We start from the raw sequence: 60,948 nt of genomic DNA, 5'->3' as shown, positions 1-60,948 counted from the left end.
TACTTTTATGGAGGCATCCAATTGGTCAGTTTATAACTTGAATAACTTGCGCTATAGCAAAAAATATCATGAAAAAAAGAAAACGGTATCAGAGCACGAATTGTTATTCTGACCAATAGATGTTTATTTGTCAGTAGAAGTCTATGGGATTTTGGCTTCTTGGAGCCAGCAGGTACTTTCTGTTTGGAATGGCAGGGGGAGGGGTCACTAAGGCCAGTTCTAATAGACAATGGTAAAACATGAATTAAAAAAAAACTTAAATTGTTTTTCAGGGTTTACAGTTTAACGTTTGGATTTTCCAAATCTAAACATGAACTGATGTTTGTCACTTGTTCATGAAGAAGCTGTTTCGTCTCCTGTGATGGCCTCCTCTCCACGCCGCTTCCTGGAGATGGGCGGCGCCGGGGGGGAGCGGGGGGGAGGGGTGGGGAGGAGGGGGGGTTACATCTTAAATCGTGAAGCCTTTAAATGGACCGGGCTCATTTGGACTGTTTGCTTGTGGACTATCCTCTTTAAAGCCACCTCCAAGCTCCAGCTCTCCTCCTCCGAACTGCTCCGAATTCCTGCAGGTTCTGTGTGAGTAGCCTTAGTTTGAAACGAGGAACACCTGTCAGTCAGCTGCGCCTGTCCGGTTACCTGTGCAGGCCTAGAGAAGACCGAGCAAGTACAAAAAAAAAAAAATTGGGTTATATTTTAGAAAATACAACCACCGCGATCGAAAGAAAACTTTCTGTTTTCGCTTATATTTTGCTTCTGAAATTTTCAGTGAAAATAATGTATTTGTGTCTCTGCAAAGCATTGTGTGACTGTGTCATTTAAAAAAATGCTCTGCTGAAGACAGTTGTGTTCACGTCAGGGTAAAATGTAAACTTTGTGTCAGATTCATCGGTCTAAATCTGCTGTAAGTGTACAGAATAATATCAGAGATGAGTGCAATCCAATGTAAAGTGAACCTCTGACTGTGGCGTTTCCTGTTTTCCAAATATGGTGACATAAGGCTCCATGTCTGTGATGCATGTTTGAAAAAAACAAAAAACAAAAAAATCAGGAAACTGCAGGACCCAAAAAAATATCTCTATGTCAAGCTGGTTTCTTAGCATGAATCTTTCTCTCCCGTGTTTCTCTGAACTTTTTTTGTGGCTGTTTTTATTCTTATTTTTTTATTATTAATATATTGAGGCATGTAAATTATAAAAGTAAAGTGAAATAATTTCAGAGAGGAAATGAGTTTCAATAGGCCATTGGGTCAAACTCACTCAACTAAAAATAGCAAAGTCAAAAATCCACCACTTTATTGTTTCTGACACTGGAACAGTGATTGTTTATAATGAAAGTTAATGAGCATTTTTGTTTTCTTTCAAACAGTGCAATAATGAACCAAACCAAGATGCATCATTGACTTTGTTCCGGGTCAAGCACAAGTTGACGTTCCAGTGTTTTTCTTTTCTCCTGTCTGCTAAGCTTCGTGAGGTGATGATGGGAACGTTTTCATGAGTGAGCTGCTCTGCCTCATGTTTCATTCGCTCTGCGTGGGTTTGCAGTGATAGAGCAGAAACCCGTTGTCACGGCAGACAGTGTGGCAGCCAGATTTAGGTTCATCACTCCAAAGGGTAATGATGATGAGGAGGAGGAAGAAGAAGAGGACCGATGTAATTATAGCTGAATAGAGAGGGAGATACAGGAAAAATCCACTTTGATTTGCATATGTGGCTTTGACAAAAGCTCTGACTTCTCTGTGAAGGTCTTGACTTTTTTGTTTCTTTTTTGGTTTATTTATTAGTTTATTTTGTAAACTTGGAAAAAATATGAGGTTATTCTTTGTTTGAATATTTAAAAAAAGTGGGGAGGTTTTATATTTCACTATATCCACCGGAACACATAATAATGGAATACATGTAGAAGATATTTAACTAACTTGATAAATTAACTATCTAGAAAACAAAGGATAATTGTGTAGTTTCCTTAAATTTGAAGAAAAAATATGTGTTTCTTTAGTTGAGAGAAGGTTGTGGATATAAGAGGAGTGAAAAAGGCTAGGGAGCTTTTTTAGTTTTTTAAATTTTATTTATTTATTTATTTTTAACTTGGTTTCGTTTTTGGTTTTTAGAAACGTTTGCCTGCAGGTTCCTGAAGAGTCAAGTGCATGTGAAGATTTTACACTTATTTACGTTACTTCTGACCCAGACATGGATTGGATCCAGTGCCCTGTTGCATTTTTAAAATGAACACAGCCAGGGGCCGCTTAAAACCCTATCCCCCTCATGGTTTCTGCTTTGCTGTTATCATTTTGCAGTAAACGACGGAGCAGGCAGGAGACATACTATTCCCTATATGGGCTTTGTTTGGGACTGCTCTTGCCTTGCTGTTTAGGTCTGCAGAAAAGAGTTGTGCTCCAGAGAAGGAGCCCATATATGGTCATCGTAGCACGAGACCGAAGCCTCCAGCAGGAGACACGGAGAGGGGGCAGATGGAGGCTGGGAGATGTGAAAAAATTAAGCCGAGAATCAGTAATTAAGTATGAGTGCACAGAGAATGAATGGTTTGAGCTTATTTCAGGAAAAAAAAAACTGCTGACAGAATAGCTCAGAGCTCATTGGAATCCATTTCCCATCAGCAGTCTTCATCGGGGGGGGGCTTGAACACTTCCCTTGTGGTTTGTGTGAAAGTGTAAGGTCGAGAGGGGGTGAAGGTCTGTGAGAATGGCTGCCCCTCTGGAACTTCTTGATGGAAGAAACTTTTTAACTCTTTAAGCTGAAACGCCACACAGATAACTTCTCCGGATAGTCGCAAGCGTTCTCCTCTAACCCAAAGACTAATGCTCTCCACAATGGGAGCAGGACAACTGTGGGACCCATTGGCTTGTTCTCCGTCACCACGTTCTAAATATATTCAATGTTTCCTAAAGCTTTTTGGTTTCTGCCACTTGGGTTCTCTGACATTATTTTGTTCTCGTCAACAGCTGGCTTTCTCCCTTAAGCCAAGATGTCTAAGAAGGCCCCGAGTGAGGACGAGAAGTTCCTCTTTGTTGACAAGGACTTCCTGAACAGCCCCATGGCCCAGGCCGACTGGGCGGCTAAAAAGCTGGTGTGGATCCCATCGGAGAAGCATGGCTTTGAAGCGGCCAGCATCAAAGAGGAGCACGGTGAGGAAGTGCTGGTGGAGCTGGCCGACAACGGCAAGAAAGTCACGGTCAACAAGGATGACATCCAGAAGATGAACCCGCCCAAGTTTAGCAAAGTGGAGGATATGGCGGAGCTCACCTGCCTGAACGAGGCCTCCGTGTTGCACAACATCAGGGAGAGATACTTCTCTGGCCTTATTTACGTGAGTGAGCAACAAAAGCACATTCTGTGTCTTTGCTGAATGATCCCGTTGATGTTTGAATTCTCTTTTTAAAGACGTACTCTGGCCTCTTCTGCGTGGTGGTGAATCCTTACAAAATGCTGCCCATCTACTCGGATAAGATCATTGAAATGTACAAAGGGAAGAAACGGCATGAAGTTCCTCCTCACATCTACTCCATCACTGACAATGCCTACAGAAACATGATGCAAGGTAGAGCCTTCTCTCCCAAGAGAAACTTTGTCATTTTTGATATGCGAGCCAACACAGCAAACGCTGTTTTCCTGGTTGAGCAGTAGTCCCTCGTTCATGGTGGAAGTTCCATCCATCCATGTTCTAAACCCGCCAAATCCCTTTCAGGGTCAAAGGGTTGCTGGAGCCTGACCCAGCTAGGCCACACAATTATGGCGGGAGTCACCATTATGTATTTTTTTAAAGAAAATTGAGTTCATACATGAACAAAGATCTGCTCGCAGTCAAAGATTTATGAAAGTCTAGCATGATGAACACTTTCTGTACTGCAGACATGGCATGGAGGTGATTGATTGACAACAGTCTACAGCTAATCAGGATGCAGAACACAGTGCACTGTAAAAAAAATAGACAAAAAAATGCAAAACAAATTGCATTAAATAACTGCGCAGGTTGAAGCGCCATATTACGGGGGACCATTGTATGTCATGGGCAGAGAGTCTGCGTGACACGCGGGTGACTGCAAGAGCCTTTCCTCACACGGAAACACTGTAATCTCCCCGCAGCTCATTTCCCATAGAATTTGAGTTTTCAGGGAGTCTTGCTCACTGGATTTGGTGTTGACATGAGGATGTTCTCTCTGTGGAGTTGACATCTGGACTCAAAGATGATTGAGAGATGGGCGGAGGGCAATAAAGCATTTCCTGTTTCAGAAAACTCTCCTTTCATTCGAATGACTCTTTTTGTTGCCCGTTTTTGGTCTGTGTGAGTTTAAAATACTTGGCTTGTTGTGTCGTTCAGATGTGAATGTGTTCAAGCCCGACTTTTCTTTTGAGTTGGGATGTTCTGAGAGGATTTACGGTGAGCCGCAAAGAGACCACGTTTTAGCAACCAAACCTGTCAAAGACTCCTATATCAAGTCAGAGACAGAGTACACATCTGAATACAAATAATCTATAAAAAGGCTACAAAAAGTGCAAGAGATTATCACATTATTTCTGATCATCTGTGTTTTCATTCTGCTGTAAGGATTTTTGTTAGTGAACATGAGCTAAATATGCGACTTATGTCATAGATCAGGGGTCGGGAACCTTTTTGGCCAAGAGAGCCATAAACGCCACATATTTTGAAATGTAATTTTGAAAGAGCCATACAATAATGTAGTGTCCCTTCCCCACACTGAGGCACGGAGACTTAACCTCTTTTAAAGTTCTTTATTCCGATTACTGCAGACCGCAACAAACGCCGTTCAATTCATTCAGCAACTCCTGAATCTCTCCCGCCGACACGAGAGCGCTTCTCCCAACTTTATATTCCCCTGCTCCCGCTCCAGCCCTCCCATTTCCCTTATTCGGCCCATAGCTGAACCCCATTGGTCCAAACTACCTAACAACAGGCTGAGCGACAGAACTGAGAGCCAATCAGATCTCTGCTTGACGCGTTCAATGAACTCCAGAACTTTTAACGCGGCCCAACAGCCATCCAACTCAGTCCGCGACAATTTGTTTAAAACTAAATATACAAATGAATGTGTGCATTTGATTTAATTTCAACATTTTTAAAGTACAATAAGTCTGTGGATTCTTTTTTAATAACATTGTTATTCTGTTGCTAATAAATGATGAGTATTTCTCGTGGTAGTTTTGCTGATGGTCTAGTCTGGTTGATACGTGGTGAGTTTCTGCTTCGTTCAGGCGTTGAGACTTTAAACGTGATCGTAGGTCTGAATGTTCTGTAGATGTGAGACAGACTGATCACATGCAGACGGGGAGCCAAACACACACTCACACGCCACAGTGAGTGACAGGCAGCGGGTTTTACGTTTTTACAATCCCTGCGCGATTCACCTGCTGCCTGTCCCCACAACCCCTCACCCCCACCCTCTGCTTTCTCCCTCACACATCCCGTCTCCGCATCTGCGCGCTCTTTCTCAGAGACGGGAGTGTGCAGTTTTAGGTACGTCAATTCACAGGTTTCCAGCTGGTACAAACTCTGTGAAATAATAGATAATAGTAACTGATAGCGCTGGCGCAGATTTCTCTCTCTAAGCACCGCTACTACTGCGCGCCTCTGGCATCGCATCGCGCCCGAGAAGGACTGGTCTAATGAAAAAAAAAACTATAATTAAAGATTTGTCTGCGAGCCACATGTGACCATCAAAAGAGCCATATATGGCTCGCGAGCCATAGGTTCCCGACCCCTGTCATAGATCCACCAAAGAACTTGTTCCAAGAGTTAAAACTCAGGGATTAGTTTTTTTAACTTGTCCTGTCCAACAGCTGAGCAAACAGATGAGAGCTGAAAGCCTCTTGTGTTAGATATATTTTACTGTTAAAACAGGGGTTATAAATCTTTTGACACAGTAGTAGGTGTATATTTAAATTAACCCCTTTTGTAATTCAGCCTAAACTTTATTCATCTTTCCTATATTTGTAACAGCTTTTGTTGGACCAGATGGAAAAGAAAAGAAGGGAAGAAGAGAGAGGAATGGGGGGGGGGGGGGGGGGGTAGAAGCAGCATAAAGCAACAAGTTGCTGGATGTTCATAATCATTTCGGTTAGGTTTATATGTGAAACAATTCTAAAAGGGGCGGGGCCTGTCCACACACACGCTCAAATGTTATAAACATACCTGTTAGCTCCAACAATGCTCACATACAAACATGTCAACATGTACACAATACCACGAATGTCCACACACGCATACTTATGGCTTTTGAGTCTCTTAACCCTTGTGCTATCTTAGATGACCCCACCCTTACATTGACGTGTTCTCCCTACCATGACAAAGGTGGATAAAAGTGGAAAGATTTCATTTAATCCATGGACACCAGTGAGGTTCACAAATCATTGAAGAAAAAAGGTTCAGCGCACTGTCTAGTGGGTCTAGATGACCCAACTCCCAATGTTAATGTGCCTAGGATAGCACAAGGGTTAAATATCCTTGGATCACACTCTCTCTGAGCCTTTAGACGGCTAAAAAAACCCAGGAAATTAGCTCTGTCACTCTAGTCTCACATTTAAAAAATATGTTTGAATCTGAAATGCCTTTTGTGGTTTTTCTATGATCGTTTTTGTAAATAAATTAGGGATTTGTGGCTGCAGGTCAGGATATTTTCTCTCTGCTTGACATCCATTTCACACATCTGTAAAAGAGGCCACATTTAAATCTAAAATGTTTACCTTTAACAGTGTTGAACCCTTTCTCATGAAGTTGGTTTGTTCATCTATGGACAGATACAAGCGTTGATGAATACTAATGCTTTCTCTCTTTTAGAATGGTCTCAGTGGTACGGCATTCTAACGTCAGACTGTACACAGGAAATAGGTGTTTACCATCGCTGCTCCATTGTGTAAATATTGTGTAGCACATCAGAAAGCGGAAAGATTCGTGTGTGTTTGTGTCTTGCTGACGAATTACTCCTCTCTGCAGTTTGCAGAGGAATTTGATGTCGTTCTCTGCATTTATAAGAAGTGGATGACCAAATTCTATATTATAAATGTAAACTTTGCTTCAAGCTGCTTCTGTAAAAACCCTGAAGCTGTGGGATGAACTTACTGTCCTGCCTGTGAAGCATCTTTACATGAAGGATCATCTTCTGGTCCTCAGTTCAAACCACATGGATGTTTCCTGTTGCTTTCAGAATGTACAAATGTGCATCCAGTCTTTTTATGTTTTCATTACAACTCCAGTTAACCACATTCAACGACTCCTGATGTAAGCAGGGAGTTGTATCAGCTTGTGGATTACCCAAGAAGTTGTAGCTAGTGATGCAGGACGTTCCACACATTGTTGGAACAAGTGTTTTGGAGGCTGTGGTGCATATTTTCATCAAATCCAGATAATGCTCTGTTACCTTTGAGGCATTCTGCTTTCCGCTTGGCCAGAAGCCGAGCCCAGTCTTTGATGTCCAGCTGATAAATGCTTGAATCCCCCCCACCCCGACCACCACCTTTCCCCCCTGCAGTTCAGGGCTTCTGCTCCTCTGCACTGGTTCAGGAACTTTGCTGCTATTATGCCCTCAGCTATATCTGACAGGAATGGCTTTGCTTCAGGTGTAGTTTGGTTTATTTCCCCCTCAGCTGTGCAGCACTGGTCCCTCCAGAGAAGTGTGTTATAGAAATTGATCTAATTTTGCAGCAAAATTAAATATTCTAATGAATAATAAAACATTTAACTAGTTTGATGCGTTTGTGATGTATAAAATGTGTTCTTTGCATATTCCTTTGGTTTCACACTAGAACCCCTGAACCTGCGGAAATTTGAGTTCCCCCCCCCCATCCCCCCCTGTAGTCCATGAGCCCATCATTGTGGTACAGAGGCTCAATAATGAGGCATTCACTTGCCCATATATGTTATTGCAGCATGCAGGACCTAATCTGCATTTGAACTGACAGCCCCCCAGAACAAACAGGCTCTGGTTTTGTTATTGTTATCTGATGTGGACATACACAAGTAGACGCACCTTCAAGTCAAGAAGACAAACATCCCAATGGCAGCAAGAAACTCACTTAATAAGCCTTGGCTTATTTTCAAGCACTCCCAGATGTGGACTCGGGGGAGTAGTGAAGAAGATTATTTTTGTTGAGGAATCAAAATACTCTCCGATTCCTCCTTTGATGAGGATATGCCAGTACCAATGGATTCGAGACTAATAACTGTTGGAGAGGAAGATGAGGACAAGCCTTCATCTGTAAAAGGAAAGTCTTCCCAATCCCAAAGGCAGTCAGCATGTTGAAGACAAACGATGCTGCTAAAAACACAGGCAGACGTGAGAAAAGTCTTCCTTGTTGACTTGGCCTCGCAGGCCTGGGCTGCCTGGTCTTCAAAACTTGTTTTTCTTAGATGTGCAGTACATCGGAGAGGGGGAATGGAGCAGAAATGTGCGCTGTCCTATGACCCAGATCTACTTGAAGGTCCAGTCATTAGGGTGATCACCACAACACTACCTTGAGAAGGGGAAGGGGGAAATTGCAGCAAAAAAATATTGTACTGTAGTGCTAACAGCTTTTCTATGGCCTCTGTCTGTGAATTAAGTTGAATTTAATGTTTTGTAGTTTTTTTTAATCAACGAATCCTCTGAAACTGAAAAATTTCTTCTTCCTGCAGATCGTGAGGACCAGTCCATCCTTTGCACGTAAGTAACATTTTCTTTTCTCACATGCATTTAAAAAAGAGGACGATAGCCTGAGCAGCAGAGAAACGGGTCCAACATGCCCTCAAGTCCACCATGATGATGATCATTTGAGTTCAAAAGCCTCCTTTAAAATATGCCACTTAAAAAGAAAAACTAACAGAAAAGGGCTGTAATGTGTGGGATTGCTTTGCTGTGTCTCATCTAAAAGTGGTGAGTGTTGGTGTTTCTGCAGCCCTCAGAGGGCTGTGGCCTCAGACTCTGGCTCAGGAAGTAAGTTCCTGATTGAAGAACCAGATTAGTCCTTCAAATGTTTGGGCTGTGCCGTGTTTGTTTGATCTGGACCAATTGTTAAGGACGTTGAGCTGGTGTCGGGGTGTCCAAGGACACGCCCATTCTGTGTGTTTGACAGTCACAGCTCTGATGTCTGGATTGGTTTTCATTGTGCTTTAGGAACTGCTGGGATTTAATATCTGCTCATGTTTTTTGGAAAAAAATTGTCAGCTGCCTGACCGGAAAAAAGTCACTTTAGAAACCAAAACAAAACTTCACAATAAGATAGCAAAGCTAGACTTTTCCATCGAAAAATAATAATTACAAGCAAGCAGTTTGTGCAAAGATTTTGTTTTTTCATAGTTCTAGTATTTAATATTATTAGGAGAGGCTGTGATTGTACTGTATCCAGGAGCAGCAAATTCTGTCACATCAAACCATTTCCTTGACGTTTAAGCTTCTTACTTGTTTGGAAGCTGATAGGAAAGTTGTTTCTCTCAGCAGTAGAGTTTTTTGTCTCAGTGAGTTTAATGAATGGTTATGGTATTTTAGAAATTTGACTCAAGCATCATAACGCCTCTTGAATTTCACGTTCTTGCAGGTGTAGGGGTGTACAACTCTCAATTTAAAATACAGGAAATCTTCTCTAATGTTTTTGTTTTTTTGATAGACTTTCTTGAATCTTGTAGTACTCATCTGTAGAACAGTCTTTGCCTGTATGAGAAGAAAACCAAGTGAGTCTGATGTCACCCATAGAAAATGAATTGCTTCCGGTTTCAACCAAATGAAGTCAATCCTGTCACCATTTTTTTTTTTCACCATATGGACCCCGCCATGTTGGAACCATGTTGTCAATAGGCAGTTGGTCCGAGTCCATGTTTCTATGGCAGCCACCTTCTCCAATCAGGAGTGAGCATGTTAGAGGACCACAACCCTTCTACTGAAAGCAGGCCCTTGAGAACGCCTTGTACATTTGACGCAAGACCACATGCTTTTATTTAGTGCATCTGATTGGTCAGTTTATAACTTGAATACAGCAAAAAGTTTTAAAGGAAAAAACATTGGAGTTAACAAGAAAACATTTTTAAAAAACAAAAGGTAGAGCAATAATGGTTTGGTTAAAGTTTTTTGGTTGAAATGTTTGGAATTAAAAAGCTTTGATCAAATTATTTTTTTCTTCTTGATAAGTGAATTTGTCCTGGTAGCCACAAGTACTTATACCTGACTTTTTCATCACAGTAGTCGGTGTATTTGTTGAGAAATGTGGTGAATTCCCTTTTAAAATGTTGTCATTTTGTCTTCAGTTCAGCAGTTTCTTCAGCTCTGGTATTGAAACTGTGACCTGATGGGGATAGAGAGGCTGTTTTTTTTTTGCTGAAGCTTGTGGGACATTTTATTGAGGAGGCTGAACGTGGGTCTGTGTCGGACCCCCTCCCGCTCAGGGTGTGCTGATTTCAAATGTTTCCCTAAACTTGGATGAAGACCAGCAAAAAAGCAGGGAAAATGCTCAAAACCCAAAAACATCCTTTACCTTTTCTCTAAAATTATGTTTTACTAAACCTACACTCTTTAGAAAACACTCTTTATTTTAAATGAGCATCTGAACAATGAGGAGTCAGTCAGGAATCCTGCAGCGCTCCCCCCAGCCTTTTCAGAAAGAATGTGTGAAGAAATCAGACAACCACTGGAAGGCATGGAGAAGAAAGCATGATGATGTGGGCTGCTTTTCTGCTGAGAGAAACTGAAGAAGGGTTGGAGTGTGTTTCAGAAAGACAGCAACTCAAAGCACTCAGTAAAAGAATTAAGAGCTGAGTCACGCCTCATTAGTTCATTCCCTAACATGTGAATGACTTTATACTATTGAAGGACTTTTTTTCTGACTTCTATTTTTCTTCAGTCTCCCTCCTCCAGTGTTTTTCTGTCAGTGGGAAATGTTCAAATCATTGGGGGATTTTTTTTCCCCGTCTGAGCATGAATGTTTTAAATCTTCACCAGGCTGGAACATGAAAGAGTGATTGGATTCCTGATGCTGGCCTTCCAGCTCTGAGCATTGAGCATCTCGTGCCTTTTATGGAGCCGCGGCTGAGCGTGTTTGCGCTCTGGTATTTGTCTGTTTCATCCCATGTGTCCAAGATTGCATTCTTGGAGGAAGGAATGTGTCCTTGCTTCTGGATGAGTTGTGCTTTTAGATTTGAATGGTATGCCGGCCTCTGTCACTAGCGCTCTGAGTGTCCACCGCGCTTCTGTGCAAACTGACCGTCTTGATGTTCCTCCTGTGTTCCCTCCTTGGACGTCATCGTGAAACGTCAGTGGATGCAGAGGAGGACAGCGGAGGAATGTATCTGCAGTCAGAGCAGGGGTGCCCGGTGTCCTACATTACATGTTTTCCTGCCATCAAAGCTCCTCATTGGGTAAACGCACCTGATGCAGGTAATGAACCGCAGATAAGGCAGGGTTTCTGGAAAACTAGCAGGAGGCCGGACCCTCGAGGCCGGTTTTTGGCACCCCTGAGTTATAGGAGCTGATAGCACCTCAGCTAAAGGAACTGTTTTAATATTAATAACGATAACAACAACATAGTTTTGATCCTTCCCTTTGTAATGGCCTCCCACTCTGCTGTTCTCATTTGCCACCCTCCTGCCTCCCCATGTAAATTACCCTAACTATGTTTCTGCACCACTGGCAGATCTTCGTTGAATAAGCAAAAGAAAATCTGCCAATTGGGAAAGAAAAACGGTCATATCAAGAACTCTTTGTTTAAAAAATGAATTGTAGTCACTAAGACATGTTTCTCAAACTAGGATTATTTTGCTATTGGAAATACTTTCTTTATAAAAAAATTATTCCTGAAACAAGGGTCTACTTTTAGTTCTTGCAGCGTTACTCTGGTCTTTTTAGGGATCAAGTGTTGTTCTTCAGAGCCAGAATGTCAAATGAAATTAAATAGCCTCTGCTTATGAACTTTAACTCTTATCAGCTAAGATCAGGTTTTCAGAGGGACATGCCTGCATTTCTCTGCATTATCCCTTAAGTTATTACCGTTTTGTTTTTTTTGTTTTATTTCTGATCGTGTGTTCCTTATCTAGCAACAAATCAACTCTAGATCATCATACTTCCACCTCTGTGTTTCAAACTGTATATTTTTTCTGTGGAAAGCGTAGAAGCTCCACTCAGTGAGTCAGTGTCTGATACGTTTAATATATTTTTCATTTGAAACAAAAAATAAATAATCGGAAAGGAAAACGAGGCATTTGTTATTGCAAAATGTGACTTTTATGGTGCTTCTATAAACAAAAAAAAGCTAATGTTTGACAATCTGCTTATTTAACATCCAACTCCAGCATTTTTTTAACACTTGATCATTTTTTAAGTTGGGAAAAACTTTGTTTTACGGTTTGAGTTATATTTGTGTTTTTGTGAGGTCAGGAAACCTGAATCCAACTGTTTTCTGGCTTTTGTGCTTCCACTCTTCTGTTAACTGAGATTCTTTATTCTTCTGTTTATGGAAACTTTTGCTGTGGACTAAACTTTTATGAAACAGTTAAAGTGAGTTTCTTTCTTATTTAAGTAATGACAAAATAAAAGATCTAGTAACATGGTTGGACATCATCAGCTTCTTTAGAATTCAGGGAGGTTACTGGATAAACCACAAGTAGCACAACACAAAATGAAATGATTTCAAAAGCCTGTATTTTAATTTTTACATGGGAAATGTTTTTCCCTGATCCCATTGGCAAAGTAAAATCATGGCACTTTAAAATCTTTTCTTTTCCCAAATGAAACGCTTCCGTCTTCGGCTGTCTGTCCCGTTCACTTTACAAACCCCCGAACCCGCAGGAAAAATTCTTATCACTAAGACATGTTTTGTCAAACTAAGAATATTTTACAATTGAAAAATTGTATCGATACTTTTTTTTCTTGCAAGATGATTTTTCTTAAACAAGTCTTTTTTTTTTTTACTTTCTTGAGATGCCCTTTTTTTTGTGGTCTCATCCCTCCTGTGACAAATTTACACACTCTTGTTTAGTTCCAAAGGTCTTAAATATAGAGAACTACTGGCATCTTTACAAAATATTAAAGACGGGGATTTATGCATTTTAGGGGGTTTTCTTAAAACCTTTTAAAAAAAATTTTTGGTCCCAAAGTTCAAAGCTGTTCTTAAGAAACTGAATGTGGGCCCAGCTTTTGGTGGTTCATATTGAATTTGAAGGAACTTGACAGCAATTTGAATTGAAAATGTGAGAGTTTAATGAAGAGTTGTGGTTAGTGAGCTTTGGATAAAATTAGAGCTAGTTTGGTGATTTGGAAGAAACTGTTGTTTTAATTAAAAACCAATCGAATTAAATAGATTGATTATATTATTTGGGCTGCACGGTGGCGCAGTGGTTGGCCCGCTTGCCTCACAGTAAGAAGGTTCAAGTCCCGGCTGGGGGACCTGAAACAGAACATCCCTGGGGGACCTTTCTGTTTGCATGTTCTCCCCGTGTATTCGTGGGTTTTCTCTGGGGACTCCGGCTTCCTCCCACTGTCTAAAAACATGCTTCATATTTGGTCATGCTAAATTGTCCCTAGGTGTGAATGTGTGTGTGATATGTCCCCTGCCTTCACCCTTCACTGAAAAAGCTGCAAAACGGAAGAAAATGAATGCATGATTAAATTGATCTCGGAAAATACCAGTCGTGTGATAGAATGTTCTAATGTTGTTTTGAAGTGGGCTGAACTTTATCAAATGAAAATGTGAACGGATATGGATGTGAGTGGATTTGACATTAATCTTGTTTACTTGTTTCTTTGTACACATTTTTAATTTACACTTGATTCATTTGCAAGAAATGCAAAGGAATCTGGAAAACTTCCCCTGCACTGTTCAGGTATTCATCTCTGGGTCATACTGGTTGACATTTTGGCTAAAGATGTCCTGGATCGACAACCACAAATTATGATATGGATCAAATCGTTACACCCCTACCAACCTCCCACACTTAAGGATGGGAACCAAGACTCAGTGCCAAGTCGGTACTGCATAAAAATTTGGATTTAGTTGCTTCATTCTGATGCTTTGTTTTGGCCATGTTAATCACTTATCTTCTCAGTTTTACTGAACAATCCTAGCCAATCATTTTAGATTTCTAGCGATTGTGGGCGGGCTCATATTAGATCGAATTAAGCCATGAGGGCAAATGGCGCTTCAGTCAAAATGCAGAGGGAGAAGCGAGCCATAAAATTATCAGATGTTGGTAAGTCGGTGAATATCTAAAATACAACAATTCAATTTGTTTGGTACAGAAACTTAAATTGTTGAAGCTTTTTACCAGACGTATTGATTTAGAAAGTAGATTACTGTTGTGTGTGTGTTTTTTTTGCATTAACCTTATAAGACGTAGCCTGTGACTACATTAGCTTGGGTCTAAGGAGGTTAAGTTTCTTTGGGAACTTCATGAAATAAATATACCATTGAAGCAGCGCCTCACTTTCAGCTTGAAAAGATATGTGTTCATCTATGGTAAGAAGCTACCCACTCCTTGGTGACAGAAAAAGAAACCTGCCAGTTCTGCTAATCCTCGTGTTTTCTCTCCTGTCCTCTCATTTTTTCACGTCCTGTAACTCGCTCCCTTATAGCGGAGAGTCCGGTGCTGGAAAAACAGAGAACACCAAGAAGGTCATCCAGTATCTGGCGGTCGTGGCGTCCTCCCACAAAGGCAAGAAAGACAGCAGCGCTGTAGGTATCCATGTGGAGAGATGGTTTTTAATCAGCCACTTCCTTTGCTCCTCACTGCAAAAACAGGCCCCTTGGAAATAAGTGAAAATTCATACCCCAGTTGCAGATTTTCTTTAAATAAGCATAAAGAATCTGCCATCGGGGTAAGAAAAACTGTCTTACCAAGAATTCTCATTTTAAGAAAAGAAACTAAGATTATTTTTGCTACTGAAAAACTTTCTTGTTAAAATAGTTTTCCTCGCAAGACAGACAGATCTTTTTACCTTCTTAAGATTCAGCTGTTCAGCATGTGCAGGAAACTGTCCCAATTAATGTCATATATTGCCGTTTCCTCCAAATAGCAACAATCAGGATCACAGTTGGCATACGTGAGTACGGGGAAATGCTTGGAGTGTGTTTGTGTTGGTGTGTTTCTCCTCAAAGTAGAAAAGTGCATGAAGAAGGCATCACTGATTTACCTCAACATCTCAAGTAGGCGGCAAGCTGTAGTGTTTTTCAGTCGGGTGGTGTTAGCCTGCATTTGTCATGGACCCGAGTCGACCCCCTCACCAGAATAAACCAACCACAGATGATGCCAGGAACCTTCAGTGGCTCCTCTTTACTCTGGAGACTGGGTTGTTCAACATGCATGATGACGAAAAACATTTTTCTCACCGTCACTTGAATAAGTCGTTGGTGTCAGTTTTACCTCCTGAAGTGGCTCGTTGTTGTTGTTTTTTTTCCCGGACACCCTTTCACTGCTTTTGAGAGGAGAGCCTCCTGACGGTGAAAGGGTCTCTCACAGACCAACAAGCACAGTGTGAGCATGCTCTTTTCCTCTTTCTGCTCGGCGCCAACCTCCTTCCTTTCCTCATCTTCCTGTCTGATGCATCGGCCGTCCTGTCATGAAGTTTTTACTGAACCGTAAATTTATATTTCTCAGAAAACGCCTTTGACTGTCAGACTTTCTGGCCGGTCTGAGTACGCCATGTGAAATTAAATATTTCTTTGATAATGTTTCAGGTCAACTAAAGTTATAGATTAGTTTGTCAAATTGAGGAAGTCTTTTGCAATCTCCATCCAGGCTGTATTCTCCAGAGAAAGTGTGTCCTCCTTTTCCCTTCAAAGAAAAATATCAGTAACTAAAAAAGCTTTGGCTAAACGTTTTTCCTCAAAACCATTCTCGACAAGCGCTTTCTTTAAATCCCGCAGCTCATCTGTCATCTTCAGTTTCTGTGTGCAGGCAATGTCTTGAGGAGCAAAACTTCAACTGCTTCTTTCTCTTTTTTTATTTCCATCTTGCTGTACACTTCGTCTCCTTTTCTCGTTTCTCCTTTTCCTCCAGCAAATGTGCTAAGCAGGATGCTCCTCTCTGCTTTGCTACCGCTGAACTGCACCTCATCAGTGGGTCTGTATCCTTTCTTTTTTGCCTTAAACCATCCATAAAACCCACACCAGCCAGTATCCTGAAAGCCAAAGTAATACCACAAACAGGAACTTTTTTTGAGGAAAGGTGTTCGCTAATTGAAGTTCAGCTGCTCAGTCATATTTTTATGAAAGACTAGAACATTTTAGCCCATATCCAGCTTCTGCAGCAACGTTTTTAAGAGCCTGAGACTTTGGATTAACTCATTTCATTTGCTGACCCAACTTTTCTCACAGGTCTCCCGGCTGTGCTGTCAGGGTGATTTTAATCACATCTCCTTAAGGTTTTTTTTTAGAAATCTGGCTTAGTTTTTTTTAATGCATTCAAATGTGGAAATATATTCCCTAAAATTGTACTCAAACCTGTTTATCAGTCATCCCAGGAAATGTCATTCTATGGTGTGTTTTTATTAGTTTTGCATGTAGCCAGTTCGTTTCGTCCTTTGCTGAATCGTTCATAGAATTCTAGTAAACAAATGTTCACTCCGCATCCATGCCGTCTCCAGGGGGAGCTGGAGAAGCAGCTGCTGCAAGCCAACCCCATCCTGGAGGCCTTCGGAAATGCAAAGACCATCAAAAATGACAACTCCTCCAGATTTGTGAGTGGAAGAACTTCACATAAAAAAACATGCAAACTGGAAGTTTGTGAAGACCAGTATGAGGCTGCTTCCTGTAACATCTGTTCTCTCCGTGTGCCTGTCAGGGAAAATTCATCCGTATCAACTTTGATGTGACCGGCTACATCGTTGGAGCCAACATTGAGACCTGTATCCTGATCTGAGGACATGGAGTCTTCTTTACTCTTAATCATAAGGAGATGAATCGGTTTTAAGCGCTCAACCGCTTCAGCAATGTTTAAGAGTTCATGAATCATTGCTTCAGGGCAGATGGTTTCAATACAAAATCTTAACAGCAGCTGAAATGCATCACTTGTTTGAGCCAAAAGCACAGTTTGGTTCTTTAACTGAGACTCTTAGACCTGCTGGAGAAGTCTCGCTGCATCAGACAGGCAAAGACGGAACGAGCTTTCCACATCTTCTACTACATGATCGCTGGGGCCAAAGACAAACTGCGAGGTGAGTAGAAGACAAATCTCACCGCTTTGAATTTATGGTTTGTTTGACAGGGACAGATGCAGTTAATGCAGCTGTGGCTGAAAAAATTCATCCATTCCAAAGAAATGCAGACGTTTCAGTCACGTCTGTGAAATTATGCTTCTGTGAGGAAGCTCTCAGGAGTTCAGGTAAACCGAAAGTGCGATATTCAGAAGATGCTGAGGCCCTAGGTGTATAGAGGTCTCCAGCCATAACAGACCTCCAACCTTCATGCTACCTTCAGATTAGCTCAAGAGCATCAAGAGAGAGAGAGAGAAAGAGCTTCATAGAGGGGTTTCTATGGCTGAGCAGCTGCATCCAAGCCAAACATCATCCAGTTTAATACAAAGTGTAGGTAGCAGGGGATCAAAGCACGCCATTCCTGGACTCTAGACGAGAGCTACGTTCTACTAACTTGAATGTTCAGCAAAACAAAAGATATCAGACAATTTTGTGGTCCCAACCTTGTGAGAATAGTTTGGTGTTGGCTCCTTCCATTTCAAACATGGCTGGGCCATGGCATGAGAGCATAAAGAAGGTCCAGGACACATGGACGATACAGTTTAGTTAGGAAGAACATGACTGGTCTGTACTGAGTCCTGAACTCAACCTGATAGAAGATCATTGAGATGAATTAAGCTGAAGACAAAGAGCCAGACCTTAAGTCTGAGCTCACAGATGTGCTCCTGGTAGATGCTCAAACATTTTTCAGGAACACTCCTGGACCTGTGGACACACTTCCCAAGACCTCAGGCTGTTCCAGCTACAAACAGTCACCACTGCTGTGTGGATCATGGCATGTCTCTTCGGTTCATGTGCGTGTCCAGACAGAAAAGCAAATATTTTTTGCTGAATAATGTAGCCATGGTTAGACAAAGGAACTTAAAAAAGTAGTGACTACAAAATATTGTAGAAATCAAATGGTACAAAATGACAGGCAAACACACACAAACACACACACATATTTGCATATGAACATATACATACTGATGCATCCAAAACACACCCATAACACCCATGTTTCTCCTCAGAGGAGCTTCTTCTGGAGCCCTTCAGCAATTACCGTTTCCTGAGCGCAGGCCACGTTCAGATCCCTGGTCAGCAGGATGATGAGATGTTTGAAGAGACCATGGAGGCGATGCAGATCATGGGTCTGACTGACGAGGAGAGAATAGGTATCAGTGTTTAATTCAGCTGTTTTATTTTCTTGCACAGCTTGGGTGAAGGTCATCCGGAGAGAAATGTAACAGTTGCTGAGTATTCCTGCATCTCTGAAGATGTTTCTGTGTCACTCTTAACATTTTTCTGCATGTGCTGTTTCTGTTTTAGACATACTGAAGGTTTGCTCCACAGTCATGCAACTGGGAAACATTGCGTTCAAGAAAGAGAGAAACCAGGAGCAGGCCACCATGCCTGATAACACTGGTCTGACACACGACTTCCCTTCTACAACAAACCCAATAATGGTTTTAGCAGTTTGAGGGTTTTTATATCTTTTGTTTTTTTTCCCCATTGTTCCCAGCGGCCCAAAAGGTGTGTCACCTGCAGGGCATCAATGTGACAGACTTCACTCGAGCCATTCTCACCCCTCGCATAAAAGTGGGCAGGGAGGTGGTGCAGAAGGCTCAAACTAAAGAGCAGGTAATGGAGACACTGGCCTGCCTGTAATGCAACTGATCTTGAATCCTCTCACTCTGTCCCTGTTCTCCTTTCCACCAGGCTGACTTTGCCATTGAAGCTTTGGCTAAGGCTGTCTACGAACGTATGTTCCGCTGGATCCTGGGCAGAGTCAACAAAGCCCTGGACAAGACCAAGCGTCAAGGAGCCTCCTTCCTGGGAATCCTTGATATTGCCGGATTTGAGATATTTGAGGTAAGTGTACTCTCTAAATCAGAGAAGGAGAGCAAAAAGGCAAAATAGTAATGCCTGATGTTTTCTGGTCTTATAGGACAACTCCTTTGAGCAGCTGTGCATTAACTACACCAACGAAAAGCTGCAGCAGCTCTTCAACCACACCATGTTCATCCTGGAGCAGGAGGAGTACCAGAGGGAGGGCATCGAATGGAACTTCATTGACTTTGGCCTGGACCTGCAGCCGTGCATTGAGCTCATTGAGAGACCAGTGAGTGTTCCTGGCACAGTGAAACCTCATGTTACATCCTTTCTTGCAGGTAAACTTTGGTTTACATCACAGGTTGACTGTGATTTTCTTACAGAACAACCCTCCAGGCATACTGGCCCTGCTGGACGAGGAGTGCTGGTTCCCCAAAGCCACAGATGTCTCTTTCGTGGAAAAACTCATGAACACACAAGGGAACCATATGAAATTTGCCAAACCCAAACAGCTGAAGGACAAGACAGAATTCTCTATTCTGCATTATGCTGGAAAGGTAGGAATGTTTTCATTCTTTAGGAAGAGTCCTTGTTAATTAGTGCTGGAATTCTCTCTTCTTGAGCCAAGTTAACATAATGCTCATGGTGTTTAGGTGGACTATAACGCCACAGCGTGGCTCACAAAGAACATGGACCCTCTCAATGACAATGTCACAGCACTTCTCAGCAATTCCTCCAGCCAGTTTGTGCAAGATCTCTGGAAAGATGGTGACACACATCTGTCTACTGCTGAAGCTCTGGAAGATGTGCGCATTTGTCTTAATTCCTTCTTGCTTGTGTGTCACAGCGGACAGAGTTGTCGGTCTGGACACGATAGCCAAAATGACAGACACCTCCATGCCAAGTGCCTCAAAGACCAAGAAGGGGATGTTCCGCACAGTGGGACAGCTTTACAAGGAGTCTCTGGCAAAGCTTATGACCACGCTGCACAACACGCAGCCCAACTTCGTCAGATGCATCATTCCTAACCACGAGAAGAGGGTAAAGATGGTGGCTTTCATTTCAAAATGCTAGTTGGGAATACATTTTCATTGAGAGAAATTTAAGGAACTAATCTCTTTCTGTGATAATTCCGGGGCCAAAGACACAGACGAACAAAACAAAAGTGATTATCTCATGAAATCTGATCTTGTCAGGCAGGGAAACTGGACGCAAACCTGGTCCTGGAGCAGCTCAGGTGTAATGGTGTTCTAGAGGGAATACGAATTTGCAGACAAGGTTTTCCCAACCGAATCGTCTTCCAGGAGTTCCGCCAACGGTAAAAAAGCATTAGGGGCATCACGTTTCAAAAGTATCTCCTCATTATTTTGTGTTAACTTGGAAAAATCTCTGATTACCCTTCCCAGATATGAGATCCTTGCTGCAAGTGCAATTCCCAAAGGCTTCATGGATGGCAAACAGGCCTGCTGTCTCATGGTGAACACCTGTTGTCCTAGTTTCCTCCTCAATCTCCCTGTGCACTTCAGAGATGTGACTTTCACAAACCAAATGAGTCTTATGAGCATCTCTTTTACATGAACAAAAGAGGGGCGTTTGAGGGACGTTTGTTTTTTCAGCACTCTGCCTCATCTGGATTCTGGTTTGGTGTATTTCTAAGCATGAAGCAGGTTATATAGAAGGTTATAGCTTTTCCTGGAATAGCGCTCCTTTAGTGGGACTTTCAGCTTCATATACCGGTAGTCAGGAGGAATTATTAACTTGACCTCAGTTTCTGTTATTTATTTGTGCTCTCATTGATTTTGAATGAGCAGTTGTCAAAAAAGTTATAGAAAAAATACACCACATTGCGTCTATTTGTCTTGTTTGTATTACTTAAAATCTCATCAGTGATACATTAGTTATGCCTGCGATGCAGAAACACACTTGGTTCAAACGATTCAGCACTGTAAATCAAGAGCACGGGTACCTTACTGCGCTCCTGTCTGTGTAGATCAAACATCTGGACCTGGACCCCAACCTGTACCGGATTGGCCAGAGTAAAATCTTCTTCCGCACAGGAGTGCTGGCTCAGCTGGAAGAGGAGAGAGATTTGAAGATCACTGTGATCATCATTGCTTTCCAGGCTCAGGCCAGAGGCTTCCTGGCCAGAAAGTATGAAAACATCCGTCACTTTGGCTGCATTTCTTTAACGTCAGAGGAAAGGTTTCATTGATGTACATTAAATCTTCCTGAATTTATGGTGGTATAACTTGTTTGTGACTTTAAGGGCATTTGCAAAGAGGCAACAGCAGCTGACCGCAATGAAGGTGATCCAGAGGAACTGTGCAGCTTACCTCAAACTCAGGAACTGGCAGTGGTGGAGACTCTTCACCAAGGTTACCTTTCATTTTCAGTCCAGTCCTGCTTTGGTGGCCTAGTTAACATATTTAGTATAAATGCTCCCTTCACCTGCTTTCTCAATGAGACAACGCTTCTGAACAACAGGTCAAGCCTCTGCTGCAAGTGACCCGGCAGGAGGAGGAAATGTCTCTGAAGGAGGAGGAGCTGCAAAAAGCCAAAGACGTGGCCACTAAATTTGAGTCGGAACTAAAAGAAATCACTTTGAAACATACACAGGTAAATGGAAAACCCCATTGCAATCATTTGTAACCAACTCATTTCACATCAGTCAACAAAAAAATATAATCTTTCCATCATTTGCCCAATTCCGACTCAAATTAACTTGATGCTTGACCCTTGATACAATACATGGCTACTTAACATTGAGATAAAGCAACATATGCTTTAAAAACCTTTCCTAATTACAGTAAAAGCTCTTTTTTAATATGAAAAAATTCTGTCAACAGAACAAAAACATATTGGCGCTGCTTATTAGTTTGTATTTCATTTTTTGTGTTCATAATTTGCCTCCTCATAGATCGTGGAGGAGAGGAATGCTCTGCAGGAGCAGCTTCAGGCAGAGACGGAGCTTTATGCCGAGGCTGAGGAGATGAGGGTCCGTCTGGCCGCAAAGAAGCAGGAGCTGGAAGAAATACTCCATGAGATGGAGGCGAGATTGGATGAAGAGGAGGAACGCGCCCAAACACTGCTGCTGGACAAGAAGAAGATGCAACAGCAGATGCAGGTCCATACACCCATGCCTTAACTCCCATTTTCTCTAGTTTGTTTTTGTTCCTATACCAGAAAATTAAGTACAGGTATAAACTCTAGGAACTCGAGGAACATTTGGAAGAGGAGGAGGATGCTCGTCAAAAACTTCAGCTGGAGAAGGTTGCATGTGAAGGAAAAATTAAAAAGCTGGAGGATGATATCCTAGTTATGGAAGACCAAAACAACAAGCTTGTGAAAGTGAGTCCTAAAAATGAGAGTTTTTTTGGCTTTGTGAGCTTTGGTCAGAAGAGTTTACATCCAGATGATCCGTCTGATGTTTTAAGGAACGTAAACTGATGGAGGAAAGAATCGCTGACTTCAGTGCCAGCCTGGCAGAGGAAGAGGAGAAATCAAAAAATCTCACCAAACTGAAAAATAAACATGAGTCCATGATCTCTGAGCTGGAGGGTAGTCTTGTGTTATGTTTTCTGGACATCATCGTTGAGCTCAAATTTGGGAAAACGAGCAAAAATGTTGTGTTCCTCATTTCCTTTTGTAGTTCGTTTGAAAAAGGAAGAAAAGAGTCGTCAGGAGCTTGATAAAGCCAAACGCAAACTGGAGGCAGAGTCCAATGACCTTCAAGAGCAGTTGGCAGACTTGCAGGCTCAGATCGCCGAACTCAAAGCTCAGCTTGCTAAGAAGGAGGAGGAGTTGCAGAACGCCTTGGCCAGGTGGTGGTCAGCCATGAGTCTAGTTTAATTGATCAGAATGAGTCGCATGTTTGCTGCGGAGTAAACTAACCAACACATTTGCCTTTTTAAATTGATAGATTGGAGGATGAGACTGCACAAAAGAACAATGCCCTGAAAAAGATCAGGGAGTTGGAGGGACACATCTCAGACCTACAAGAGGATCTGGACTCTGAGCGGGTGGCCCGGAACAAGGCTGAGAAGATCAAGCGGGATCTTGGAGAGGAGCTGGAGGCCCTCAAGTCTGAGCTGGAGGATACCCTGGACACCACTGCCACACAGCAGGAGCTAAGGTCGGCACCATGAGCTCAAGTTTACAAGTAGAGTCAAGTAGCTGCAAAACTTTGCTCGAATCATCCTGTCATAGTGTGGGTCAACGAAAAGCTCAGATGAAGAGGGAATTACAATGAGGGGCGGGGCAAATCAGGCCAAAAAACAGCCACATAAAATGCCCATTTTACCCTTTAGTCTTTCTGTTGGATCTGAGAGAGTAGGGTGCAAATTCACCAATGCAAGACGAGAACATGCAAACTGCCCACAGAAAGGACCCAGCTGGAATTTCATGTAAATAAGGTATCCTCCAGATAAAATGTAACAAAATTAAAGACCGAAATAAAACTTCATTTATTATTTCTCTTCAAATTGCGCTCGAAAATCCCTGTAAGTTTGTGCTCGGTTCCCCCGGCACGAGACCAGCTCCCCTCTCTCTCTCCTCAAAGTCCAACGTCTGCTCACACCTCTGTGAGTTTGGCTCACTGACCGGACAGCCAAAGTTCCTTTACATGTTTATATATTTAAAAAAGATGGGCTTTTGTGGATGGGGTTTTCAAACTAAAATGACACAAATGCACATTTGAAGAAAGATTGGTCTCTGATCTAGTTAGAAGATTGGGTAAGAGTTTACATCTCAAAAATGTTGTAATCTGAATATTTTCAGTTAGAGTAGATTTGGGTCTTACCAATATTTTATGATTAAACTTGAGCACAGTGTTATAAATCCCCTTGACACCATAAAAAAGATGGGGATGACCTTAACAAAATGAGGTTAGAGTCAGGAAACAGAATTATAAGCTGAAGCACAGCATCATCTAAAAAAAACCTCTAAAAAAATGAAAATATTTTGAGATTTGCCTTTTTTTCAAAATGTTGTTTTATTATTTTAAAAAGAGGAACATCTCTTCTAACAGGATTTTTTGTTGTAATGATACAAATGAAGGGTCGCAGATTTTTAAGAGGTGTGCTGAAGCTACAACCAGGGAACTGACGAGAAAAGTAAAGTTCCAGATGAGCACTCTGTTGTTCTTCAACCTGCACCCAATGAGCTGGACGTCATTTAACCAAGAAGGAAAAATGCCTCACAGTGCTGTAAAGGGACCTTGAAACAGAGATGTGCACAAAAAGGTTCATGTGAGCTGAAGCCACTTTGTAAACAGGAATGGACTGAAATGCCTCCAAAGGATGTCCGATATTACAACCAAAGCTAGAAGCTACTGAGGGAATATAATAAAAATGAATAGAAATAGGTTTTATATATATGGTGCTTGCATTATGCATTATGATGTCTCACTTTTTTTATTCGTGTTATTTGAAAAGTGTCTCTATCGATCTTTAAGAGCCAAGCGTGAGCAGGAGGTGACACTGCTGAAGAGAGCCATTGAGGAGGAGAACCGCACACACGAGGCCCAGATACAGGAGATGAGGCAGAAGCACACTCAGGCTGTGGAAGAACTCACCGAACAGCTGGAGCAGTCCAAACGGGTGGGCCTGGGTCATCGCCAAATGTCATCTTTCCTCATAACCCAAGGAATGTATTGACATCCTCTCTGCTCTCCTTTGCTAAGGTCAAAACAAACCTGGAGAAAGCCAAGCAGGCTCTGGAAAAGGAGACGTCTGAGTTAACGATGGAGGTGCGCTCGCTGGCTCAGGCCAGACAAGAGGGGGAGCACAAGAGGAAGAAGCTGGAGGGTCAAGTGGCAGACCTACAGTCGCGCATCAACGACAGTGAGAAGCAGAAGGCTGAGCTGAACGAGCGCTGCTCCAAAATGACAGTAGGTCTCTTCTAGTTGTTGTGTCAGCCCTGAACATAGAAATGGTTTTTAGACTCCCAAATGTTGACTCTGCTCAGGTTGAGCTGGAGGGCGTGACAAACCTTCTGAACGAGGCTGAAAGCAAGAACATCAAACTAAGCAAAGATGTTTCCAGCCTATCCTCTCAACTCCAGGACTCGCAGGTAAAACTTGGCGATGAAACCTTCAAACCTTTATGGAATACAGGGGTTCCATGACAAAAGTCCGTAACCGTTGGCGCTCACCACAGGAGCTGCTGGCTGAGGAGACTCGACAGAAACTGCAGTTATCTACGAAACTGCGACAAGCAGAAGATGATAGAAACAGCCTGACGGAGCAGCTTGAGGAGGAGATGGAGGCCAAGAGGAACATGGAGAGACATGTGTCCACCCTCAATGTCCAGGTCAGGAAACAAACTCTGAGGTTATAAACAACACCACAGATATCTTGTACTCCAGTATCTGTCTCTGTGTTGGCTGGAGACAGTTCCTGGTTCTGAACAGTTCTGCTTTTTTTTTTCAGCTGTCAGATTCAAAGAAGAAGCTTGAGGAGATGTCTGGAAACATTGAGCTCCTGGAGGAGGGGAAGAAACGCTTGCAGAGAGATTTGGAGGCGGCCAACACTCAGTTTGAAGAAAAGGCTTCAGCCTTCGACAAGCTGGAAAAGACCAAGAACCGCCTGCAGCAGGAGCTGGAGGACACGCTGATGGATTTGGACAACCAGAGACAGATTGTCTCAAACCTGGAGAAGAAACAGAAGAAGTTTGACCAGGTCAGTGCAGAGACAACACTGAGTATAAACACAGTAATAAATGAATGATTCAATCTGTGAGTCTTTTTCCTCTGTTACCCATCAGATGCTGGCTGAAGAGAAGAGCATCTCTAGCAAATATGCAGAAGAGAGAGACAGAGCAGAGGCTGAAGCCAGAGAGAAGGAGACCAAGGCTTTGTCCCTAGCAAGGGCCCTGGAGGAGGCCCAGGATTCCAGGGAGGAGCTGGAGAGAGCCAACAAGGCCCTCAGAATGGAGATGGAGGATCTGATCAGCTCCAAGGACGATGTGGGAAAAAATGTAAGTGTCAAAATGCCAATCAGTCTGAAAGGTTTTAGTTCAAAAGTTTCTGGCTCTCGATACTAATCCATTCTCGGCAGGTTCACGAGCTGGAAAAGTCCAAACGAGGTCTGGAGGCCCAAGTGGAAGAGATGAAGACCCAACTGGAGGAGCTGGAGGATGAGCTGCAGGCAGCAGAGGATGCCAAGCTGCGTCTGGAGGTCAACATGCAGGCCCTGAAAGCCCAGTTTGAAAGAGACCTCCAAGGACGGGATGAGATGGGAGAGGAGAAGAAGAGGCAGCTCATCAAGCAGGTAAAGAGCAGTTTGAACCTTCACCTGCTCATCTCAGATGGAGACCTGAAGCAACTGACTGACTGCAGGTCCGTGAGTTGGAGACGGAGTTGGAAGATGAACGTAAACAGAAGGCTCTGGCAGCAGCAGCCAAGAAGAAGCTGGAGACGGACATGAAAGACCTGGAGGGACAGATCGAGACGGTCAATAAGGGTCGAGATGAAGCCATCAAGCAGCTTCGCAAACTCCAGGTGAGAGTAGGGGGACCCAGTAAAGGGAGGTGATTTAGATACGCAATGGGGAAAGTCTCTGAAGAGAAGGTTCATGGTGAAGGGACGTGGCCATGAGCACTGCAAAAAATGACATCAGTTTTCTTTCATTTTGCTTTATTGCAACACTGCTGTAGAAACAAAAACACTTGTAAAATTAGAAGTCTGTTTTATTTTCAAAATTTGAGCTATTTCTTCTCAGGTTCCAGACCGCTTCATGTTTTTATCATTAAAAGGTCGTCTCTATCAAAGTCTGATCGACTATGGTGAAAGTAATAAATATTTGATCCCCTGCTGATTTTGTAGGGTTGCCCATTTAAAAAGAAACTGACAGTCTGTCATTCTAATGGTAAGTTTGTTTGAACCATGAGAGAAAGAAAATCAATAAATCCACTTTAAAGAATTGATATAAATGTACTTGCACCTATGTAAGGAAATAACTATTTGATCCCCTAGTAATCATTAAGAGTTCTGTTCACACAGATCAGTTAGACTCTCTGAATCTACCTGTCAAATGAATTGAAGACACCTGATTTATCTAATTACCTGTAGAAAAGACACTTTGGAAAGACTAAATAGCTTTCAGTGGATTTAAGGGGGAAGACTGAAGACCTATACAAGACCAGAATGGACTAGAAAACCATCAGCAAGTTGGGTGACAATGGTTAGTGCGATTGCCCCAAAATACAAGAATGACAACATGACCATCAATGTACCTATAGGTCTGGGGCTCCAAACCAGATCTGACCTAACTGGGCAGGAGTTGGTTGATGATCTCAAAACAGATGGGACCACAGTCACCAAGAAAACTGTTAAGACCTAACGCCGCATTGGTTTACCATCTTGCAGAGCTCACAAAGTCCCATTGCTTACAAAGGCACATGTGCAGGCCCGCCTGAGGTTTGCCAATGAACACCTTCATGGTTTAGAGAGAGATTGGGAGAAGGTCAGATGAGATCAAAATTGAGCTCTTGGCATTAACTCAACCAGTCACGTTTGGAGGAAGAGAAACGCTGCCTTTGACCCAAAGATCATCATCCCCACTGACAAGCATGGAGGTGGAAACGTTATGCTTTGGAGGTGTTTTTCTGCACAGTTACCTCACTGTGTCAATGAGAGGATGGATGGAGCCATGTACTGACAAATTCTGAATGAGAACCTCCTTCCATCCCAAGTTTTCCAATAGGATAATGACCCAAAACATACAGCAAGGGCAACCGAGGAATGGCTGAAGAAGAAGCATATCCAGGTTATGGAGCAGCCCAGCCAGTCCAATAGAAAACCTATGGAGAGAGCTGAAGAGTTTCCAAGTGAAAAAAAACAAATCTGAATGATTTCAAAGCCATTTACAACGAATTCCGTGTGATATGTCTTTCTGGGTTTCAAATTTTCAGGATTCAAATACTTATTTTCCTTGGTTAAATGCAAATTAATGTATATAAATTCTTTAAAGTCTTTTGCTGGATTTTCCATATGTATTTTCTATTTCTCACTGTTTAAATAAAAATTACTGGCTGTCAATTTCTTTTTAAGTTCAACAACAAAATCGTCAAGTTTATTTCCTTCACTCTATTTGATTGGAAATTGATTTTTACCTAAAACATATAATTTTAACTAACACATGAATCTGTTTTTCCTTTTAAAGTTTTAATAAACCTTCTATCTTTGATCATTCTATGTCACTGTTATGTAAAACTGTTTTATTCCAACCAAATAAAATGGGTTCAAAATAGAATCTTGAAAGATAAATTCATACTTAACCAAGTTGTGACCTGGCAGATCATATTTTAATTGATTTAATGCTTCGTAAGTGATGCACCACCCTTCTTCTAACTCACAATTTCATAGCTTTCACGGTTGTATTTTTTTATTATTTTTTTAGTGCAGTAGCTTCTGTCCATATATTAGGGATGAATCTTTGGGTCTGACTGCTGTTTCTCTGTGTGTTCCTCCTCCTGTCTTTAGGCCCAGATGAAGGACTACCAGAGGGAGCTTGAGGATGCTCGTGCTGCTCGGGAGGAGGTGCTGGGCACTGCGAAGGAGAGCGAGAAGAAAGCCAAGAGTCTGGAAGCGGAGCTCATCCAGTTACAGGAGGTAACGCTCCAGATCTTTAAAGCTTCTCCATAGACGGAGGCTTCTGATGAGGTGACGATTTAGCATTCTGTTTCTAGGAACTGGCTGCAGCTGAACGGGCCAAGAAGCAGGCAGAAGCTGAGAGAGACGAACTGTCCGATGAGCTGGCAAGCAACGCCTCGGGAAAGTGAGTGGGACATCAATGCTACGGATTTAACTTTGAAATTAACTGGGACAACAAACACATGTCTCCTTGCCATCCTCAGGTCAGCCTTGGCTGATGAGAAGCGGCGTCTTGAGGCAAAGATCGCCCAGCTGGAGGAAGAGCTGGAAGAAGAGCAGAGCAACATGGAGATCCTTAATGACAGGCTGAGGAAGAGCGCACAGCAGGTGACAAAAGTGGAGAAGCGGTCGTGATATAGCAGAGCAACATAAGCTCAACTATTGGAGCGTTTGCATCTCCTCCAGGTGGACCAGCTGAGCAACGAGCTGCAGACGGAGCGCAGCACCGCTCAGAAGAACGAGAGCGCACGGCAGCAGATGGAGAGGCAGAACAAGGAGCTAAAGGCCAAGCTGCTGGAGATGGAGAACCAGGTCAAGTCCAAGTTCAAGTCCTCCATTACTGCCTTGGAAGCCAAAGTGGCACAGCTGGAGGAGCAGCTGGAGCAGGAGAACAGGTGAGGATGTCTGACTGGAAGATCACATGCTTCTGGAAGAGTCCCTGACTTAGTTACCTTAAGCTCTTGTCCACCTCCTCAGGGACAAGCAGGCCACCGGAAAGAGTTTGCGCCAAAAGGACAAGAAACTCAAAGATCTGATGATGCAGGTGGAGGACGAGAGAAAGCAGGCAGAGCAGTACAAGGACCAGGTCCAACCCTCTTCATGCATCTAAGCTGCCATGTTTATGTGAGAATGAGGATCAGGCCAAGTATGGATGTTCCCTCTGTTAAAATGACAGGCGGAGAAGGCTACTTCCCGCATGAAGCAGCTCAAGCGGCAGCTCGAGGAGTCGGAGGAGGAGTCGCAGCGTGCCACCGCTGCTCGCCGGAAGCTGCAGCGGGAGCTGGATGAGGCCACCGAAGCCAATGACGCCATGAGCCGCGAGGTCACCTCACTGAAGAGCAAGCTCAGGTGGGACAAGGGGGGGGGAGTCTTCCGCCACCTACGTTTGTGCTCTATGTGTCACATTTTCAAATGTGTCAACTGTTTCTGCCAAAAGGTAGTGAGGGATCACCTTTATTTCCATCTGTTCTCTGGCAGGTTTAAGCAACTATTCAAGCATAAATCACAAATTAAAAAAAAAAATATCCATAACTGTCTTTTTTAACCTCTGTAATCATTGAGTGAGATCTTAAAACAATTACAAAGAAAACGAGCCACAACATCCTGTCCATCTCTTATTACAGAGGCAACCCTGAGCCTAAGGAGTAACACAGCAGGTACATTTGAGCCTAACCATTCCCACTGCTCATTCGTTTACATTCCCGCACCGGAGTGGCTCATCTGGAACTTGGGAGAATCCCTGGTGGGTCGTCAGCTTTTGGGCTGGTGTACTAAAGCGAAGTCACCAGTGACCGCTCCCAGTGGGCAGGAAGGAGTTCTCTGTCACAGGAACAGGAGCTCAGCTTTCACGTTACCCAGTCATTGTAGCGACGGTAGAGAAGGAATGGAGGAGTGTGAAAGCCACGAATACTACCAAACGTGAAAACTGACAACTTGGTTCATTATTTTTTTAGCAGAAGCGTAAAGGTTGCTTAAGAAAACAGGGAAGAAAAAAGGAAAAGGCGTATTTTTCTCACATAAATATTGTTGTGTTGCTTTCAGTCTTGCTGTGTCAGATGTCCTTCTGTCATTTGCACATGTATTTTGAAGATAAACACCCAAAACTTTTTTCAAAAGAAGGGTTTTTGTCTGCTGGTAGAAATGCAGGTCATGCTTGCAGCAAACAGCTGACTGCTGTCTTGATTCTGTGGCTCTCATTTTTAGCTCACAGAGCTGGTGGTTAAAAGTGGAGTGACCTCATGATGATTCAGCATTAATATGGCCTGCAGCAGTCACTCACTGCAAGGACCAAATTGTTTTTACGACAGAAAAAAATACCGTGTGCAGCACCAAGAAAATGTATATGAATTCATTCATATTACGTTATCTTTATTATTCATTCTTATGCATGTTTGAGCACAAATTTGACCCCCGCCACATCCTCTATTATAAAATAGAACAAGATGACATCACAGCGGGATAAACTGTCAAAAAATCATGGGACCAAAATCTCTCTTTCAGAATCCGCTAACGAAACCAAAACACTTGCGTCTGGGATTTCACACACACATGCTATGAGGTTAAGTCTATAATCGCCATAGAAGTATCATTGACCTTTGACCTCGGGAAGAGGCTGCCATCTTAAAGTTGGGGGGGGGGGGGCCTGTAGTACCAACTACAAGTTTAAACTCCTAGGCTGTGTACGAATTCCCACCCTAACCCCTTACTACTAAAAAACTATATAGTGCGGGACTATCTAGTGCTCTAAATTCTAAAAGCAATCCGGACACCATGGTCACTACTTTTTTGTTTTTTTAAACGGCGAATATGACATCATCGATTTCACAAAATAAAAATCTCATTGATTTGACGTCTTGCCATTTATGAATCCACAGTGTTCTGAAGATGTTTAAATATGTTTACTTTGCAAGAATTGTTCAAACGCAATGCATTGTGGTCTATATTCGCAAATCTAGTGCATCCATGCACACTGGTCTTTTGCAGAGACTTCTGGGAAATTTCTATGGCACTCGATTTTGAAATTGTAGATTCAGACAGCACTACAAAATGGCAAACGCATTATATAGTGAGTAGTGAAGGAATTCGGACACAACCCCAGAGATTTTGATGTATCGACTCCCAACACCCCCAGCATCTGTGGTAAGCTACTTGGAAAAAACATGTTGGTATTAAAAGGCGCAGAGGGCAAGGGCAGGTAGCGCCTGTGGGCAATCGAACGCCGCTTGAAGCTTTAAATTAAACTGATTCTGCTTTTTTGGGATTTCTGTTTTTGACAGCGAAAAGCTAAAGAATCGTGACTTCTGAAGTGTGGCTTTGATTTTCCAAAGAAGTGTTTTGATACTCCCGAGCTGAAAGCTGGTTCCACTCCGGTCCCTGTCTCGTTCTCTGTTCACTCTTCATGCTCTTGTTTCTTTCATTGAGCATAACTAAGAGAAATATGGCTCATCATCCAACCGTGACTCATCGATTCCCTCTCAGAGATGGCCATGTTTCTCTCAGTGCTTGGTTTAAGCAACCATAAACCAAACTCATTTTTCTGCGCAGAGTGAAATGAGTTCCAGAGACACCACCTGCTTGAGCTGTAACCGGCGTGCACCTCTTGACTAGTTTCTAATCACGCCCTCTGGTGTGCCAGGCCTCCCTCTCACCATGACCGTGTTTGCGTCTCTGTGGTGTTGCAGGCGTGGAAACGAGCCTTCCTTCGGTAGCACGCCACGGCGTGTGGGTGGAGGTCGAAGGGTGGTGGAGGATGCCTCTGAGGAGGAAGCAGACTCCCAAAATGACTACAACGGAACAAAGTCCTTGGAATAAGTGCTAAAAACAAGCCAAAGATCCAAATTACTCCCACTTCAAAAAGTAACGTTGACGTCCTGCTTTGCTGTCTTCCAAATCACTTCAAGTTATGCATTTCCTCTGGTTTTCAGTAGTTACTTATGTTGTTCTGGAGCACATGTTCTTGTCACAAAACAATCAGGGCTTCATATCCACTGCAGGAGCCCTTTAGAAAACTCTGATGTGAGATCTTCCTTTGGTTTTTAACCCGCACTGTTTTGTACCTCACCAGCTGACCGATTCTTTCACAAAGTGCTCTCTGAGAACTTCAAGCTTCAACCTCTGAGAGACACAGGTAGACTGCAGATGTTTAACTACTGTCAGCGACTGTCGTCCCGCTGCCTGTTACTGCTGTTGATGTTCCCCAGCAGCACTGAAGTGGCAGCAGATCCGATGTGGGTCACCGCTCCATGTCATCTGCTTCCAGTCACTGCTGACTCTCTATCCCTACTACTTTTCAGCACCTCAAGATCCTTTTATAGTCACCGTTTCACATGATTTGCACCTTTTCTGTGCTTTTTTTTTTAACAACCATGAGATCTGAGATCATGGAAGCTCGATCCAACCATGAAGCCACGAGTCAGACTTTGTTCAGGTGTCCTGTGGCGTCCTAAAAGGTCATCCAGCTCAGTCTTATTTAATGTTGCATTTAACCCATGAATGTTTACATGACACCCTTTCCATCTATTGTTGAACCACATGCACAAGGAATAAAACATTAAAGATTTGTCTCTGTTTAATTATTTTTGTTAACCGTGTCACAACAGTTTAGTTCAGTAACAAAGCTGTGCACCAGCGAGATCATAGACGTAAGTATACAGACATTCACTGACTGGTCCAGTATTTGCGTCCTGTTAGCAGCAGCCGCTCCTCCTTTTTGCTAGTATCCCTTGTGCGACCCGATGGGGTCAAGATGACCATTGATGAGTTCTCCCTACCATGACAAAGGTGGAAAGATTTCATGTAATCCATGGACACCAGTGAAGATCACAAATCACTGAAGAAAAAAGGTTCAGTTCACTGTCTAGTGGGTCTAGATGACCCAACTCCCCAATGTTTAAGTGCCTAGGATAGCACAAGGGATATTGAAAGCATAGTCTGAGATGGCAGAAACGATAAGCGGTCAGCAGGAACCTTTGACCATGATATGCCCGAGCAAGAAAACAGTGTTCTTAATATAGGGACCTATATTAATGAATGCTACGAGTTGTGCTTTAAATTCTATATATTATTGCTCACCATCTCCTCTTCAACATAGGATTTCCTTAGCCTTTTGGAAAATGAATCCTGTACATTGAGAACTGCAAATACCCATCTAAAGTTCTATCTGCTAGAATCTGAACAAGGTTCACATTATTATTCATACAAAAGTCGCATTAATCCGGTCTGTGCAGCAGCAGACGAAAGCTTCACCGCCAAACTGCTTTATCTCTATTCAAGCTTTCGTGCTTTGGTGATTCACCATAGCACATTGAGTATGAATCAGTTGGATTTCCAATCTTAAACCGGTATAGTTTGGTTTTGAAAGTCTGAATGTGCAACTTTAACTTTTAGTCAAATGAATTCAAAATGTGTTTGAGTTCAAATAAATTATATTGCATTTTGTATTTAAGTTCAAGTTGACTCAATGTTTTGATTTTTTTATGCAGCTCTACGCGCTCCCTCATGTGAAAAGCTTTGTATTGGAATGAAACCTTCAACCTTGTTCCAGGCTAAATCTCAACCACAGCTTGTAACTCCTGTTTTCACAGCTTATTAGTGAGAACACGATTTCCACCGCCGTTCCACTAACCACAGCGGATTAATAAGTGCAGTGGTAGCTCTTTCTTAAACCCAGAGATACAAAGACTGTGCTTTTTTTTCATATTTCAGTGTAAAGTTGGTCATTGAAAATTCTATCAGGTTCCCTTAAAGCCCCTTCAGGTGTGAAGTCGGTGTGTCAGCTTCTGGTTCCCGTTTCTACCCCAGCTGGTCTATCATCCTAGTCGATGATTTACTAAGTTAGCTCAGATGCCCCCCCAATTCTTCATCCATCAGAAATAAAACAGGATAAGTGGGGGGGGACAGCGAAGAGCTGCACTTTCTACCCTCCTTGTACTGTGTCCTGTAATATACTACGGTGTTGGTTCTGCTAATCAAGGCCCTGAAGAGTTTGGTGCAAAAATCAGGAAGCTTTTCTGTTTAATGACCAGGTATTATAAGGCAAGAATGAAAGAACCCTCGGCTCAAAGTCCTTTAGTTTTAGTTGGAGGATTTGGGGGGGGGTTCCCTTCTGATGCCTTCTCATAAAAGGATCTTGACACCTCCCTGTGGAGAATGGGGTCCCTGGGAGATGCCTCTGGGTGGAGCTGGTCCGAACTCTAACCGCTTTACCAAACTGAAAAAGAAAAGATTCCCAGGTAAGGACACCTCCCTCTTGAACGGGCACAAAACCGCACAGGGGTGCTCCTCCTCCTCACCTGTCGTACTGAGGAGGAGGACTCAAGCTGCTACTGTGAAGATCAGGACCGCCCTCTACACCTGCAGGACTCACGCGACCATCTGGAAGCGCCGCTCTGCTCGTGGGCGGGTCGCACACAAAGTCTCGACAGGACGCCAGCTTTGACTCCAAATTCTGACAGGAAGGAAACATGGTTTTATCAGTAAAGCAAAGACAGAGCAGCTGTTCCACCAGGGGGATCGAATCTCTTACTCCAACTTTTCTCAGCAGCTCTCCAACAATGTTAAGAGCAGATATTCTGGCTGATGTGGTGAGGGGGGTCCCTGTTAGACCATCACCTAAGAATAAAAAATACAGATTAAAGTAGGTTTCCTACATGAACATAAATCTGACACTGTTGGGAATACCGGTACCTCGCCGGATGCTGGAGGCAGGGGGGGTGATGTACGAGCTGATGGGTTTGTTGGGAGTGACGGGGGCAGAGGGGTTAATCTGGGACAGATCTGGGCGGTCTGCGTCTCTCCCCAGACTGCTGGACGGTCGTCTCTCCCTCTGTCTTACAGCCAGTTCATGCCGAAGGTCTGCAACACCAAAAGCAGCTTGTGATTTTCTTTTTGAATAATAATTATAATAATAATAAATAATGGATTGGATGTCTCTGCACTTTTCCAGACGCTCAAAGTTCTTACAGTGTGTCCATTATTCATTCACTCCTCATTCACACTTGGTGATGGTGGACTACTGATGCAGCCACAGCTGCCCTGGCAGAGTGACGGCCCCTCTGACCGTCACTGGGACATTCACACAGCTGGGGAGCCACCCTGGAGGCAGGGAGGGGGAAGTGTCTTGCCCAAGGACACAACAGCAGTTGGCTGGGGGGAGCGGGAGTCGAGCCACCGATCCTTCGATCATTGGTCCACCTGCTCAACCATCTGAGCCACTGACGCCCCCCCATTGAAAACTCAGTCTGAACATATTTTACGCCGATTAAAATAAATAAAAATAAAAAAATGACAGGCACTTAGCAAGAAGGTGTCGAATAAAGGTGTTGGAACAAGAATGGTTATTCTGACCAATAGAATGACTGAGTAACAGCTGTTCATTTCTCTATAGAAGTCTATGGGATTTTCGCCTTTTTGGGAACGGCGGGTAATTCTGAATAAAATAAAATAAAAATAAAAATATTTAAAAAAAACACCACACATTAGACTTTAAACTTCTGATCCCACATAACATAACCAGAACCATAATAACCAAGGGTTCTGCTGAATGAAACATTGAGAAAGTTCTGATAGATGTCAATTTTGCAAATGGGAGAATACCTCTGGCTTCATCCTTAAGCCTCTGGACGGACTCCAGCAGGTTCTCCTTCTCGTCCAGCTCACTTTCTAGAAAGGCGTTTCTCTCAATGACCTGGTTCATGCGCTGCTCGAAGTCCTCCAGGGACATGATGGTTGCTCTGCAACGTGAAGAGCAGTGATTTGGTCTGAATGAACAGCAAAGCTGGCTCTTAAAAGAGACGGTTGGTGCTTAAGCAGCATTTGCAGATCTCAAAATCCGGTATGGAGCTCTCGGCTGAACCTGTAACAGGACATTCTTACTGACTGACCTTACAGTTAGATCACACAAGACTGCACCTCAAAACCCAGTGGCAGAGTTAAGCTACATAAGTAATAAGGCTGTAATGAGTACCTGAATGCCCTGTTATCTGAGATATGTTCCAGAAAAGACAAATAAGAATTTTTGATGTCCAAAATTGTTGATTTGCAATCTTTATAAATACAGTAGAGCAGAGTAAACAAACACTTCAGGAAATGAAATATTTGTTTTAAAGGGACGCCGCCCCTTTGAAGTCCTGATTTGCTGTCTTCCAAATCACTTCAAGTTATCCATTTAAAAGGGCGCTCATACTTCATCCTCAAGTGTATATGCACCATCCTCAACTTCTCTGACCTTTAACCCCAAGAGCAGAATTCTGATTTACAACACATCTGCAGTTTTCCCTTAAATTCCTTTTCCTTCAAAAGGAGTAAGTCTGTTTTCTAAAAGACAACAAAAAAATGAGTTGCACCTCTTTGCTGCAGAATTTACAACTACTTGCTGTCATGACCTCTTGTCACCTCTTTTAAAGCTAAAAAAAATACAGAAGAATTAAAGAAAATAATGTTCAAAAAGTTACTATGTAAACCCTTACAACACATGAAACTACAAAAGTGAACAAAAGGGTACTTGGAGAATAAACCGTCAAATTCATATTGCGAGGACTGACCTCTTAGTCCTCTCTAGGTCGTCGTTGGCCTGCTCCAGCTCCCGGATATACTTTTGGAGGTGATCTTTCACGGCTCGGGTCTGGGTCAGGTCCTCCTCCAGGGCTGTGATGTGCCTCAAAGCATCAGAAAGCCTGGCTTCACATTTCTCCTGCAAAGAATCAGATCCACCAAAAGCTTCATAGGGTTACCATCAAAATCAGTCTTCTGTTTAGATTTTAGATGAGACTTATGTTGAAGTTAAGCAAGGTAAAAAAAAAAAAAACATCTCTGCAAAGAGTTTGCTGAACAAAAATAGCTGGAGATTGAGTGTGGCTCTGTTAAACTCTCAATCTTTGCGTTAAGGATCTTCTGGAACCATAACCAGAAGCTTCCTTCAGATCAGGCCATTTCCAACCCTACTGCCCTGCTTGTAAGCAGGCAGCAGCAGCTCACAGGGAACCAACATACCAACATCATCCACATACTACTGCACCTTGATAGCTTCCAGCTCCATGTGAAGTCGGTTGTTCTCCAGCAGCAGCTCCTTGTTTCTGCCCTCGCACTGCTTGAGCTCCGTCTCCAGCTCTGCTTCGTAGTCCCGGCTCATCTGCTGGAACTCCTGCAGCTCCTCCTGAGCCTCATCGGCCCTTGGGACAAAACGGGGTAAACACCCCCGCCGTGATGTTATTATTAGTCATGAAAGAAAGTTGCATTAGCGCCTCGTCAGGTGTTTCACTGGTTACCTCTGCTGGTGCCTCTGCGCCTGCTCTTTCCAGAACACCATCTCCTCCTCCACGGACGTAAAAGAATGCGCCGCTGGCTCCACCATGTTTGCTGCTACCAAATTTCAACCACTTCCTCAATGAAGAACCATCCGTTTGATTTTAACTGTTAATATTCTGCGCCTCTCCGGCGTCGAGGTGGTTCCCACTGACTGGCAGGTCAAACCTCACAGCCGCTGGTGGTTGCAGGTCTGCTGAATTAAGTTAGGCCGAAAAGAGTCAGAGGAACGTCCGAACATGTTATCCGCGTGTTTTCTGTTGTTGTTTTGGTGAATAAACTCGTCCGACGGTTAGTGAAGTACCAACCAATGAGGAATACGCACGAGCTCAGCGGAAGCTAGCGGATGCTAATAATAAACACAAAGCTAACAGAACAGGAAACGCCTTCAGCGGAGCCCAACGGAGCAGAATTTCAAGAATTCAGTTGACAAAAAATATTAATTAAACTCCGACACGACTATACGACCACAATGTACAGCCGCACGTCACGAATCAACGTAAAGTCTCTCGACAAACTAATCTCCTGCTGTCACGAGGATACGATTAGCCAATCAGAGACAAAGGAACCTTCACTTTTTGGCGAAGATTGGACAGCATGGATGACGTTTTACAAAATTTGGCCAATCAAATTGTTGGAATGATCTTCAGCGGTTGAAGCTGTGTGGAGGACTTTTAATGCCGGAATGGTTTTTAATCTGTATTTTATTTTGTAGAATAGCAAAATATAGTTTGCATTTTAGTATCTTCTGTGAAAACGTAAGGGAGAGTAAAAAAATAACGTGTTTTTTTTGTTTTTATTAGACCCACGCCAATCAAAATAGTTTTTTGGTGTTTTTAACATGTTCTTGTGACATTTTTCTCACAATGGAAGACAAAGAAAATTGAACTTAAAATTGAATTTCTGAGTATTTCTTTATACAAATCGTTGTGTATCTGGAGCAGACAAAAATGCAGTTGGTAAAAGCTTGTATCTGTTAATGTAGAAACTAGAATTTGCAGGCCACAAACTCCCTGCCTCACTCCATTCCGATGCATCCACTTGCAGACAGACATCCCTTCGTTTTCCTTGTCTGAGCTGGCATCTGGCTCAAAACTGTACGGCTGAATAAATGACTGGATAACTTCAAAATTGCACACCATTTTTGTTGCACCGCTAATGTTTTGTGGGGGGTGTGAGGAGCTGTAAGGCAGCAGGAGAGAGTGTAAACAAAGGTATGATGGGAAGTTGGGGCAGGCTCACACCGTGCCAAGGGTCCCTTCCATAACTCTGAGGCTAATTAGCCTAATTAGGCAAAAAACAACAGGTTTTTTTTCAAATTTCGCCTATAACGGCATGATCGTAATTAAAAGACCACAAGGAACACTTTTACAATAAATCAAAAAGCTGATTGGAGTGGGACTTTGAGAAATGCCACGTGTACAAGTTACCGGTACTGACTGAAGCCTTCGCTCCTGCAAAGTTTTAAATGTCTTCATACTTGCTTTTCATGTCTGTCAAAGACAATAACTTCACCAGTGAATGCAGGCAGGCTCATGGTGTCACTGACTAATAATGCTGAGCAGAAAACATGAGAGACCCGTCTGCTGGACTTTTTCTTTCACTTTCATCACAAAAAAATAAAGGATGTGCGACTTTCCTTACATAACCCTTGCATTTTAATTTAAGTTGTTTGCGTGCAACTCATTTTCATGGTTTCAAAGAGCAGGAATTAAGTAAAGTTCAGGCAAAATGTATGTAAAGAAAATCAGAAAAAGCCACAGTAACACAACTAAAACACACAAATTCATACATTAAGATACAAGTTTTTTTAACATCTACTTTTACCATTAATGCTACTAGTTTGAAGTGCTTGTTTGTTCGAAGCTTACTTTAGATAGAAACTACTTGATTTGAGATGCTTTCCTTCTTAAGGATATCTAAACCTAAAAATAAGTCCAAAATGCTTTTGTAGTGCGAACCATAAAAATATACAGAAACATAAGAACTTAAACCCAGTAAAAAAGAGTTAAGATACAAAGTGTGCACTTTACAGCCAGTCTCTTTAGACCACATATATCAGCTGAGTTTTCAAATGCAAACTTTAAAAAGGTCAAACTACACTGTAAAAAGTGTACCCAAATTAAGACAGAATTGATCACATCCATCCAGCATATCAGATACAAATACGTGCAAAAGTTCTCCTCCTTTTCCATCACAGAGTAGGTACAGACTCATCCAATACAAGCAGAAAGAACTGTATTCTTCATGTAGACTCCAAGAACAAAGATCTTTCTGGCTATGACTTTTCATTACTATTGGCTTTGTACCAACTTCTCCTGATAAGAGGGAGAACCACATTTGATGCAGAGGAGGAAGATCTATTGTTTTAAGTAAATGATCAAGAAAAGAGTACATCAAATGCTCAGCCTAACTCAACAACAGATGAGATAAAAGTTCAGCGACAATAGTCTACACACATCAGCTGTTAGAAAAGAATGATGTCATTTTTTTTTTTTAATTTCAAACAATTTCTCGTTTCTTGCAGTGCATTAACCAGCTTATTTTTTTTCCAAATGTTCAGAGTTTAGATTTCATGATCTGAGTAAAAACAGAAGGTCTCTTTAACTAAAGCACCAATTATTGAAAACCGCAAAGCCTTCAGTAGGAAACCTAAAGCTGGTCCATACTTGAGTTCAGTTATTCCACATCTTTATCTGTTTCTTTGCGTAAACTTGTCTTCTTATTGTCTAACACGTCGGTCTTCACCTGACCCAGAGTTTGCAGCAGGCACATGGCGTCGAAGCCTTCATCACCAGCTTGCTGCAGCAACTCCAATACCTGGGAATTACATTTGTCAGCCAGAAATGATCACAGAGGCAGTATCATACTTGAGTCACCATGTTTGTCTGGAGACTCACTTTCAAACACTTGAAGGACTTCAGCTCACTCAGGTTCTCCTGCAGGAACAGCAGATAAATGCTGAGGTCGTTGTAGACCGGCGTGATCACACCTAAAGCCCCGAATCCAGGCAGCATCTCATAAGGCTGAAGGAAGCTGGAGCTCTGTCGTGCAGGTCCCAGGGCAGCGTACACCACCAATGGAGCCAGAAGCACGTACACCGCCAGGTTTATGTAGCTCAGCAGCCGAAACACACCCACCGCTACTAGCTTGCACTGCACAGCAGATGGCACCATGCTGTCGTTCTGCAGCACTCCTGTCCGCAGGTCACAAGGAAACTCATCAGTGAGAGAAGCCAGCAGGATGTAGTAGGCCAGGAAGATGCACGCCAACAGGAGAATGAGAAGAGTCAGGCCCCGGCAAGCCAGGTACTTAACCACTAGGCTGCGAGAGAAGCGTTTGGTCTTCAGGTACTGCTCCACCAGAGGGTATTTAAAGCAGCCTTCAGCCAAATCCAGAGCACTGAGGGTCAGGAGGGAACATGCATGCAAAACGTGAACAGTAACTAGGGGTGTGACGATTGATCGACTAACTGATGTATCTATTTCTATTCCCATAATACAATCAGATCTGTCTGAGGCAATCGAATCGATCTATTCCATTAAAAAATTATTTAAAAATAAAATGAATCTGTTATATCAATACTGGGAAAAAAAACAATTGGATTGAGGCGCGGCCTTCATTACAGTCCAATGTTTGAAAACACGGTTTTTCAAAGATGTGACCATTCAGCGTGGTAGAATGCTCTAGTTAGAACAAGAAATACAAGGAATCTGGAAAACTTCACTTGCACTGTTCAGTACTCAGGTATTTATCTCTGAGTCACATGGTTGAATTTTTGACTGAAGCTGTCCTGGATTGATTTTCGGTCAGTGAATCCGGTCATTCAAAATTAAACAGGTTTGACTATGAATTGGATCGGCAACAACAAACTAGGACATGAATGAAATTGTTCTTAGAATCAATTGTTACAGCCCTAACACTAGCAACACTTAGCTCTGAGCAGAAGCACACACTTTTGCAGAGCCACGAGGAGGCAGCAAAGAGGGAGAAAGTCAAACTGGAATTCAGTGCAACCAGAGAAACTAGTTATTTTTCACTAAACAGATGAAAGCCAGGAGAAACAGCAAAGAGCTCAAATGAGCTAATACCATAGAAGAAAAAAAGTCTCCAGTTTACCTCTGCGAGTCCTCACTTGCAGCCTTGCCATCCAAAGATGCCAGATTCCTGGCTAGTCTGATGGCACGGTTATAAAAGCGGTCCAGCTCCTCCATGATGAAGCTAAGGTCAGAGGACAGATGTGGAGCAGCTGTGAAGCGCCACAGTAAGGCAGGAATGTACATGAGGATGGCCAGCAGGAGCAGGACGTATGGAAAGAACTGAGGAGGTTGGAGCAGAACAGGAAACAGTACAGAAGTCATCCGACACACAGAAACACTGTCAGATCACAGCTTGAAACAGTCTTGGCCTAAAGATGTCTGGATATATTAAGGGTTTCCTTGTTCATCTGCAATAAGTCTGAATATTGCCCATTTGTCTGCAAGCTTCCACAGCAGCTCATTTTTCTCTTCAGGGTTGTACCTTGTGCAGCCACAGGGGCGAGCTGTTCGATTGTTGCTGTACCGCTGCCCAACAGAAGGAGTCCACATATGCCGCCTGTCTCCAGGAGAAGTTAGTGGGAGCAAAGCAGCTGATCTGGGTCCCTGGAAAGGAGAATTTACAGCAAGATTTTCAACATTTCGCTGTTTGAATGATCGAATGCCCTCCCTGCATTCTTGGCACTGAATATGTTTTAGTGGAACTGAATACTTAACTAATCGTGCACTTTGTGGTACAAGCGCCAAATTTAGCATGGATTTTAGGGACGTCATGCCCAAGCTCCTCTGCTTGACTGCTTTGGGCTTACAAACCGTAAGTCCTGGTAACGCTGTTTCCAACTGTTGTTCGAAGCATGTCAGAGTCATGTGACCTCATGCCTCATAAAGTTAGCTCTGCGTGTTGACCTGACATCACCTGGGATCACCAGGCAAAACAAAGAAACAAGGTAAGACTGCATCTAAAATAGTTAGAGGAAAATAAAAGTTTAAATGTTTGATTTACCAAACACAACTGAATGTGTTTTGGGTTTCTAGTGGCTTCTTTCTCTCTGTGAGAGTAGGTTGGTTTGTTGATGTAGTAATGATCCTTTAAAGACACTACTAAGGGCATCTGAAGTTCTTTCCAACTTGTGGTGGATAGAAAATCAATTTGTCTGTTTAATCTTTTTAAACATACATTTAAAATGAGCTCAAACAATACTTCAAACGTTCATATTTGTGCATTCCAAAACCATAAACTATTGAAAAAAACAGTTTTTTCGCTCCTTTCTCTAGATGCACCTCTCCAAACACCTGTGCCCAGGTGAAGTAATGTGAGGCCAGGCTTTCTGCATGTCTAAATGAGATTTGTCTTACCTCAAAAAGTAAGTTTAAACCCGACACCATCCTTCACACTTGGCAAACACCCAAACTGGAGTGTTTTTAGAACCACGTGCCTCTCCAATAATAACATCAGCTGCTGCAGCGCGCGCGCCACAGGCTCAGCACCGGCACGGGTGTGACCAAGGCCACACCTTTGCACTCCCTCAACCCCGCCCGTGACTTTACGGCGGTGGTGGATTCGGCTGTAGCGGCGGGGCTCTCCATCCGGACAGCCCGCACCTCCTCAGTCAGTCTCACGCCCAACAAAAGCAAACGTGTTGAGAGAAAGAAAACTCACCCACGGAAACCTCCTGCGCGAAAGCCAGCGAGATGAGAAACAACGGCAGCCCCACCGCCAGAAACGACACGATCTTGTCCAGTGCCAGCTCCAGCCGCACCCCCTTGTATTTGGGTTCGGCGGCATCCTTCAGCAGAAAGTCGGAGAACACGTACTCTGTGGCCACGGTGGCGATCGCCATGGCGGAACAAAGCGCGGAGCCGCCTCACGGGTGGAAGAGCGGAGCAGCTCCTTCTGAGAGGAGGGAGGGTTCTTCAAGAACTGCAACCGGGGGAGAAATTATGATAACGCGGGAAGCTCGGACTTAACGACCCGGACGGTCTTTGTTTACTAGCTCCCGGCCGGCATGAACCTGCCGCTGTCCCGGTACTGAAGCGCTGATGGCCGCTAGAGGGCGCAGTTGACCCGTTTCTGTGAACTAAAGTTTTTACCTGATTTGAAGAATAAACGTTTAAAAGGCACATCAGTGAGAGACACAGCTAAAAAAAAGATAGAAAGCAGAAAAGTCCCTAGCTGGCTGCAAAATAATACTGTCAGGGATGCTTTTTATTTTACAGTCTAAGGCGTTTAAACTCATCCACCTGTAATAGACAAAAAACAGACAACAGAAAGTTAATAAATAAGAAATAATCTTCTTTTCCCTTTGAGGGTCACCACAGCAGATAGCCTTCCTCCATCTCCTCTTACACCTGCTACCTTCATGTCTTCGTTCTCTGCATCCATAAATCTCCTCTTTGGTCTATGGATGCAGTGAATGAAGGTAGCTGCTGACATTAATTTAAAAAATATATTTAAAAAGAAAAACAAAACGCACAAACTCTGTCTTTCAAAGAGGCAAACAGAATCAACTCTAAAAACTTTAACTTAACCAACTTCACAGACAAGGAATGGGAAGGGGGGGTTGCTTTAACCCTGTCTGCTTGTCTTGGCTGTAAAGACAGCTTTTAATAAATGCACGTGTTTTGAATATCAGGTAATCATTTTTAATAACCCTACTGTGTTGTGTTTGATAGTAAACAGACCCCCAAAACGTAACTCTGTTGCAGAGCTGCTTTCAATTTCTCACATATATATTTTAGTATTGTATTTATTTCGGCCAATTTGAACCCACATGTGGACGATCCATCCGATTTGTGTGTCCAAGACTTTTTAAACATTTTAACAGCCTTGGATTTTACACGACATGTCAATGTTCCCTCCACAACAGGGGTCACACTCTGAATGATTTCATCACTCATGGCCTGATGGCTACTGGGACCTTTGTTGTGGATGTGGGCATCTCAGATCATTTATGTGGTTTTTGTGTGTGTGTTTTTTTTACTGTTAAAGGTGTTGTGTACACCCTTATGTATAGCTGCCATCTTCACCTCACATCTGGAACTCAACCAATCAAATACTTTAAGTTCATCTGTAGAGTTGTCCAAAATGTCAATAATAAATTCATATCAATATTTGACAAAGTGGCTGCTTTAAAGATAAAAAACTGTTGAAACAAAAGCACCTCCTCCATGGTGAACAAAAAAAAACTGAATTAATTTTTTTTCAGTCCATTGACCAGTTTGTACACAAGCAAGGCATTAAGGAAGATTGCTTTCAATGAATGTTTTGTCCCTTTAAAGGTAGACCCCTTTAAGGTAGACCCTTTAGGTAGACCCTTTAAGTCGGCAGGTAGATGGTTTAAAAATGGACTCCATGTTTTAAAAATGATCTCATCCCTTCCTTCAATAACTGCATGTAACCTCTCATGGGGGAGTGTACTGAGCACCTCTCTGTACCAACGAGTGACAGCGGGAGGGGACTCCTTTATCCAGTTTAGAAAGATACATTTCCGAGCGATCAAGAGAAAGTTTCTCTTAGCTTATAATGTGTCCTAGGAATCTGTCATTTTCTCGAAGGGAAGGCCCAGCAGGAAGACACCTGGATCCTTCTTGATTTTTAATTTGAAGATCTCATTGATCACAGATTAAATATGCGTCCAGAATCTAGAAATTTTCCTACATTCCCAAAATATGTAGTACAGTGCTATTTAAATATATGCCATTTACCATTTTTAGTGTAGTTTGCAATCCAAACATATTAGAATATTTAGACCAATTGAATTTTGCTCGCGAGGGGCGGAAGCCATGTAGAAAGTCAGCTCTAGTGTGTGAAAACAGTGAAGACAGAAGGAAAAGGGAACACAACTTTAACAACTTTAACTTGTATATGTTGCCTCTTGAGGAGGCACGGCGGTGGAGGCACGGCGTTGACTTTCACAGCTATGCTGATGATACATAGCTTTACATTGCCGTGTCTCCTGGTGACCTTGAACCTGTTGACACTCTTTTAAACTGCATTTTAGATATAAAGTTGTGAAAACTTCTTACAGCTCAACCAGGACAAAACTGAAGTTTTAATCATTGGTCCTGAAGACAAGAGAGAGAGGATTTTACCCAAACTTAGGAATTTTAAATTTTCTCAATGTGTGAGAAACCTGGGCGTTCTTTTTGACTTTGAGCTGTGTTTTATGCCTCACATCAGAAACGTTGTGGAAACAGGATTTTACCATCTTAAGAACATTGCCAGAGTTCTTAAGACTCTGGCAATGTTCTGGAACTGTGCTGGCAAGTTCCTCTCTTGCCAGAGGTGCTGATGCATGCTTTTATTTTCAGTCATTTAGATTATTGTAATGCCCCGCTCTCTGGTTTACCGAAAAAGTCGATCTCAAATCTACAACTATTGCAGAACGAAGACCAGAGGGCGGGAACACATTTCACCTGTTTTAAAATCGCTGCATTGGCTCTCTGTGTGTTTCAGGATTGATTTTAAAGTTCTTTTAATGGTTTATAAATGTTTTAATGGTCTTGGGCCTTCTTATTTAAATGATATTTTAAAATACGAGCCCTCGCGGACCCTGAGGCTCTCTGGCACTGGCCTCTCAGTTGTCCCTAAAGTGAGGACCAAAACTTATGGTTAGGCTTCGTTCCACCATTACGGTCCTCGCCTGTGGCTGTGGAACAGCCTGCCGGAGGGCTGCAGAGACTGTAGAGGTTTTTAAGAAGAGGCTCAAGACTCACCTTTTTAGTCTGGCTTTTACATGACTTTGATCATTTCTTATGTCTTTTATTATTTCTCTTTTTATTAATTAATTTATTCACGTAATTATTCATTTACTTATTTGTAAGGACAATTATTATCTCTGTTTTTAATATGCTATTCTTTTTATTGTTATTGTAACGATCCAGCCGGACCGTCAGTTTAGTGGGCAAGCAAAAGCCAGACTGCTATTTAGATGGCTTCATTGGAGAGCTGTCCGTGTCCCATACACCGCACGACCACGGACAGTCTCAGGCAGAAATAAACAGGAAGAAAGGCAATGTTCCCTTTTGAGCATCAAACCCGTTTATTCCAGGTACATATACAGCCCAAACAGCATGGAGCGTCAATTCAGCTTCCAGCCCTCTGACTCAAGGTTTCACCCTAAGCTCCCCACTTCCCATGAGCCTTAGGGGCTGAAGGCGGGGCTAACCCCCAGGTCGCTACACTGCCCCCACCTAAGAGGGTTAGTGTCCCCACAACCCTCACATAACTGCAGAACTGAACAACACAACACAATTAGCAAAACACAGGAACACACTGGCTGGAGACTCCTTCGCACAATCCTGGGTTTCGACCGCCACCGTGTACAGTCCTCCTCTTAACTGGCTGGGTTAGCACATCTGCAACTGACACAGTTCCATGCCAGCATGTGCCCAGCCAGGAGAACCAGTCCCCGCCTCTGTGGGAGCACCACCATCAGGGTGCACGTCACCATGGGGGAGTAGACTCTCTCCAAGTGAAGAGCTGCACACCAGCAGCAGAAGGTCCCCAGGCATCCCGGGCGATCGTCTTCATCACTACGGCTGCTGTAGGGTCTGCTTCGTCAAACCCTCCTCCCCAAAGCGAAGCTCTGCTGTCCGGCCTGACAGGTCTCGCAGCTCCGCAGGTGGGAGGTCCAGCAGTGTAGCGCCCTCTAACGCCAGGCCTGGATGTGTGAGAAGTCCCCTTCGGCGTCTAGCCCTCATGGCCGGTCGCCAGGTTGACCTGAGCCAGGTGTGGTTCCAGCGTTGTTGAGCCATTGCGTCTTGAAGGTTCAGCTGGGCTGCGCACCGTCATCACAGTCTGGTCCAGATGGTCTAGCGCTGGCGTCGGGCAAGGCCAGGCTGCAGATGACGGTGGGTGCTCAATCCATCAGGGAGTTGATGTCGCCCTTTCTCCTCCCTTCTCCCGAACTGCCTCCAGAATGGCGTCAGTCCCCGCGGCGTAGCTCTCCATGGTGTGGCTCTCTGTGGAGTAGCAGTGGCTAAGGATCCCACTTCTGACACCAATGAAACGATCCAGCCGGACCGTCAGTGTAGTGGGCAAGCAAAAGCCAGACTGCTATTTAGATGGCTTCATTGGAGAACTGTCCGTGTCCCATACACCGCACGACCCCGGACTATCTCATACAGAAATAAACAGGAAGAAAGGCAATGTTCCCTTTTGAGCATCAAACCCATTTATTCCAGGTACACATACAGCCCAAACAGCATGGAGCGTCAATTCAGCTTCCAGCCCTCTGACTCAAGGTTTCACCCTAAGCTCCCCACTTCCTATGAGCCTTAGGGGCTGAAGGCGGGGCTAACCCCCAGGTCGCTACATTATTTTACCAATGATACTTAGGTTATGTTTTAATGAGTTTACGTATTTCATTTTTTAATTACTAACATGGTTATATGTTATTTTATTTTTTATCTTTTTCTATTTTTATTTTTGTTATTTTACGATAATTTTTATTCTGATGTTTTTAACTCCTGTGTTTCCTCTTGGGGATCCATTGTTCTGGGGCACCACCAGCTTGACCTGTATGGGGTGCTGTTGCTGCGGTGCCCGTTCTTGTTGGGCATACTGGGCTCCCGCTCTGTGGTCTATTAGCCATGGAGTGGGCCCTAGGCTGCTCTGTGTTGGGCGGGCACTGTGATAGTGACCCCTGTGGTCCTGTTGGGCCTTGGAATAAATGGATCCCCATGATATCGTTTCCTCACAGCTGTACCAAGCCAGATCTTCTTTAAGCTGCAGTTCTTTGTTTCTGTTCAGGGTAACTGGGTGGGTGGGGTGGGGGTGGGTGGTGGTGAGGGAGGGGTCCCATCTTTGTGTGATTGTCCTTTGTTTTCTGTTTTTAACATTTTTTTTTTTAAGACTGTTTTATCTGCTTTTATGTTAAGCGCTTTGTGTTTTTAACTGAAATGAAAGGCGCTATATGAATAAATAAAGTTTGAGTTTGAAGGCATGTACCAGTTGCAGGCTATCCAACACCGCTCATGACTTTAATTTTCTTTTCTTTTAAAATTCCACTACGTAAGATGTGAACTCTGTCAGAGTTTTTAATGCAGCTAAACTTTTATATAGATGAATGAGATCACAGATGAGATCACAAACACCCTGACCCCAGGCTGCAGCAATGCACCATCATCTGCGAAATATTATTACTGTAAATTACGCCATTCAGACCTTCAAGATCTAGAACTTTCCGGTTTTGTTGAGACTGGCCAAGATGCTTGTGTACCTGAAGTGAAAAACAAAAATCCGCCAATCACACCAAATAGTCCTAAAACGCCCTTAACAGCACCTTTGTCCTCCCTTGCGCAGTTTTTAATAATTATTTGCTAACTCAGATTATAAGGGTGTAAACTTCTTGAGGCCTGCAAATTCAGAAATTGCCTGTTTCATTTTGGAAATTGAACCTTATAGGAATTTGCTCTAGCCTTGTAAAATTAATTCCCCAACCAAAGACACTCAAACTCTTTTTTGACCTCCAAAAACTGTTTTTACTCAATCCAGAGCCCTGAGAAACCGCTACTCCCTCTATGTTGTTGTCGTTCACCTTTCGGCACAAATGAGAAGCCTGGTTTCCCATGCACCAGGCCTAGATGCAGACAACTGAGACATCCAGCCGCTGGCCACAGATCCCCTCCATGCTTGTCTACAAAAAAAAAAATGAAAAGAAATACAATAAATAATAATAAACAATATTTGCAAGTTAAAAACTATGATAATGAAAGAAAATGAAGGTATGTTTAAACAATTATTTTTTATGACTGAATAAATCTAATTATAAGATAAATTGAGATCATTATGTTAACATTTCTAGCTAAACAATTTAATAACCAGACAAATTTTTGGTGTGACTGTAAATACACTCATTGTCGCATTCTATAAAGCTTAATGTTGATATTTTTTCAGTTTTCTTTGATCAACATAAAGACATCATTTGTAAAATTACTACGGAGCCCGTACATTACATCAAAACAAAGTAAGAAGAAAAATCTCATGAGTGCTTTAAAGGGAAAACATGGTTTACGACAGTTTGTTCTCCTTTCTGGCAGAACAAGATTACAAAAGTGCGCATGCCTGGGATAACAGACAAGAGGAGGAAATGATTGTCTGATGAAAGTGTGAGGTGGGCACTTGAGCAGGTAGCGCTAAACACTTAGTAAGTATATTTCCCACAAACACTTCTTTTCAAATTAACAGCAAATTTACGCAATGACTTCGAGGGAAGCTGGGTTGGTGGAGTAAAAATTATTGGAGCGTGTTTATTTAGCCTTACTAGCTAACTCTGTTCACGTAACATTGAAGTAAAAATCAAACGAAGCAGTTCGGCTAGTTTTCTTCATTAGCTGGTGTTTGTTTAGTAAAGTGTTCACGGTAACAGACCGTGAAGTTTACTAGCTTGTTGTTAACCTAAAACTTGATATTTTTATTGTTGCTAACCATTAGCTTGTCATTACGTGAAACTTGTGTTGTGGAAAAGAAACCTTAACTTAACCACCATAAACAAGCGCCAGTGAGTGAGTCATCGGCGGGATTGGCAGTTTCATGCTCTCATTTTGGGCTGAATTATGCGCAGGAAAGCATGAGAGCGGAGAGAGATGGACGCTTGGTGAAACACCGAGGTGGTTGGTATGATGGAAGGAGGACTGGGAAAGGAGAAGTCTAGAGCCACACGGTGTCCCGACAGCCCCACAGCAGACGCGTCCACGCCACAATGGAAAGACTGCTTTGGCTCAAATGAAACCATCCCCCCGCATCAGATCCATAGAAATGTGAGTATTTATGTGTGATGAACTGTGTGAGGACAAAAGCAGGATAGAGACCTACTCATGTGAAGGTATTCCTTCATCTGATCATCTGTGAGTCGGGATGAAGAAAACATAAAGGGGGCACATTTTAGAAGCTTAATGCAGATGCCTTAAAACCTGCTTTGAATATGTCAAAGAAAATTAGTTATACCCTGACATTTTTTGTAAAAAGAAATTAAAATCTATTAACCCAAAAGTTTATCCTTGTCGCACACTTTTCTTAGACTTAAAATGATCAAGTCTCTCATAGTGATCCTTTTTGAAAACCAGTTTACATCTCTCTTGCCTTTTTTAATTTAATATAATTTGAATTCAGGATTATCTTTGGTCTTAACTTTAAGGTGATGCTTTTATGAGCAGGTAAATTAGGAATTCGTTGTGGGCTAATAGCTGAAAATTATCTGAAGAAATAGTTATTGTTAAAAAGAGCAAGAAACTCTTCATGCTTTGTGTACAGTTGCGGTCCTTTAACCTGATAGGTTTTTCCAACTTATCAGTTTATTTACATGGTGTCTTAACGTGTCTGCTGTCATAAAAAGGAAGTTCACATTAAGGGTGGAGTAATATTGGAAAATGTCCATTTGTCCTGTCAAAATTGAACCTTGCACTTGGTCTGTATTCAGATTACCTTTCAACTGGATGTTAATGTTTTGAACCAAAGCTTGTAAACAAAACCATGTGACTTAAGATCAGTTTAGTCATCATTCCATCATAGTGATGCTTTTTGTTCAGAGATGCATGATTGAGTGTAGAAGTTGGCAAAAATACTTGTAGACTTGCAGAGATACCTGTTTGTCCCAGAGTAACGATCTCCACATTAAACGCCCGTACCTGAAGTTGTTTTTATGACTCTGACCAGTGTTACCAGATTGGGGGGTTTCCTGCCCAACTGGGCGGTTTTCATGCTAAATTTGCGAGCAGAAATAGCTTTGGGTGGGTGGATGTATTTTGGGCAGGTTTGGGGTTGGTCTGGCGGTTTTGGGTCTTTATTGAAATGATGTACGTCTCAACCAGGGACGTGGGGTCAGGTGAGCCAGTGCTTCACCTGTAAGCATTCTTGCCATTGTGAGCAACTATTGATAAAATTTGTCCACTAATTTGTTCAATGAATGCAATTTATATTTATGCCTTTTAATCAATTTTATACTCAAAATTCCTATGTTTTGCATATTTGCTCTTAAATTCAAGTGCAGACGGTGAGGTAAAGCGGCACAGAAATTCCGCCTCACAGCTGAACGAGAAGCATATCATGGTCCTATAAAAAATCTTAGACAGAGCTGAAGCTCAGAGTTGCTAGGCGACACCAACCAATATTCCACCAGCTGACCAAAATTCCTCTTCTACTTGTAATTGCAACTTGGGGCTCGAGGTCTAAATGTTGCCCCTTAAACTATGGTGGCGACCTTGTCTTTGTTCCTCTTCAGGAACTATGCAGTAGGGTTGGGCGATGTCCCTTAAATTGGCAGTTGATGATGTTTACAGTAAAACATTGGGATGGACGATGATATCGGGGGGGGGGGGGGGGGGGGGGGGTCTTTTTTATTTTTCGTTATTATATAATTATTATTCGTTATTTTACTTTATTTTATTTCCCAACTAATGACTCATCCGCGATGATCCAGGATAAACTGAGGGAAATTAGTTTAACAAATAAATAACAAACAAAATAGAAGAGAAGTAATCCGCACCTGCACCTGATTAGTCAAGTGGACCGGTGGACTGAGCGACCGTGTCTCTGAGCAGAGCAGACGGACTTTGTGTTTGAGGGGAAGGGAGGATGCTTTGTTACGTGTGCGCTATGTGTGGGAGACTTCGGACTGTGATCCGTCCCGCAGCTCTAGGTGAACGAGCTACCGAACTCAGGAGAACCGGGTCTTCCGGTAAAAGTGTGTCCGGGCAGAGCTTGGACCGTCGGCCCACACAGCGGCGTTTGGGCGGTGTGTGAGTTTTTCAAAGCAGAAATGTCGCTCAGTCTTTAGAAACCGTTCAAACAATCACATGGATTGTGTTTCCAGTCATGTACCGACAAAATAAAGGCTGACGTTATTCGCACATATTTACGTTCAGCCAAGCTGCAGATTGCAGCCTTTCCTTTGGATGAAAAGAGTGATATAAAATTGTGTTGTTGAATTGATGAAAATAAAATCCAAAGGATATTATGTATCAAAAGCTAAATGTTGTTAGCACATGTTAGCCTTCTCCTAACCCTGGCTTCTTCCGGCTCCGTTCTTCAACAGAAAAAGCACTGACCACACCTACTAAAATTACATGAGCGAACAGGCGCTTCATAATAACCGTAACATTAATAAAAGCACGTATAGTAGATCGTCTCGTATATTACTGAGCTGCCAGATATCTATGTATGTAGCCTCCCAGCGGAACTCATTTCCCCCTCCGGTATTTTAAACACTACTGCGCATGTGCAAATGATTTATTCCGACCGAAAGTGTGACCCATGTGAACGTTTATTATAATCGGAAAAAGTTTTTCTGGACCCATGTACGCGGTTGAATTCTAATCCGACCATTGATCCGATCAAGATACTTTGCACATGTAACCGCGGCTTATGGTGTCGACTCTCAGCGTGGCGGGGGCGTGGCATCACAATGGTGTCTCTCCATCGTGATGTCAGTCAGCCATCATGATGGACAGTGGTATCGTCCATCGGCACAACCCTACTATGCAGTGTTTTAGTTTCCATTGGATATAAAGCTCAGTTTGAGCATTTCATGGTTAGAAGGGTTCCCAACAAAAATAATTATTTGATTTCCTCATGTGTGTACATGTTTTTCCTCTTTCAGAATCACTACATGGACACCAGAAAACCTCTGCTGGAATTAAAAGATGTCCCCCCTCCACCACAACATCCACCTTCTCCCCATTTATCCAAGCCTTTGCCTCTGCGCCCCCTCCCTTTGCCGCCTCCTCCTCCTCCTTGCTTTCTTGCTCCTCCTCATCTATCACAAGACTGCCAACAGCAGCAGCAGCTACCACCTGAAGGGGCTAGCCCCAAAGTAAGCCACTGCGTCTACTGCAGCACAGCTGGGCGGGGGTTGTTGGGTGGTGGTGGTGATGCTGGCGGCAGCAGCTCCAGCATCGCCGGAGTCGTTTCGCTTTGCAGGGCTCTCTGCTCCATGGGAGATCCCATTTGTAGCAGCAGCGGTAGCATCAGGTCTGGGACCTGTTCAGTAGTTTCTTCTGTTCATCCATGTCAACAAACCCTCAGCTGCAATACCAGAGGCCAAGTTCCCGAGTCTGTGCTCAGGCTTGGATGCACACCTCAGTTGCACAGCCCCGTTGCCATCGCTCAGCCCCTTTCTTCTCACAACTGCCTCCCCTGCTGCTCTGGGCTCCTTCACACCTGTTCAGCTGCACCTTCTCCATGCAGTCAGGCCTCCTCGTTTCCTCCTTCCGTTTCCTCTTTACCTGCTTCTGTGCATGACTCTTGCCTGGTGTCTTCTGGCTTTTATACCTGTGATGTCGGCTGCAACTCCTCAGCCAGGAGATCTCAGAGAAGTGCACACGGGGATCAAACAACTGCCACCGCTGTCACCACCACAACCTCTACAGCACGGTTCTTCTCCAATCCTATTCACTTAAATGTAGAACGCACCGCTTGTGTGAAGGGGGCTCACTGCTGTCTGGACTACTTAAAGGTTGGTGGAGTTTGTTGGAGTTTGCGTCTCTAAGTTGCTTCATAAATTTGAGGGCAAATCGTCTCTGTAGCCACAGAAGAGCAGAAAAATTCACAATTAAAAGTTTGTGTTTGTCACTGAAAGCAAATCTCTCTGTCCTTCAAGTAGCACTGGCTAACGTTGTTCTGTTATCCGTTGTTGGAAAATGTTCGCTTCGTTCAGCCTGTGAATGGCGTGACTTCAGACACAGATGAGGTGTGGCCCAAGGTTTGTGTCCCACAGACGGCCTCTCTTCCCGTTCCTGTTTGCAATGGTTGTGGAACGTCTTCTGATGCCATGGCTCTTTGGCCAAACACCAGCTGTGGGACTTCGTATAAATACGGTTTGAACTTTTCTTTTTTTGAAAAACTGTTTTATAATTTAAAGACACACATCTTCAATTATTTAATACGTTTCATGTTCTAGGTTCTCCAGAGAGTGGTGGGTGTGAGAACATTCCTCCAGTTGGCGTCTTTTGGGACATTGAGAACTGCAATGTTCCCAGCGGACGTTCTGCTGGAGCCGTGGTCCAGCGTATTCGCAGCCATTTCTTTAAGGGTCACCGAGAGGCGGAATTTATTTGCGTTTGTGATATCAGCAAGGAAAGCAAGGCTGTCATTCAGGAGCTGAACAACTGCCAGGTATCTGCTGGAGCTTGGGTAGCTTTCTACCCACACAGATGTTTGTTTTCCTTGAATGCTCATGAAGCAGCAATCCATAATTCAAATCATTTTATGTAGAAAGCACCAGTTCACAACTGAGATTGCCACAAAAAAACATTCATTCATTGATCTTCTAAAACGTTTTCTTCCTTTTGGGCTCACGTGGTTGCCGGAGCCTATCCCCACCACTCATAGGCGAAGGAAGGCAGGGGACATCCTGTACAGGTCACCAGTCTGTCGCAGGGCCATAAAAAAGCAAGAAATATCAAACTGAGCTTTCATAATTATGTTAATCCAAATTTATCCTGGCTCATTGGAGTCCAACTATGTCCAGAAAATTCCAGTTAAGCCAGGTTATCTTCATTTTACGGCCTATGTAAGCAACCAAAGGTGGAGAGGAAAACTCCCTGTTGATGGAAGATTGGGAAGAAACCTCCAGCAGAACTAGGCCATCTGCCATAACAGAGCAGGGAGGAGACAAACATGGAAACATATTGTAACATCTGCAGTAACACGAAGGTGGGTTTAAAACGGCTGCAAAAAGAAATCGGGGAGCGGTGGAATAAAGATAAAATCCCTCAAAAAAACATTTGTTATAGAGCAGAAGAAATGAGATGGTTACACCATAGGTCAGAGACCCAGTAGCAGAGAGGACAAAGTCACTCTTTTGAACGACAGGAGAAACGCCAATGAAGGTTATCAGTCATAGAGTTAGCTGAGAACCTAGTCGTTTCAACTGGACTTCTTGTAGAGTTGAAACATTTCATCCAATAAACTTCTTCGTTCTAAAAGTTGGGAAGATGGTAAACTTTATAGCTCTCAGATGGTGTAACTTCACCAAAGCCTTAGCCACAGCTGCCCTTACACGCTAGATACAGGCTGTCTGCTGGCAATAAATGGGCAAACCTGCATGGGAAATGTAGGTGGCTTGAAGGAAATATCAATAGATTACTGTTAGACAACACATAAGTGCTTGCTCTATTGTGGTGCAACCTGACTGTTAGAAATGAGGAAATTGGACAATCGGACCATAGATTGTGTGTGCATCATACGCATGCTAGCATATCTCCTGCACACCCCTGTGCGTTCAGCATATGCAGATGGTCAATAAGAGGCCAGTACTCGCACCTTACTTACAGTACCGCATAAGGGCACCGGACGACGGCATCACCGTTACATCATATCATTGTGCGTGCAACTGATATTAGTCTTGCAAATACTTGCCAATACAATTTCTGCACGCACAACAATCTATGTCCTACTATTTTCATGAGGTCCCTTAAGGAGGCCACATGAGCCTCAAGAGAACTGCAAGACACGCCTGTTTTTCCTCTCAAGAGGTGGCTACAAGTCCCAAGGATAACCCAAAAATAGCATTGTAAATGGAAAGAATATTTTATGTCTGACTTGTATGAGAAATTCAAGTAACTGGAACACAACAGGAAGAAGACTGACTGATAAACCTCTGGAACATCGGTTGTGGATGGAAAAAGGTCGATTACAAAAAAGATTTTTAAAGTTATATTGAGTGGTGACAAAATAGTTTCTGTGGTTTGTCTGTACTTTGAGCAATTGTGACAAAAGTTTCTCAACAGGCAGCATGTTTTTAAAATGACCAGATTTCCAGACGCCTCCTTTTTAACAAGATAATATGAAGCTATCTGGCTGATGAAGTCATTAGAACAGCTTCTCTGCACGTTGCAGAAATGGTTTTACCTGAAGGTTTTGAATTCTTTCTGCTCGTGTTGGCTACATTTAAAATATTTTTTTGTATCTCCTTGACAAAAGGCTTCTTTTTTTTAGTGATCCTAAACAGTTTTCCCCAACATCAGGTTACCGTCGCACATATTAATGCCACAGCCAAGAATGCTGCAGACGACAAGCTGCGTCAGAGCCTGCGGCGCTTCGCTGAGACCCACACTGCACCTGCAACTGTAGTCCTGGTGTCCTGTGAGTTTCTGTCGGTCCCCTCAGTCATCTGCTTTTCACTAAGACCTTTGTGCTCTAGACTAATTTCTTGGTATTGTTATTAGCTGACGTGAATTTTGCAAGTGAGCTGAGCGACCTGCGGCACCGGCATGGCTTCCAGGTGATCCTCGTCCACGGCAGCCACACGTCCTCTGCTCTGCTGCAGCACGCCCACCTCCATGTGGCCTTTCAGGAAATTACAGCTGATCTACCACAGCGACCGCTCGACTTAACAGAGGTGAGCCTGCGAGTACAGCTTCAGGTGCTGAGATGCTGTTTCTTTTGTCCTAATTCTGTTTAATATTAAGGTTTCCCTTGAAGGCGTTTTTATTTTCTTCTCTATAACTGTAAGGCCAAAACTCATCCATAGACTGTAAAAACAATGAACGAACTGTGATGTCACCCATAAAAATAAAAATAAAAACCTTAGCTTCGGATCTCTCGAAATGAAGCAAAATCCCTCACCATTGCTTCCTGTTTGGGAACGCGAGAAAGGAGGGGTCGAGCTGTCCATTGTCTTTACAGTCGATGTACTCATCATTTCGTTGTCAAAAGGTTTTATGAACAAGTGTTTCTTTTGATAACACCTTGAATAGTAACCCTGAATTGACACTGCCATGTCTGCGGTGCATCTGCGTTGTGTTGCGTGGGGAGTCCGCCCCACGACCGTCAGTCAATTTACATCGACTTGCATCGGATTTACAATGGAGACGCACTGCTAATGAACCAGTGGAAATCAGCCAACTTAAACAGCTTGCATGCATCCCAAATTGAAGTGTTCTGAAGTCTTAGTATAATGAGGACTATTTAACCCCCCCCCAGCCCCTTGCCCTGCAGCTTTACATTTGTTCAGGGACTCAGCAGCAGGTTGTACAGAGATAACGGGAATACATGTCAGATAAATTTCCTTTCAAGATTTAATTATGGAATTATTAAGTGTCAGTTTTTAGTATTGAAAATAATTTATTTTACTTTTTGTTAATTTATTTAAATATAAACAAAAAGCACCCAACGATACCTTTTTAGTCATTTTTCCTTGTCCTTTTGCAATGTTTAAGTGAATTGTGTGATGCTTCTGTGCTGCAGTTATTCTGCACAGTGGACAGTGTTACGTAAATTTGGTTGTTTTAGTCAAGTTTTGTTTTTCCTTAGAGTTGGACAAATTTTTGATTCATGTTTTTCCGTGAAGTGAAAATTCTGCAAACCAGACAGGCACAGTGTCTTTTCCTCCCCTCCTTTAGCCCAGTTTCAACCTTCTGTATGTGCACAACCTCCCTGTCAACTGTGACAAGAGCCTGCGGAACGCTGTGAAGTTCAGGCTCCGCCGCTTATCAGACAACTGTGGTGGCAAGGTGCTGGGCGTGTCCCAGGGCATAGCGGTCCTCCGCTTTGGCAGCCCCGAGGCCGCGGCCCGCGCATGCAAGCGAATGGAAAACGAGGACGTGTTTGGCCGTCGAATCACCCTCTCCTTCTCACCGAGGGCCAGAGAAGGCGCACATCCCGAGGCTGAGCCTCAGACTCAGCCCCATCACTTGTCTCAGACCAAGCCCCAAACCAATCAAATCCAGGTCTCTGGGGTTGCCCATCTCCCGTCCACGCCCTCTTGTTCTTTTCTGCCTTTGGAGAAGCCCAGGTCACCCAGGAGGCCACGGCGAGCAACCCGCCCGTGCCCCACTCTTGTCCCAGAGCCTGAAAGGCCCTACAGCCCTAGGAGGGGGTCCAGTGGGCCTCCGGGGGGTGCTGCAGCCAAACTCAATCAGGTCAGCAGACTCCTCCATGCCTGCAATGCCCTTTGTCCTTGTCTGGGCTGCCCTGTGTTCTGCAGCAGGTTCTCCTCCCTCCAGTGTTCTTACTGCTTCTCTGATTATCAGTGTGAAGCTGCTTGCTGGCCTTCAGTCAGATTCTTGTGCTAACATGCATTTGCTGTTTGTGCTTCATTCATCCCCTTCTGCTTTGCATGTTTCTCCACTGACCATTTTTCCTCATCATGCATGAGTTGTAGCGTAGCTTTTTTGTCTTGCCCTGCATGTCTGTGCTGACATACTTCTGCTTTGTGAGTAGACATTTTGTTATGATCCATGTCTGTTTCATCGTTATGCCTGAGTGCTCATTTTCTTTCAGACCACAGTAGACCCATAAAAAGTAGGAGTTGGGGGACAAGTCTTTTGCGTTTTCTTTATCCTCAACTGAGTGTAAATTATTATTTTTATTTTTTAGTTGAAGATGTGCATGTGGTGGTGTTTTTTATTTGTATTTTTTTAGTCAGATAGCACAAACAACTTCTGAGGTTCAGACATTTCTGCTGGCTTCAGAAGCAAAACGCTCATTGAAATATTTAGTTTTCTCATGTAAGACGACCATCTCCACTTCATCTGCAGCACATCAGTGACCATAAACTTATGTGGCATTGTCTGTTTATGACTGCATTTTCTTTACAAAGAGACCTCAGCATCATGAACATGTGCCCTCTGCTTCATGTAGGACCTCACAAACGTGGAAGCCAAACCCAGGATGGGTCAGCAGCAGGTGGAAAAAGTCCACATGTTGAACTCGTCCCATCAGACTAACGGGGAAATGAGCGCATTGGAGCATTTGTCCAAACCTGGCTTCACCAAAGAATCAGGCTGCAGGAGGAGGTAAGACTGGGACAAACGATACCACTTCCTGTTTGTATTTCATTAACTTAAATGGTCTGCCTGTGCAGTATCAAAATTCTTGCTTTAACAACCACATACATTAATATTTTTTCCTCCCTACTATGCTGAAGAGAAGTTTCCCTGCCTCCTAACCGGACTGCCCCCCTTGTGGATAAAGGAGACAAGAACTTTCAGATCAGCACGCCGTTAGCCTTCACCAGGTTAAACCTACACAGGAGCTTCAGTCCTGTCGGCACTTCTCAGGGCTCCTGGTCTTCAAGGTAGCAACGCCCCATCCCCATTATTCAGTACATGTCGTGTTCCTCATATAGAACTTACCAGAACATTTTCTTAATGGAAGGAGCGCATCCCCCTCCCTGTCCAGCCGCTCCTCACCTCTGCTTGCTGCGCCGCGCAGCCCCAACGGTCGAGCTGAGCCTTTCTTAGAGGGGGCCGAGGTGCAGGTGGCCAATCTGGACTACAGAATGTCTCGCAAGGATCTGCAGCAGACGTTGCGTGACACCTTCTCCCGCTTTGGACAGGTCAGGGTTTTTAATTTCATTTACTTTAATTTGATCCCATTATAGCACTCTGCTAAAATTATTCGTTTAGGAATACTCTTCTATAAGAGGAACTCAGGTGTGTGCGTGTGATGTGCAGGTGCATTCTGTGGAGCTGAGCCCCCACACCGATTACCAGCTGAAGGCTGCAGTTCAGATGTCATCCCTGCAGCAGGCCATCAGTGCCGTCAGCGGCCTGCATCGCTTTAAGATCGGAAGCAAGCGCGTTCAGGTGTCTCTGGTCACAGGTGGCAGCAACAAATCTCTAAGGTACGTTTAAGGCTCAATTGTAAGATTTTGGAAACATAAACGCATACTTTTGACTTCACTTTACATCACTTTCTTTATAGTCTGGAGATCATCAGCATTCTTCAAGATTCTCCTGCCAACTGCCTTCCTGTCTTCAAGTTCCTAGAGATTTATGAGAAAAAGTCAGTTGCCCTCTCAGCTCATTTCCTGTCCTGGATCACACCAGCATGATGCTCAGGGCATTGTGAATGCTTTTTCTTTTTTTTTTCTTAATGCTCCTCGCTCTTCTCACACTCAATTTAGATATTCCCGTAAGATTGCTGTCAGCGACCTGTACAAGCTGCCTGATTTGGTCTCTGTGCGGGAACAGGGGGGCTCCAGGCTCGTTTGCCTTTTGCCTCACAGCCAAATACGTCAGAGTCCTCTGGGATCTTCTCCGTCGCAGGAAGGCTCCTCTTCTTTAAATGGAAGCCCTGTTGTGTTTGAGGAGCTGGAGTACCACAATCCTGTTTGTGAGCAACATTATTCAAAGCAGAACTTCAGGTAAACATATCGGCGCTCCATGGTTTTAGGTCTGGCTTTGTCGGCTTCAGTTTATCACTGACTGGGTACTTTCTTTTCCAGCGAGGCAGATTTTGACCCAGAATCCTACAAAATCCCATTTGTTGTGATGTCACTGAGCACTTTGGCTTCTGAGCTC

General features: G+C 43.3%; 4 protein-coding genes across 13 annotated transcripts in view; 2 read left to right on the top strand and 2 right to left on the bottom strand.

The window, feature by feature from the left end:
- Nucleotides 1-436: 436 nt before the first annotated feature.
- On the top strand, nt 437-32,921 carry myh11a (myosin, heavy chain 11a, smooth muscle). Of its 3 annotated transcripts, XM_078930371.1 has the most exons (43): nt 437-576; nt 2,960-3,324; nt 3,399-3,555; nt 8,644-8,671; nt 14,561-14,660; nt 15,002-15,028; nt 16,571-16,663; nt 16,768-16,831; nt 17,042-17,140; nt 18,190-18,333; nt 18,488-18,583; nt 18,681-18,799; nt 18,878-19,030; nt 19,107-19,280; nt 19,375-19,548; nt 19,645-19,759; nt 19,839-20,032; nt 20,188-20,309; nt 20,398-20,467; nt 20,982-21,142; nt 21,258-21,366; nt 21,476-21,607; nt 21,909-22,115; nt 22,202-22,339; nt 22,426-22,549; nt 22,641-22,812; nt 22,911-23,123; nt 24,444-24,588; nt 24,672-24,878; nt 24,956-25,060; nt 25,147-25,299; nt 25,419-25,667; nt 25,753-25,965; nt 26,046-26,258; nt 26,327-26,488; nt 28,472-28,600; nt 28,678-28,766; nt 28,846-28,969; nt 29,048-29,256; nt 29,339-29,447; nt 29,538-29,710; nt 29,986-30,018; nt 32,044-32,921. In XM_078930371.1, the coding sequence occupies exons 2-42, from the start codon at nt 2,983-2,985 to the stop codon at nt 30,008-30,010; spliced, it is 5,832 nt and encodes a 1,943-aa protein (XP_078786497.1). In that variant the 5' UTR covers nt 437-576; nt 2,960-2,982; the 3' UTR covers nt 30,011-30,018; nt 32,044-32,921. The 3 variants fall into 3 exon arrangements, with proteins under 3 accessions (XP_078786497.1, XP_023816019.1, XP_078786452.1); XM_023960251.2 differs by lacking the exon at nt 29,986-30,018; XM_078930326.1 differs by lacking the exons at nt 15,002-15,028; nt 29,986-30,018.
- LOC101165210 (nuclear distribution protein nudE homolog 1) lies at nt 32,913-38,274 on the bottom strand. The gene is made up of 8 exons (XM_004066202.5): nt 37,627-38,274; nt 37,377-37,530; nt 36,904-37,052; nt 35,957-36,093; nt 35,048-35,215; nt 34,887-34,972; nt 34,654-34,808; nt 32,913-34,571 (listed from the first exon to the last, which is right to left on the bottom strand). Exons 1-8 carry the CDS (start codon nt 37,710-37,712, stop codon nt 34,478-34,480), a joined length of 1,029 nt encoding a protein of 342 aa, XP_004066250.1. The 5' UTR covers nt 37,713-38,274; the 3' UTR covers nt 32,913-34,477.
- A 1,024-nt stretch (nt 38,275-39,298) lies between these two features.
- LOC101165456 (pannexin-1) lies at nt 39,299-43,743 on the bottom strand. Its single transcript, XM_004066203.5, has 5 exons — nt 43,361-43,743; nt 42,185-42,306; nt 41,783-41,982; nt 40,564-41,065; nt 39,299-40,483 (listed from the first exon to the last, which is right to left on the bottom strand). Exons 1-5 carry the CDS (start codon nt 43,539-43,541, stop codon nt 40,343-40,345), a joined length of 1,146 nt encoding a protein of 381 aa, XP_004066251.1. The 5' UTR covers nt 43,542-43,743; the 3' UTR covers nt 39,299-40,342.
- Nucleotides 43,744-49,738: 5,995 nt separating this feature from the next.
- Nucleotides 49,739-60,948, top strand: part of marf1 (meiosis regulator and mRNA stability factor 1) — a 24,623-nt gene continuing 13,413 nt past the window's right edge. For 3 of the 8 annotated variants that reach the window (XM_011479804.4, XM_020705742.3, XM_020705738.3), the window contains exons 1-15: nt 49,739-49,850; nt 50,268-50,463; nt 53,301-54,155; nt 54,357-54,516; nt 54,600-54,814; nt 56,668-56,785; nt 56,869-57,041; nt 58,045-58,563; nt 59,285-59,439; nt 59,571-59,720; nt 59,801-59,981; nt 60,100-60,269; nt 60,350-60,430; nt 60,552-60,791; nt 60,873-60,948. The exon at nt 60,873-60,948 is cut by the window's right edge and continues 44 nt beyond it. In XM_011479804.4, coding sequence (XP_011478106.2) covers nt 50,323-50,463; nt 53,301-54,155; nt 54,357-54,516; nt 54,600-54,814; nt 56,668-56,785; nt 56,869-57,041; nt 58,045-58,563; nt 59,285-59,439; nt 59,571-59,720; nt 59,801-59,981; nt 60,100-60,269; nt 60,350-60,430; nt 60,552-60,791; nt 60,873-60,948 — 3,234 coding nt within the window. In that variant the 5' untranslated portion in view covers nt 49,739-49,850; nt 50,268-50,322. The remainder of the gene's footprint in view (nt 49,851-50,267; nt 50,464-53,300; nt 54,156-54,356; nt 54,517-54,599; nt 54,815-56,667; nt 56,786-56,868; nt 57,042-58,044; nt 58,564-59,284; nt 59,440-59,570; nt 59,721-59,800; nt 59,982-60,099; nt 60,270-60,349; nt 60,431-60,551; nt 60,792-60,872) is intronic. The other 5 variants (XM_078930269.1, XM_078930259.1, XM_078930250.1 and 2 more) reach the window with 4 other exon arrangements.

The sequence above is a fragment of the Oryzias latipes genome, chromosome 1 (assembly GCF_053564925.1).
Source record: "Oryzias latipes strain Hd-rR chromosome 1, Olatipes_Hd-rR_3.1".
Classification (NCBI taxonomy): domain Eukaryota; kingdom Metazoa; phylum Chordata; class Actinopteri; order Beloniformes; family Adrianichthyidae; genus Oryzias; species Oryzias latipes.
The sequence above is the reverse complement of the archived record's forward strand: the minus strand, read 5'-3'. Positions and strand labels throughout refer to the sequence as shown.

What these genes read in the sequence shown, in the direction of transcription:
- myh11a (XM_023960251.2), top strand. Translation starts at nt 2,983, where the DNA reads ATGTCTAAGAAGGCCCCGAGTGAGGACGAGAAGTTCCTCTTTGTTGAC. An exon ending in AGGCTCAAACTAAAGAGCAG is followed by an intron (nt 18,800 to 18,877) that starts GTAATGGAGACA and finishes CCTTTCCACCAG; the next exon opens with GCTGACTTTGCCATTGAAGC. An exon ending in TTGCAGAACGCCTTGGCCAG is followed by an intron (nt 22,813 to 22,910) that starts GTGGTGGTCAGC and finishes TTAAATTGATAG; the next exon opens with ATTGGAGGATGAGACTGCAC.
- LOC101165456 (XM_004066203.5), bottom strand. Translation starts at nt 43,541, where the DNA reads ATGGCGATCGCCACCGTGGCCACAGAGTACGTGTTCTCCGACTTTCTG. An exon ending in CGCCCCTGTGGCTGCACAAG is followed by an intron (nt 41,983 to 42,184) that starts GTACAACCCTGA and finishes CAACCTCCTCAG; the next exon opens with TTCTTTCCATACGTCCTGCT. An exon ending in GCAAGTGAGGACTCGCAGAG is followed by an intron (nt 41,066 to 41,782) that starts GTAAACTGGAGA and finishes CCTGACCCTCAG; the next exon opens with TGCTCTGGATTTGGCTGAAG.
- LOC101165210 (XM_004066202.5), bottom strand. Translation starts at nt 37,712, where the DNA reads ATGGTGGAGCCAGCGGCGCATTCTTTTACGTCCGTGGAGGAGGAGATG. An exon ending in TGCCTCCAGCATCCGGCGAG is followed by an intron (nt 34,973 to 35,047) that starts GTACCGGTATTC and finishes TTTTATTCTTAG; the next exon opens with GTGATGGTCTAACAGGGACC. An exon ending in CCTCCTCCTCAGTACGACAG is followed by an intron (nt 34,572 to 34,653) that starts GTGAGGAGGAGG and finishes TTTCTTTTTCAG; the next exon opens with TTTGGTAAAGCGGTTAGAGT.